Source organism: Triturus cristatus, chromosome 10, assembly GCF_964204655.1.
Source record: "Triturus cristatus chromosome 10, aTriCri1.1, whole genome shotgun sequence".
NCBI lineage: Eukaryota > Metazoa > Chordata > Amphibia > Caudata > Salamandridae > Triturus > Triturus cristatus.
The window spans coordinates 1013116959-1013189047 of record NC_140593.1 but is presented as its reverse complement, the minus strand read 5'-3'; positions in this window follow the sequence as shown (position 1 = coordinate 1013189047).

Genomic DNA, 72089 nt, shown 5'->3' with positions numbered 1-72089 from the left:
CCATGCCAGCCACAGTGTATCCGGTGACACCAACTCTGTGCAACGCAAGTCAATGACCCTTTATGACTGAGTCCCATGATATGCTAGGTGGACTCAGCCATGTCACCTCTGGCAGTGGGGAAGAACTGGGACACGTAGCGATGTCGTCCCCCCCCTTTATACGTAAGCCGAGTGGGCTGGGTCAGCGTACGCCAGGCCAGCGTAGGGGTGTGAATAATTATCCCTGGGCTCTGGGCATGGTTCATTTCTGGGATGGACAGGAAACCAACTGATGCATGTGTCTCTGTCGCAGTGTCGGCGCCACACGTGCTGCAATCGACAATGTTGCAATTGTGCATGCACCCGGGGGGTGGCCAAGCACGAAGGGATTGTACAAGGAGTGCAAGACCTCTCGGGCTCTTGGATCATACATGCCAACTGTTGTGTGTGTTTCGCCATTGGTGCACCATAAGCCTAAGGCCTAGCCTCATTTGTAGCGCAAAAGCCACATCACATTTGTGAGAAGTTGGCCTGGCATATGCTGTCTCCTAGTTATAGGGGACACCTTGCACCAGTCCAATTCGACTCTTATTGATGATAGGTTTATGACAACCTTTAAAGAAAGCTATCCTAGTGGTAGCTGTGGAGAGCAGCCTTCAGGCTAAATCTTGAAGGAGTGTTAAGCTTATTGTTTTACCATAGATAACCTCTTGAATGACCAAATGAAAGAGTAGTCCACACAGGTATATATATAAAATATATGTATTTATTCTAAAAGGAATCCCACAAGTCTCTTTATGAGGCTGAGGCAAAGTTACAATTCAAACAAGCACTGATAGATACAATAAATAGCACTGGAATCATAGGGCCCCAGGGGGGGACCAAACCATATATTAAAATAGTGGTATAAGAACCACGACAATTCTACAGACAATGCCTAGGGCATTTAGGATCGCTGGCCCCTTAAGAATCCACCCCAGGTTATGAGGAAGGGGACCCACGGGAGGCGCGTGCAGTGGAAATAGCTTCTATCGGGATCTCTATTAAAGTCTATGGAGAATGTTGCGGTTTGATTTAAACAGATTAAAGTCACTTCTAGCAGGAGTTTAAGGTTAAAAACTTAGAGTTAAGCTTTTGAGGAGCCCACTACCACGAGAGTACCGAGGTACCACTGTTACCTGCCCCAGGGAAGCCGGGTGCATGGGTCGTTTTCGATGTCGGGTTGCGGGCTGATTTTCAATGGGAAAATGTACAAAACTGCTGCTAGCCAAAAGCGTTGATGATGCCGTGAAGATTGAAGTTGTAGATCTTGTAGAGAAGAACCTGAAAGCAGAGGAGACAGAGTCTGTGTCATGGCACAGTGACCAGGGAGCTCAAAGGAAAGAGCCCTTCAATGTCGGGTGCTTCAAGTGGAAAAAGGTGTAGCTTGGATCTGCAGCCACGGGCTCCGGGAGGCTTCAAGGAAGGCCAGCTTCAGGAGGGCAACTGTCCCACGTTGGATGAGGGTTGCTGCGGTATTAGTGTCTGGATTGGATCCACTAAGCCTTGGCAACCACAACCCACACAAGATGAACAAATCAGCTACTGGTGCAGACCCACGAGGTTTGTGAGAGGTCTCCTTGGGAGAGACTATAGAGCAGGCCTGGAGCAACCAGAGGAACTCTTGGAAGTTGAGATTGTCCTCCGCTCGGGCCCAAAAGTCGAGAGACAAGGGACCGCGGAAGGCAGAAAAATGGAGTGCGTAAAAGGGAGCCCACGGGCCACCAGAGGGGGCTAGGGCGCTGATCTATGGCACAATTGTTGCTTGATGGTTGGCTCAAAAATGGGCCAAAGCACAACTTCCCCACTGGTCAGAGCCGTGTGCTATGCAAGAGGTGGCTGGTGTCCTGGGGTATTGGGAATCTCGGCACCCACGCGGTCCATGGTGTTCAGACTTGCTGGGCACGCTCACTGGTCTCTGGGATGCTTAGGAAACTCACCTCAAGGTTGCTGGAAGTCGACGAAGTCCGTAGGAGCAGCGAAGTTCCAACCGGGTCACTTGCAGTGTTTCAGGTGCCTGCCAAGCAGGGGGGTAACTCCTTTACCCCAAGGGAGATTTCTTCAGTCAGCTGGGCAGCAGCTCATCGAAGGTCAAGTCTGTGAATTCCAAGATTGATCTGAGGCTCTGGGGGCACGTTATTCACCTTTATCCCCAAGATTAGGGGAGTGTACAGAGTAGTGTCCACCAATGAGAGGTGAGGCGGGAAAGGGTGGCTACACCCTCTCCCCTTTGTGTGTTTCCCACCTGGGCGAGGGGCAGGATGCCCCTGAACCGGTTCCAGGCGGTGTATGCCGAATGTAGGCGCTGTAGCAGCCTACATGCAACTCTGAAAGGTAACATATGGTGCACCCACCCAGTTCCAATCCACATATCCTGTCTGGGGAGGTGCTAGCACCTCCCTGACACAGGAGCCCTATTGTCCAGCTGGCGAGGCTGGGATTTTCCCCAGCAACAGCCAGCCAGAGTCGTGTGGGTGGCGGGTAGTAGCCATTTTGTACTACGTGTGCACTTTTAAATTGGTGTCTAAATTCTGCCGCTTTTCCCATATCGCCCCTCTAGCAGGGGGGAATCGTGCCCTCATGCCAATGACTGGACTGGGGGTAGGATTCCTACATGTTTGACACCAAACATGATACGGTTCTGTGTAGCCATTCTCAAGTTATCACGCTATCGCGATAGACTTATAATGCGGTTAAGAGTATATGGTATGGCTACACTACAAACAACCCAGCAATGATTTTACGAAGGTTGCAGAGAGGCCCTACTCAGGTAGGGGTCCTCCCTCACACATACCGCAGCACCCTGCCTTGTAGGATTAGCAAGGCCTGCTATAGGGGGTGACCTATGAGAGTATATGTGTTGTAATGGGGTGGGATATAGGGTACCTATATCCCTGTAAGGGGTGCTAGCACCACCTTACCCAGGCTACAGTAGTGGTCTGGTGGTGTCAGTTTGTATGGCTGTCCCAGGGTGGCACAATAAGTGCTGCAGCCCTGGTAGGCCTACTGAGGGACCCATGCCCTGGGTACCTAGGGTACCATCTACAAGGGACTGTCAGGGCATCCTCAGTATCCAATTGGTTTGTACCTAGGGTACTCACATCAGTTTTAAGGAGAAAGCAGATAGGCTGGGGTCCTGGATAGCAGGATCCCAGCCAGACTAGTCAAAAACCAGTCAAATACCAGGCAAAAAGTTGGGGGCAACCATTAGTCAGATTCCACCTTCCTACAACATTTCCAGAATGCAAGCAGTTGTCAGACTAACATCAGGGATGAAAGCACCTTTGCCCCAATACATAATGCGGAAGGACATCTCCGACCTTGGTCTTTCATGCTGCCGGCAACCCCTGCGAGAGATACCATAGCAGATGATGATGACACCCACACTACGCACAGCACAAATGAAAGAGCAACATATCCACACCACACACTCAGAAGTCCTGGCTTGAGGTACTCTTGGATGGAATGCCCTTGACCCTTACATACACAACTACCCATACGTCCAAACGTTGCACACACATATGACTCATTGCTCCGAGCTGTAGCATATCATCCACATAACTGCCACAGGCCTGAGGAGTGCTGGTTATACCAGAGCCACCAACGCACTGTCCGAACATCCCGGGCACATGCACAACGGTTGTCACGTGGAACTGTACCGTGACCGAATGCTGCCTGTTGATGTCTGATGCATTGGTCTGCATGTTGTGGCCCTTATCTTGCCCGTACTGACATGCAAATGCAAATTAAGTCCATGCAACTTCACTAGTGTTCAATTGTGATGAGTGTTGATTGGAATGACAAATCGTGTGCCTCGATGAGCATTGTCCGTACACAGTGAGGGACTGACTGACGCAGTTCACTGAGGCGTGAGTCCATATTGCCAGCTCCACCTCTGTGAGCCAGACATTGTGGTTGGTATAGTTGCTGATAGACCTGTGCTCCTAAAACACATTCCCAGACATCTCACTGCCTATGTGTGTCATGGTCACACATGCGCATTGCTCTAATTTCCCAGGGTGTACCTTTTTGTTCAATCAATGTCCTTATATTCATTCATACTTTCAAACTTGATCGATTATGGACATGACACTTATGTGTCAATTTTAATGTTTTATTCACATTCGTTGGGGTTGTCGAAGCTGGAGCAGTACATGGCTATGCAAACACCACATTACATCATAGACCTGGGTAGGGCCAGCCAGGGTCATTAAGGGATTGACAAGTACATCGGAATAGGTAGAGGACCGTCCGCAGTGTGATTGCTGTGTCATTGTAGAGCAAACAGAACATGGCAGTCCATGTCGAGGTCCAAGGTGAGTGTCACGGAGTGTTTCAGGGGACAGTGGGAGGTGTTGTTACAGGGCACGATGCAGAGGGCAGCACCAAAATGAAACAGGGCATACAGCAGACAGGATTGCTACTGTCTCCTTCTTACTACACTGGTGGAATCACCCGCATTTTCATCCTCTATGTCATCTGTCTGACATGTGGGTGCTGATGTTTGGTCTGCAGCACTGTGTGCCACTGACACATCAGGGGCCGGAGATGTGTGTGTGGAAGTACCAGCAGCATTCATGTGCGACTGCCTTAGTGGCAGCAATGCCATGATGAGGATCTGCAGGGCATGGAAGATGCCAGCAACTTTTCGCTGGTGTTCATCCGTGGCAGCCATTCCCCATGTTCTCCATTATCCTCATCATCTGTGCCAACTCTCTGCTGACATTGCTGAGTCCACTCTGAGAAGACAGTTGTTGTCCTCTCAGAGGCATGTCTCCAGCGGTGTCGGGCATGGATTGCTGGACATCATGGTGCGAACTGTGGGTGTCCGTTAGTGAGTGTAAGTGGTTCCTGATGTGACTCAGACACCCACATATGTCATCCAGTTTGGCTGCCATGTTGTCGAATGTTCAGCCACCCCCTTTTGGCAGTCTAACACCTGGCCTTGGAATGCCATGTGTTCTTGGGTGAGGTGCTGGGAGCCAGTCGTGGTGGTGGGTGCGTCCTGCTGTGTGGTCTGTGCAGGTGGTGGGTCACCTCGATGCAGCTGGCCTGCACTGCTCCTGGGGGCGGGTGCGGAGGCATTCCATGAGCCATTGGAGGGTGTCGGGGCAAATGTCTAGGGGGTCCTCTTTATCGTCACAGTAGAGATTTCTGGTCTGCTCTGCAGGAGGTGTTGATTGTCCCTCTGCAATGTAAAGGGGAGATGCTGGTTGACAGTGTGATCCATGTATGTTGACGCATTGTACATGTTTACATATAGACTGCATGATAATGTACATTGTGACTGTTTTGGGAGGAGCTGACAATTTCTGGACAGTGGACATTTGAACTACATCAGGGATGTGAGGTTGTACGCATACACTCTCATCTCACAGTTTCCTGCTATGCCAAATGTGATTAATCAGTTTCTACGCACAAGCAGAACCAGTTGTGTCCTCTGTTCTGCAGTAAAAGTGTTGCACTTCGTACAACATTTTAGTCAATGTTGATGTGCTGTTGTTGCTATGTGTGTGTGCTGCATTGTGGGTGAGTCGCCCCTGCAGCTGTGATTTTGCTGCCCCTTATCCCTTTGAGGCAGTGTGCCTTTGACGTCTGTGCTTCTACAGTGTTGAGATGTTGCAGACTTGGCTGATTTGGGCTCCTGGGCATGGTCTATCCGCAGATGTGTTGTTGCCGTCAGGGGTTGTGTGTGCACGTGGATGTGTCAGGGTGTGACCTGCTCCTTTCCGGATGTGTTCCACACTCAGACACCTCAGTGTCGTGGCGTGCAGCATGTCATGATTATTGGATTGCATCCATGCTATTCATCATGCAGTGTCACTTGCATTGTCAGTGTGACTCACTGACACACAGATTTGCTGGTTTTCACATGTGTGCATGGGTTGGTTGTGGGATTGGTCCTGTATGGGGGGACACCTTTATGCCCAGAGTGGACGTGGGCCTACTTGCTGTTTGTATGTGTGTTGCAGTGTGCCAAGGGGATCAGGGACATGCTCAAGAGTCATTGTGGGTGTGCAGTGTGCTCTACTTAATTGTGCATGTGTGCCATTGTGCCCATCTCCACCTGTCCCCCAGTCCCTGTTCGGTACTCATCCTGGTGCTGTTGTGTCAGGTCATGTCTAGCAGTGTCCGGACCCCCAACTCCTGCCACCGTCTACCCACTGATGACTGTGGACACCATTTCCTCCATCTCATCCAACTCCTGGTGTTCCGCTGGACTGCCACCTACAGTCTGCATTGCTGCCTGATGGTCAACATGGTTTAACTAGAGAACCACAAATATACTTGGTAAAGATTTTGTTTAGATTTGCTGTACTACGTATATTATGTCAGAAATCATGTATATCACAGATTGCTTAGTGTACAAGTAGAAGAATCTCGCAACAACAGCAGTGCATTATGGGCTCTGTAGTTTTGTAAACTCATGGACGTAGTTTGAAGGAACGGATGGTGGGATATGGTACAGGTGTTTAAAATAGCGCAACATAGTGAGGCATTCAGATTGATTCAAAACACGAACAAAAGCAGTCAACGAAATCTTTAAGGTACGGGTTCGTGTGGAAAAGGCTATGTAGCTGTGACACCTGGGTTAGAGGAGGTTGTTTACCCATTTGTGGGGGAATCGTACAACGAGCCTAATGTGTTGGACTTCTGTTAAATACGGGAGTAGTAAGAGTGGGTATTTACCGAGTTAAATGTACATTATGAATTCTGTGGGCAATACGTTGATTATGGGGTGAACCTTTGTTACAAAATACGCATATTTTATCTTTTTTATGCATGAAAAGAGACACACTAGAGTTGTTTAAAGACAGAAGTTAATTGATTTGTTTTAATTTGTAGATAACCCCTGACGAAGGGCTAGACCAGGCCCGAAATGCATTGGGTAATGAAAAGTTCTTAATAAGGAGGACCTATGAATCATTCCATGCTGGAGATTAAGGCCTGTATTGGCATGTCAACAAGCACTAAGGATTTAATGTAAAACATAGTGTCTAACATGTGACTGGATGAAAAGAAGTTACGGTTCATATAAAGTGGATTACATGGAAATAAATGTTTTCGATATGACTGGATTAATTTGTGGCATTTTTGACATGCTCATATGAACGCTGTGCGTCCGAAGTGGGGTGTTATTTCGCCCCACATCCCCCTAGTGATTCACACGTGGCCGGGCAGTCCACGATTTCGGGCTCGCACGCTAATAACAAATTAAACAAATTAACTACGAAAAAAACCTGGAAGTAAGAGGTGTGCACTCTGTCATTCCTTTTGAAAACTTGGAATTGGACATGGAAAGTTTCATATGTTCGAATTATTTAGGGATATAAATGGATGCTGGACATGGCCACAAAAGGCATCTTTCTGATTTCAGGTCAAAATCTAATGCCATGATGAGGGTATGGAAGAATGTATCCCACTACTATTATTGACACTGTGATATGATTCTGCGCAAAATGAGCAGAATCTTTGAAGGGTTAGTGTTCTACTGGTATGTGAAAGGCTGTGGGCACGTTACACCTAGTGGAGGCATTTCAGGTTTCATGCAGATTCAATGGGGAAGGCAAAGCGAAGGAGGAGGGGGTCAAAACATTTTAATTTACCAATAACTTTGACATCGTTTAACAGACATGCGCAAAATGTGACAGCGGCTTAGCATGTATATCCTATTCTGTTTTTTTAATTTGTGCAGATCCATCAATGGGGACCCCAGTTAACAAAAAGGGGGGAGCAAGAAACTGTTAATTTGCCAATAGTATTGGCACTGTGTGATGACTCAGCATAAATTTCAGCAGGAGCTTGAATGGATTGGTTGCTATCAGTATGCCAAGCTTTGTACCAATGGACCAGACGGGAAGGGGACAAAATAAAAGTGTGTCAATTACATTTTCATTCACTTACAACTTTAATGCTTTTAGGTGACTATGCATCAAATGAGGCAGACCGCAAGTAATTATTATCACTATAGCTATTACTATTATTTTTTATCAGTATTATAACTTCATCATTTGTTAAACAAGACAAATCACTGAAGCGGTGCACCTTACGGCAAACCTTTCTCCCTCTTTACCCCCAAAACAGGGCCTGTCTGGCCATATCGGGTACTAAGCGTTACCCTGTTGGGCCAGAGGGGTGGGGGCCGGTTTTGTGGCTGAGGGGGCTGGTTTTGTCACTCGGGCCAGTTTTGCGGCAGTGCTGCAATATCGCCCCCTGTAACAAAAGCAGGGGAGGTGCTTCTTACTAGCCCCCCCCCCCCCCACACCCAGGCCAGTCGAGCAGCAATCTGCCTGGGCTGGTTGCGCTTTCTAGTCCAGCCTAGCCCCAAAACCTCATCATACCAGCAAGTAGGACTTTTCTGGGGCTTTTTTTTATTAAATACAACACCTTGCAAAATGCCGTGTTTGCCCTGCATTATCCTTCTTTCACAAATGGGCCTCTTTTTATCTGAAAAGATGGCCTTTTGAGTTCAACGCTCACTGCCGGCATCCTTTGCAGGCTGCAGGTCTCGAGTCTGAGGTGCAACCTGGTGAGTGTCAGCCTTTCCTTCTTTCGAAATCGATAAACTTATAATATTGGACCGCAGAAGCATGTTAGCCTAATTTTGCAGCTAGGAATTGCATTCTCCTTTGAAAAAAAACATACAAATATCTAAGTGAAATAAAGCACAGTGGTTCAGCAAATGTTATTAAGAATAAATTAAAAATTATACTTAGAAAGTAGATTCTTTCCCCGCTCAAAGGATAGTACAGTAAAGTTGTAACCAGCATATGGACTCCTGTCAATTAGGAATCCAAGCGTAGATTTGTGCAGACAGTGTGGCACAGACAGATGGAAGCGTCCAAAGAGAATGTGCTTGGCCACATTCCATGCTCAGAAACAAGCCAACCATTGTCAGGGAAAAGTGACAAAATGTACAAGAATGGGTGCTTTTCTAGTCAATTAATTGTACTTTATTTAAATCAATTTAGTGGGCTCTATTAATATGCATCGCAGCAGAAGGCAATCTGCCTCTACATCCGCTAAAACAGAGGCAAAGAAATTGAAGAAGGCAAGCTAAATAGGAATCAGGAAGGTAAAATAAAGTAGGAATGAGTTCATTTAAAAGGTAAATAAACTTGAATCCATATTGATCAAATTATTGTCATTTGGCATCTCAGCCTACATCACACATTACATGAAGCACAATATGTCTCATTTGATTTGTGGTTTTTGTCTATATGTCAAGTTGGCGATATCGACCTTCAAAAATACCTCATCTTGCACAAAGCCAACGACTCCATCATACAGTAAATGTTTCCGGTTCTAAACTCTACATTTAATTACTTAGACTTGCCTGCTATGAAATGCTATGAAGTGGTAAAATGGTCGATGTAGTGATTGCAATTCAGTTGCCATCCGATATATTCTGTATTTGTGTGTTCTTCAAGTATGAGGTGATCATTTATGTTTCGTCATAGTTCCTTTTATGTCTATATTAGATAATGCAACTCTTTATTTGTTGATTTTTCATTTTTCATTTGGCACATATCACTAATTCCAGTCTTCATTAAACAAATATGTGTTTCTCCTAGATTAGAGCAAAAGAAAAATATACTAAAAGGTAATACACCCACTATATTAATCGCTGATGAATTGGTGCATGAAGAATCCATGCTTCAAGGTGGAAGCGCGCATTGCTCAAAGGAAACCATAGCAAGTAGATGTTCACCTAAGACTGCTTACCATTCAGTACTAAGGCTAAAATACTACTAACAATATTACCACACGATGAGACGGGTGTAGAGGGCAGAGTAGTTTTCCTAGTGATGCTTGAGGAAGTTGACATTTGGCCAGTGGCGGCTGGCATGTCCCGAGGGTGGTAAGGTGAGCAGCACAAAAAAATAAATTAAATTAAATAAAACACACTTACTTTCCTGCAATGTGTGCGATGTCCTCAATTGTCCTCTCCCCTCGAGTCAGGCTCCAAAGCCTATCCTGGCCTGCTCTCCTGCTGTTAACCACCATGAGAGCAGCGCTTTGATTTAGGGAGTGGCCTGTCTCGGCGCTCCACAGCGCACTGAAGGCCTGCACTTATTCTAAACCCAGCTGTATTAAGACAGCTGGGTTGAGAGTTTTAAAGTGCGCATGACTGGCTGGCCATCGCAAGACATCTGGTCAAAGAGACATGCGCACGTTAAACAAGTGCAAAGGCGGTCCACACTCCTCCCTGCTGCTGCTTCCATTCTGCTGTCCCCGCACCGATTTGACACTCTGTTTGGGATGGTGTGATGAAAAATAAAATCTTAATGAATTACATTCATTACCATTTTATTTTTCACCTCCGGGGCATTTCACTGGGGTGACACTCCTCCACTAACATGGAGGAGCTGCTCCTGCATTTGACACAGAGAGCAGGCCCTTCGGAACACTACTGAAGAGCCAAATCAATAAGAACTTAATGATCAGGAGGTAATTCTGTTTGATAAAACACAACAACATTGTGAGCTAATGGTAGTGATGATTAAGAGAGATATGGCCTCATTTAGTGTAACTCGGAGGGCCGGCATCCATCAAGGTGACATAAGTAAATATTACCCCCGCCCCCTTGGCTGGACTGCCCCCCACTGTATTTAGAGATCTCTGTTGGCCCCGTGAAAATCTTTGTGCTTTCCGAGGAGCCCCTGCTACATGGGCTCCTCTGAAGGCACTAAACGTTTGTTGAGCAGCTGCCATGTTTTAGGCAACTGATCAGAAAACTTTTTGTTTTTCTTACAAAACCCTTTGCTTCCATTATCTCGGCTTGTGCTAGTCTATGTATTGCTTGCTCTTGGATTCAAAGTACCAGACCAAGTATTAATGAATTTTGGGTCTTATTAAGGGAAATTTACGAAATGGAGATAGCGTTAGCTAAAGTTAGAGGCCCTCGGTCTTGGTTAAAATTTAAAAGGATATGGTCTAGTCTCCAATGGGATTAAGGATTAAAAGTATTATCTTCATTTTTCTTCCTATATAATTGCTTTTTATTATTATTGTGGTGCTTTTAATTGGATATATGTATAATATTGCTCTGGTTTTGTTTCTGTGTTCTGCAAACGATTATTGGTATTTTGTCTCCGATTTTTTGTTTTCTTTTCTGATGTGATGTATTTATGTATGTGGCTGTAAAATAAAAAAATTATAATTAATAAAAAAAAAGGACCTTGCCATCCTGTGGAAGTTCTCTCCCAGGGTATGGGGTTAATTTTTATTGACCGATTTGTAAATGCAATATTTATCACACCTGATAAATAATAATGTTATGTTATGTTAAAAAGGTTCTTGTAAAGCGCACAAACACCGGATTGGTTTCATGGCACTGCTCTAAGGGGTGCCGGAGCCCTGGTAACTTACTCATTTGCTTGTCTGAACAGCCAGGTCTTGAGAAGCTTTCTAAAGCTCAAGAGATCTGTGCAATAATATTGTGGAGTATGTTACTTATCGGGAGAGATAAATAGCACCTATTGCAAGTTTTCACCTAAGACGGTGTATAACATGCATTTTGGTGTTTATCGCTCCAAAATTGATAGGTGCTGGTACTTTCTGGACTTTTTTCTACCTTTCAAGTACAGCAAGTTTGACCTTGTGAAATTTAATGTGGAATGCAATTTTTATCACACTCAGCATGTACCCGATCAGGTAAAAACCACCAAACTCATAATACCGATATATCCGGTAACATATCAAAAATTGCTGGGCCACTTGTAATGAGGGCCTACCTCGAAACACAGTTGTACACCAGAGAAGCAACATACCCATGAATCAGATATTTATAGTATGGATTAGAGAGAGGTATTGTCTGTATGTACTTTATATGACGAAGTGCATTATTAGTTGCAGAGGATGTGAGTTTTCACCAAGTTATAATGTCACATTTTCGTACCAGGTCCCGTTAGGCCTCAATAATTTAAACCTGAACTCAACCCTTTGTAGCTGCAGCACAGAGCAGACAGGCTTAGCTTATGAGCAATGTGTAAAACATTTATCAGTACCAAAACATTTAAAAAGTATAAAACACAACACACAAAAAAGCACACTCCAATTAAAAAAAAATATAGTAAAATTTAATGAACAAGCAGACACCGTAATGACAAAAAGCAGATGCAAGGAAATGTGGATTTGATTTTTAGAACGTTTAAGTCAAAATAGTGTCTATAAGTGCCAAGCACCAATCATGGTTAACTGGTCTTGCTAGACCAGATGTAAGTCTTAAGGTCAATGGCAAGCCGGTTGGGCACAGGAACCAGGTTTGTCCTGGTGGAAAATTTACTTTCTGACTTAGAGGATTTTCTTGAGAAAGGTCCTTGTCAACAGGTTTTCTGTCAGTCAGGCTGCAGGTTGGGGCTGAAGGAGGGCTTGACAACGGTGGCCTCAAGAAGTGCATGTCTTTGGTGTGAGCCTTGAGAAACTTGGCATGGTCATCATCGACGGTGAGAAGCTCTGAGCGAGAAAAGTCCAGAATCTGTACCCAGTAAGATCTTGTCAGTGGTTGGATGCTGTTCAACGTCGGCCTCAGTGAAGGACCTCAATGTTTAGACTTAGAAACTTTTCTAGAACTCAAAGTCCTTTCAGCTGGGAAATCTGGTGAGGTGAACCCGACCGGTGATTGAACATTGGTGGCTGCTGCTTTGGTATCAGTCCCCCTGCCTCTTCTAGTTCTCAGGTTGAAAAATTCTGAAGTTTCTAAGTATCCAGTTTGCAGATTTTAGCATCAGAGAAGTACAATGTAACACAAGCCAAAAGGTACAGGACCATGTAGGCACCACTTGGAGGTTAGGAATCTCTCTCCCTGAAGTCAATAGTAGGGTTCAGAGCAAATCCAGTCGGAACTGGTCAGCTGCACTCTTGGAAAACATAGGCTTTTTGAAGCTTTTGGCCATGCAGCTTTACATGAGGTCAGCCATCTGACCCTTGGAGCCCACTTCTTTGTCCTGGGTGCAAATAGGAGCAGATCTACCACTTGTGGCCTCTCTACATTGGTTCAACTGAAGGTTTAGTCCTTCTTCTGTCTTCCACAGGCCTATGTGTGTTTTGAAGAAGGTATTCAGGGGTGCCACATTTATGTCTGACACTAGCTTATGGGCGGGGAGACTACCTGACCAATTCCCAGGTGTAACCCTCCCTACTTTTACATAATGTCCTGGGGCTTTGGCTTTAAAAAAAAATCCCACAGTACATGGTTCTGCTAAAATCAAAAATGGCAGAACCTTTCTTTCCTGGGCAGAGCTCTAGGCACAACCCCTAAGGTGTGTCTAGTTAAAAGGGAGACTCCCCTTGCAAAGGAGGTTTTGAATCAGGGTTCCTCCCACTAGGGTTGGTCCCATCCTGACAGCCTGGACAATGGAAAGCCAGACCTAGGTGTGAGTTACATCTTCCTGTGACTGGGGGTGAACATGCAAAGCTTGTGTGCAGGTGCTGGGCACATCCCCAGGCCACCCTGTCAGAAGAAAATCACACCTTCTTCCACCCAAGGCTCTTTTGTTCCCTTTCTTGGGAGGCATTCACACCTCCTGTCAGGAGGTCGGCAGGCTGCCATGGGACAGTTGGGAAATAATACTGAAAAGGCTACTAGAGGCTTTAAGCAAAAAAAATTGACTTTCTAAAGTCACCATTTCTGAAGGAGTGAGACAAAATGTACTTTAGCATTAGGTTGACTTTTGTTAAACTAAGAAAATGAGAGCTTGAAGTCTTTTTCTTGCTAGTGTCAATCTAAACTAAGCTTTATTAAATGTAATAAAGTAACACAGTGTTTTCTATCTCTCAACCAGCCATGCTATAGCGAAGAATAGGTTTTGGGCCAATTTAGGGCAGTGGTATGTAAAAACATTAAATAAATACATATGTCCTACTTTTAAATACTATATTCCCTGCCTTAGGGCTGGCAAGGCGTATAGTAGGGGTGGCTTACTACTACTCAGAAGGAAGGTTAAGACTTGCAAAAGGTTGATTTTGAGAGGTCAAAATGGCAGTTTTAAACTGCACAGCAAAGCGGATGGGGCAGGCCTAGAGTCATGCATTACATGGCCCTTTTAGTGTTGGCACCTTGAGCACTGCAGTCTACTAGTGTCATTTAAGTTACAGGCCCTGGGCAAACAAGGTACCATATAGTAGGGACTTAACAGTACATTGAAGGTGCCAATCAGGGATTTTAACTAATTCAATAAGTTTAAAGGGGTTAGAACACATGCAATTGGGCCTAGGCAGCAGGGCCCTAGAATACAGAGTCCCAAACCAACAGCAGCAGTAAAACAAAGTGATCATGCAAAAAGAGGCATTTTCTTAGACTTTAGCTTTGAATTTGCGGTCTATAAAATGCTGCTAAACTCTTGGATTAATTTACCTAATGTATATTCCTACAACTGAGGGTACCCGTCTACTCTTATTTTTATTTTGGGACACTTGTCATTCTTAGAAATTATTGGGAAATGGAAGGGAAATCAGGTTTTGTTAAGACATTGTGGTTTCTTTAGGAAATTTGAAGAAACAATTTATCTTCCGGTATTTTATTGCCCGGTTTTTTATTGACCTGAGAATGTTAACAATTGGATTGTTAGTTGAAGACATATGATGTGGAGCATTGTAGAGAAAGTTTATTCACTAATCAATTTAAACTTCCAGAAAGTGAGATCTAAGTTGATTTGAGTGATAAAAGAACCGTTGCTGATGTTTAACACATAATGTATATTTTAGTATATATTTTGTAACATGTGTGTAAATATGGTCTGAACAGCCAAGAGGAAAAATATAAATACATTTATAAACATTAGGAGATTCTCAAAATCTGTACAGCAGTGAATTCTGATGTCATTAGAACAAAGGGGCAGGATGTGGTCTCACATCTAGACTGCCGACCTTGGAGGTGGGAAACCAAGGTTCGTGCCTCGGGGTCGACACCACTTCCTGTGATTCTGGTCAAATCACTTAGGGCCATATGTAGGTAGCCTAACATTTACCACTTCATAAATACCGAATTTTACCGATTCGGTATTTATGAAGTGGTAAATGATATGTAGGTAATCCATCGGTAATATTTACCGATTCGGAATGGGTCGGTAATTTAGAATCGGTATTTACCGATTCGGTAATGGTAACTGGCTTCCCATTGATTCCTATGGGTCAGGAGGCCCATAGGAATCAATGGGAAGCCAGTTACCATTACCGATTCGGTAATGGGGGGAGCACAATCAAGGGTGGCAGGGTGTCACAGTGACACCCTGTTGCACCCCTGATTCCTGCATGTGTGCACATGTGGCACATTGCACACTTCAAAGTGCAAAAAAATGCTTTTTTCCAGCTATTCGTCATTTACCACCAACTTTTAGTTGGTGGTAAATAACGAATCCCCACAACAACCACACACTCCCCCTACATATCATTTCAGGATTCGGTATTTACCGAATCCTGAAATGTGCCCCCTACATACCAAAAGCCTGAATACCGGTCGGTAACGGGATATTTACCGAAAATTGCCCGTTACCGACCGGTATTGGGCTTCCTACATATGGCCCAACATCTCCCCGTGCCTACCACAAAAATGAATGTGTTCTTTTGTAACATAACTGGTGCTTATGTAAAGTGCTCCAATACCTTCAGGTGGAGTTTGCGCTATATGTCTGCAAAAAGAAACGCTGTTCATTCTGGTCATTGAAAGTCTGTCTAAGCAGAATGAATATCCTGCCAAAATTGTGTGCTGACGACTTAGACTATGTAAAGACTGAGTCATTCTCCAATGACCAAACAGCTACAACCATGGATGCTACACCTACAAAAGGACATTGTCAGTCTCTTCCTCAACATTACTGTACTGGGGACACTTTCACAAAATGCTGCATGTTATACAGTTATACAGATATAAAATGATCAACCTTGTTTTAGTTTTGTGTTGTCATTTGTGTTTGGAACTGAGCAGTTTAGTTACTTGGTTATCTTATGCAAGATGACAAATCTCCTTTTATTCAACCATCCGTCGAAGCTGCAAGACTTACCTCTCCTCTAAGACTTGGAATGACCTTCCCTTCCACCTTCGAACAGCTTCCTCGCTTATGGAATTCAAAAAGGGACTAAAGAAATGGCTCTTTGACTGATAGCAGCAGAATCTCAGTGCCTGGATACCCTCATGGGTGATTAGTCTTGCTCTACAAGTTGTGATTGATTTATTGATTGAGACTCTGACTGGTCAATGTCACATGCATAGCACACATCTGATGCATATCATATGTGACAAAATAACCAACTGGCGTATTGAACACATAAACAACTGTGAACAAACAGACTACAAATGATTTGCCACCTGCTGTCTTATCTGCAAGGTGCAGCATAGGTTCCTATAACCACTTAATACAAAATCCTCATTTATATTTGTAACTACAGCTTAATTTGTTTTAAAAAAATTAGCGGGAAAGTTTTTCTTATGGAACCTGCTGCAGGATTGCGGCACGTGATGCATCCTGAACACCAAAGATGCCCAGTCTTGATTCTAACCATGACTCTTCCTTCCATGCCCCTTCACTTCCTGTCTCTTTATTTCACTGTTACAAGCTCTTTTAGGTTGATTTAGCAGCAGCACTTAATTCACTGTGAAACACTGTCATCTGGGTGAACCTTCTTAGATAGTCAACCTTTCTGTTTTTCTAAATAGACAGAAAAGACCAAAGTAGGTATTTGAGATCTGATGATTCAAAAAAATGTCTTTGCAGAATAATTTAGCAGTGTACTGAGGAGCATATGTACAAGGCCATATCGCTACCAGAGTGTTACTTTTTTTGACACTATGGTGGCCTTACATCATTTCCCATATTTACAAGGTAGCGCTAAGCCATATAACATGGATTTGCTCCACCTTGCAAATATGCCCCTTTCTGCAGCAGTCTTCTTTGGCAAAGAGGCGTGCAATGAGTGTTTCGATGGGTGTTCCACCGCAACACCCTTAGGGGCATATTATCAAGGAGGCGATATAAAATTATCGCCGCTTTTGCGTCCGTTTTTGGATGAAAAGCAGCGAAAATGTTATCACCTTATCAGCTAGGTCACGCTACCGCGTGAATCCTTGCATTAGCGCTTGTTTACTGAACACCCAGCTTTGCATCTCTAATGAGATGCAAAGTGGGCGTTCCTGCTATGACATAATTGAAGAAATGTCGCTAAGCGACATTTCTCCATTTATCAATGGGCAGGCTAACCTCCAGAGTGACAAGCAAAGTAGCGATAACCTCTGTTATCGCTACTTTCCTTACGCCTGCTTCAAGACTGACTAAGAGATGATATCCTATGTAAGGTGGATATCATGGCTAAGTATGTGTGGCCCTATCATCAAGCTATCGCCAAACTTTGTGAGATTATCGCTGGATTTCCAGCGATAATCTCACATTTGGCAGTTAGCGCTTGGAATTTTATCGCTTTTGAGATAAGCGTTGCTAATAGCACGCTATCTCAGCGATAAAATTCCACTTTACCCGGCAATAATTATCCTAGCGCTAAGTGCGCTTAGCGATAATTATCGCCGGTCCTTGATGATATGCCCCTTAGTTGTTTGATGCTGCTTCAGATCTTCAAGGCTGAGGCAGCGCCAAAAACTAGTGCCAGGGAATATCTGGTGTTAGCATGGCACAACGAGAAGAAATTATTAACTTTTCCTTGTTTTTTGCTCTTTCTATGTGTGCTGCATTTTGCAGCACACATAGAAAGAGCAAATCATGATGAATGATTGTTTATTTGCAGGAAGGTGTCCCCTTCTGCACATAAACAATCACTCCTGCAGCGCAGGCATCTGTGCAACATGGCGGCAGGGTGCCTGCGCTGGCGCCAACTCTAGGGAAAACACAGGTGCGTGTCATATTCTTGTGAATAAGGCGCATCCCTGCATTTTAAAAATGTCAGAGCGTGGTTTTGCCAAATTTGGCGTAGCACCATGCTCCAACATTGTTTTGAAAAAATCCCTTTATTTTTTAAAATGTGCTACAGTACATACAGTTGTACGCTTATGAGGATATTCAACTTTTTAGGTATGACAGCCCTAATATTTTTTACAGCCCACAAAATGATACACTTTACCACCGTTAAAATGTAACTTAATTGTTAACCAATCAAAATAAAGAATTGGTGAACCACACTTTCTTTATCTCCATCTCCTTCATTCAATTAACCTTGATGAACCTTCTTAGGCCGGACAATGCATAAACGTTTAAAGAGTACTTCTTGAAACCTGCAATAGTCACAATAGTCACAGTTTTCCATGAGTGATCCTGGATACGTTATGTTAGTTCCTAAATAGGTGCATTCAAAAGTAATTTAATAGATGACAACTGAACATAGTAAAATAGTGCAGGATAAATGCCTTTACCATAAGTGTAGTCTTAATTATTTTTTTATACTTTTTGTCTCTCCGTACAGACAATATTTTTTTGCTGTGGAGAATCCCATTCTTCAACTCTCTCACATCCCGGACTGAGACTAGATTTGCTCCTTTGCTACTCCAGATAAATCTCCGTTTGTTTCCACTTACGGAATACCTCCTAAACACAAAACCACGTGTTTAAATGTCTTCCCAAACTTTCCCTCTGAAATGATCACACCTAATCCCATGTGGAATATTTATTCATGTTTAATGCTGCACCATAAGAGGGCAATATGCATAGGTAAATCCAGTCACGAGTGAGTACTCACATTTTGTGAATTTCAAAAGTCAATTTACGCTCTAGCCAGTTGGATGTGCAATTTGAATACACATGCCTAAATGTGACTTTGGAAATCAGGCCGTTGTCCCCCCTGCTCTTTAATATATACCTTCAGCCGTTGGTAGAAGCACTAGCAAAATTGGATTGTCAGGTGTTTAATTATGCTGATGATACCCAGTTAATTGTACGAGTTGATAATTCCCTTCAGGCACAGCTCAATGTTCAGAATATCCTCCCGTCCACTATGAACTGGATGACTTCTAATTCACTTAAGGTAAACCCTGGTAAGACAGAGGTGCTTGCTCTTACCACAGGGTCTTCTCCCTGGTCCATCAGGCTCTGGCCACAAGAGCTTGGCACCACCCCGACACCGGTGTCAGCCGTGAAGAGCTTGGGTATCAAGCTGGACACCAATTTAACTCTAAACAATCAGGTGTCTGCTGTAATGGGGAGGTGTGCAGGCCTGATGCGGCAACTCCGGAAACTTGGGACCCTGTTGTCATTCTCCACCATGCATACCGTCGTGACGGCACTAATATTGTCACGCTTGGATTACGGTAACACAGTATACACAGGGCTTCCTGACAAACTTCTGGGGAAATTTCAGGTGGTTCCAAATGATGCAGCAAGGTTGATTTTTAAACTGCCAATAGGAGCACATGCCTCTCCCCTGCTACAACAGCTACACTTGCTCCCTATCAAGCAGAGGGTCAGGTTCAAGGGCCTGTGCATCGCACATAAATCACAGTATGGAGTAGCGCCCAATCACCTCAAAGACCGTTTGAAGCCTTATGTGCCCAGACGATGTCTCCGGTCATCTGAGTCTAGCTTGTTGGCCTGCCCACGCTTTAATAGAGCTATCTTGGGGGTAGGGGCTTTCTTAGTTGTGATTCCCCAGCTCTGGAACAAGCTTCCGGATAGTATGCGCAGGGAAGCCACCTTACTCCCGTCCAGAAGGAAACTCAAGACAATTTGTTCACTGAGGCATTTGGATAAGTTCACTCTAATGTGTGCTGAGTCCAGCAGGAATAAGGGATTCCCAGGTTCTTGGTCTAAGCTGTAAGTGCTTAGAGACCTCTTGGTGATTTGGAGCTCTATAAATATAAACTAACATAATATAACATAACATAAGTTTAGACCAAACGTCTAAATGTTCTTTTGTGAATCAGGTTCCAGCTCTGGTGTTTATGCTGTGCACCTGCATGATTGTTGCAACCTAGTGGAAACTGCTGTTGTTTGAGATGTATGCCGGTAACATTTGTGCAAGCAGAGGCATAGCTCAATTGCCTAAGGTGCATACTTGTAACATCTATGTAGGAGAGAGATCAAACTGCTGTCAGAAGGATCACTTGTAACATTTATGTAACTTGAGAGATAGCCCTGCTGTTTGATGAGCCCACATGCATCCTCTATGTAACATATAGGGTAGCATTTTGAAGTACTAGACAGTTATCATCTTTATAATTTGGGACTATTAGACCAGTCACGATTAGGGTGGTCTTCCCCTAATCCTTTTTCCTTCCTCCCCCAATTTTGCGGACCTCATTTTCACTGGCCTTAGGACTCTGCACACTATACCACTGCTAACCAATGCTAAAGTGCTTGTGCTCATTTCCCCAAAACATGGTAATATTGGCTTAACCCCAATTGACATTTCAAATGTACTTACAAGCCCTTAGTAAACTGATACTACGTGTACCAAGGGCCTGTAAATTAAATGCTACTTGTCGGCCTCCAGCACTGATTGTGCCACCCACTTAAGTAGCCCTTTAAACATGTCTCAGGCCTGCCATTGTAACCTGTGTGTGCAGTTTTAAACTGCATTTCGACCTGGCAAAAAAACCTTTTGCCAGCCCAAACCTTCCTTTTTAACTCTCCAAAGGACAGGGTGCAGTGTATTTAAAAAAGTTGGACATGTACCTTTGAATTTTACATGTTGTGATAGTGAAAAACTCTTAAATTCATTTTTCTCTACAGCAAAGCCTGACTCTCCCATAGGATAACAGTGGTGTCACTCTTTTATATTTAATTAGCTGCAATTTCCAAATTGGGACAGGTAATCAGTTCATGTTTGGTGTCGTTGGAATTGTAATGAAAACGCCTATCTAATGGTAAAGTTGGATTTTAAATTACCATTTTGAAAATGCTACTTTCTGAAAGTTGCCATTTTCCTGCCTTGGCCATTTGGCATGTGCAGCCTGTCTCTGGGTCACATGACAAGGTGTAGCTGACACTTGGGCTTTGTGTACTCTTCCTAAACAGCCCCACACAATAGAGAGCTTAAGTGTGCCTGAATGGGCTATCGCTTGCAGGATAGGGGCAGAGCTGAGCACAGCCCTATTTACACTTGAATGGGCTGTGTCCCACCTCCACACAAAGGGCTGCAAACCCTTTGTAGTTAGTCTGGAGCCAGACCATGAAAGGCAGGAAGTCTGCGAACTTCAAAGGGAAACCTCTAGAAGCTTCTCCCACTTCAAAGGAATAGCCAGGTATAAATATTGAACCTCATACAAAAACTCTACAGTACACTTTTGGACTGTGGAGACTCTGACAGGAAGAAGGACTGCTATGTTGCTAAAAGGACTGCCACACTGCTGGACAGCTTCTCTGCTGGACTATTGCCTTGTTAGACTGCTACCTTGCTGGATGTTCTGCTGCCTGTCCGGCTGAGTAAAAGGAATTTGGACCTGCACTGGAACCCAGAACTTCCACAGTGCCTCCACTAGTTTGTTGGCATTCTGCTCAGAGCCAAAGTGACATAACAGGCCTCCAACTGCCTGAACGAGCACCTAGATCCAGCTGGAGCAAGCCCCTGATGTCCAACTGGTGCCCCTCCTGTTCTGGACCCTTGGTGTGGCCTCAGAGAGGCTGAATCAGAGTTTTGTTGGCAAACAGGCCAGTTGGCTCCAAAACCTTGTCACTCACACAGCCCTCCAAAGCAAAGTTCCATCAGCCAATCCTTTGCTCTATAGCATCAGCCACTCTGGGTAGCACCATCGTGAAACACTGCCTCAAACTTTCTCAATGACAACAGGATCTTCGTGCTACAGCAACACCCATCTGTGACGCTAGACCTGCTTTTTGCGCTACATCGACGATTGCACGCAACACTTCCCTGCTCCATGCGGCCCCCTTCACTGCTTACGCGACATTTCGCGCTGGACTGAGAAGGTAACTTTTCAGCTGGTCCCTGTACCTGACCTGTGCTCCATCATGTCCGGCATGAACTTGTGTCTTTCTCCTGTCTCGCACAACCAGATAGCTGCGATTGGCGTTTGGGACTTTTTGGAGCTATTTTCACTTAAATCTTTAAAATGTCATATCTCTGGTTCTACTGTGTGGACATTTTGTCATTTTGATCTTGTTTTATTTATCAAAGTGTACTCTATTTTTTAAATTTGGTGTAGGATCCTTTTTTGTAGTGTTTTCATTTAATTTATTTATTTTATTTATTCGTCTTGTTAAGCGCCCAAATCACCCCCCGGAGGAGTATTTTTGCGCTGCGGGATTGCTACAGTAAGTCGTGAAGAGGAAATTCAGAAAAGCTCAGTTTTAAGGAGTTTACGGAATTGAAGATAATCTGCGAATTTCCGGAGGTGTATGGGAAGTTGATTGCAGTAGAGGGGGCCAGATGGTAAAAGGCTTTCCCACCTATTCAAGATTTCTTTACACGGGGTACCAGGAGAAGCGATTTAGAGCCAGACCAAAGAGTTCTGGAAGGCTGATATCTTATGAGTCTATCTGCAAGATAGCTGGGGCCATTGCTATGTAATGCCTTGTGCACTATGCAGCAGATCTTGAAACGGATCCGCTTGCAGATAGGTAGCCAGTGTAGTCCAAGGTGTAGTGGCAAAGAGGCAGTCCTGGCTGGAGCACTGAAAACTAGACGGGCCGTGGTATTTTATACCACCTGGAGTCTGTTAAGAGAGGATTCGTTGGCTGACATCAGGAGGGCATTACAATAGTCAAGACGGCTTATTACTAGTGCCCGAAGGAGTGATTTTCAGGCTGTCATAGGGAGAAAGAGAAGACCCTTTGCAAGAGACTTAATGTGTGGAAGCAGGAGCCCACGGCGGTTGCAACTTGCTACTTCATTGTAAGTTTCTGACCCAGGTGTACTCCTAAGTTTTTTACCACTACTTTCGGAACCGGTGCAGCACCCAGGTCAGAGGGCCTCCAATCTGGGGACCAGAATAGAGGAGCATCTCAAAAACACCATAATCTCTGTTTTGCTAGCATTTAGCTTAAGGAATTGATTCCTCATCCAATCCGAGATGGGTATTGGTAGAATGCCATTAGGAGCTGGGTATCATCAGCGTATGAAATTGGGATGAAGCCCAGTTCCCTGAGTAGGTCCGCAAGGGGAGCCACATAAATGTTAAATAGAGTGGGACTAAGGCAGGGTGCCTGGGGCACACCTCTAGTCAGCTCCAACGTTTCTTAGTCTGTTCGGTAGGACGGAATGGGGTATTGTGTCAAATGCTGCTGACAGATCCAACAGCACCAATAGTGCTGCTTGTCCATTGTCCAGGGAGTGCCTGAGGTTGTCTGTGACTGCAATTAGTGCTGTCTCCGTACTAAACCAGGGACAGAACCCAGATTGCGAGGGGTCAAGGCCTTCTATTACTTCAATATACTCTGAGAGATATTTATTGATGTTTTTCCAGAAGGGACACTGGGTTTCTTTCTCATGGGAATTACTTGGGCATCCTTCTATTCAGAAGGTAGATTGCCCTTGTTCAGGGAGGAGTTGAGAATAGAACAGATCGCGGGTGTCAACTGTTTATGAAGTAGTGAGGATACTTTAGCAGGTAAGATACCCTGAGGGGAACCTGATTTGACTGTTTTTATTAGAGACTCCACAGTGTCAGCCGTGAGTGAGGGAAAGTGAACCAGAGAATGTGCAGTGAAAGCTTTTGAAGGGTAGAGGGTAAAGATGTCTTTCTGAGGGTCCCTATCTTTGATGATATTGTCATAGATACTCTCAATATTCTGGATAAAGTGGTTGGCTAACTTGCCACAGAGGCATACTTGGGTAATGATCTGACATTGGCCAGAAAACAGTACCAGCCCTGGCTCGGATTGCAGATGGGGTGGTTAAGGGAGGAAAAGGTGAGTATTGGATACCACCTGAAGGTATTCCTTGTCTGTGGTGGCTGTCACAAGATTTGCCTGCAGCAGTTCTAGGCTGTGAAATTGGCAGGTTCTGCATGCAAAACGTACTTCCAGCACTGGAAGAGCCTTGGGAGTGCACGTGGGAGCGCTTACCCTTCGTAGGGGCATATTCACAAGCTCCTATCACCACCACAACATCACTTTCAGTGATGTTGTGATGGCGATAGGGGCCTCGCCTTGTTCACAAGGCAGCGTTCAGCCACTTAACGTGGCTTAACGCTGCCTTGTAAATAGGCACTCTTTCCCGCTGTGTTTAGTGTGAAAGGGACATGCAGTGGGTGTTGCGATGGGCGTTCCACCTCAACACCCATTGATATTTACCCTGCCCCCTATTCACAAAGGCAGCGTAAATAGGAGCTAACGCCAAACTTAAGTCCAGGAAATCCCTGGTCATAAGTTGGCGATATGAGGAGAAATGCTTTATTTCTCCTCATTTATGCATTTTCCATGGGTGCTGCCTTGTGCAGAACACATAAAAAATGCAAAATGCCATGGTTTGTTTATGTACAGGAAGGATTCCCTTCTTGTACATAAACAAACCCTTTTTTTAAAATGCCGTTTTGTAACTTACATGTGGGCTGCATGACGCAGCACACATGTAAGTTACAAAGTGGCATTTTAGGTTTCTTTATGTGCAGGAAAGGACACCTTCCTGTACATAAACAAACCTCCCTGCTTGCAGACACCCTTGCACTGTGGTGCAAGGGTGCCTGCGTTGGCACTAAGTTGTGAAATGTAGCGCCATCGCAGGGGGAAAAGCAAGGCTGCACCATGTCCTTGTGAATATGGTGCAGCCTTGCTTTTCCAAAGTGGCGGAGAGAGGCGTTAATTCCAGGAAGGCTAATGCCTCTCTCCGCCACTTCCTTGTGAATATCCCCCTAAGTGCTGTAAGCTCTGTGCTAGTGTATGAGTGTTTGGGACCTTGTCTACGCCCTGGGTTAAAAGGAGCAGGGGTCCTGACTCCTGGCAACAGGCTGGGCGCAGACTGGCGCAGACTGGCGCAGACGGGCCCTGCCTTTGGCGCGCCTCTGGCGTGCCAGTGGCGCACATCTGCTGCGCGAAGGGAAAGGCATGAATTTAAATAGATCCAGGAAGCAGCTAGACTCCTAACCCTGGGCTCCCTCCCTGCCCAGAAGTGGAGGAAGTGAGGATAACACCACCACAAACTCCCTCCACACAATTGGGAAAACCCGTGGTGGAGTGGAGAGAGGAGCAGTTGAATGCAGCCGGTGGGAGAACAAGGACGCCAAAAGAGCCAGGTCAGTGAGGAAGTTTTAAGGTGTCTATAGTATCACTAAATAAAACAGAAGTCCACATTTTAAAAACATTGAAGCTGTTACAAGCGGCGAGTATTATCAGCTGAAAACAATAATGTCAGCCTCACTCTGTAGAGTGCGTCCGCTGCGTGTGGGGAAAAGCATGAATTTAAATAGAGCCAGGAAGCAGCTAGACTGCTAACCCTGGTCCCCTCCCTGCCCGGAAGTGGGGGAAGTGAGGAGAACACCACCGCAAACTCCCTCCACACAATCGGGAAAACCCATGGTGGATCGAGGAGCGGTCGAATGCAGCCGGCGGGAGAACAAAGACGAGAAAAGAGCTAGGTCAGTGAGAAGTTTTAAGGTATCTATAGTATCCGCAAATAAAACATAAGTCCACAGCTTAAAAACGTTGAAGCTGTTGCAAGTTGCGAGTATCATTAGTCAAAAACAATAATGTCAGCCTTACTCTGAAGCGCTCTGCACTGTTTAAAGTGCTTCATAAATACTTTACACATTGCATCTAAGTTAAGCCAGACTGTTCTGTTCCAGGCCAAAAGAGAGGTGAGTACAGTTTAATTTGAGGTTTACTTGTGACTTCACCCTAGAAGGATTGTGGTTTCTGCTTCAGAAGGGTTTCACCACCCTCAACCACTAACCCAATTTCTTACAGGGACCTAGCTGTACTGGATGATGAGCATGTCTGTAACATGTCTAACCCAAACAATAACTCCCCCAATAAACAATGTAACATGTTTGTATTTTGAAAACTAAAGACCTCATGTATCATGTTATTTAACAGTCGGTAAGGGTCTGATTCATAAAATCAGAGCCTTTCCGACTGCAAAATGGCATTTTTGAATTCCCCAAACCCAATTAGCAATTCAGTAATATGTTACCAAATATTACTGAATTATTAATGGGGTTGAGGAATAGAAACCAAATCGGTATTTGGAAGGAATGTGTGATGTTACAAGGCAAATATTTACAACGCATGCCTTTACAACGCAGTTTTTACATCGCAACATCCATTACAACGCATGATTTTACATCTCATGCCATCACAACGCATTTTTAGAAACTACATTTACAACGCATTCCATTACATCGCATTATACCATTACAACGCATACCATTGCAACGCATTCCATTACATTGCATTTAAGGTAAGTGTTGGATAGTGTAGGGCTAAAAATTGCTATTCCCACTCCAGTGAGTGCAACAGTAGGGTAAGTGTTAAATAGTGTAGGGGTAAAAATTGCTATTCCCACTCCAGTGAGTGCAACAGTAGGGTAAGTGTTGGATAGTGTAAGGTTAAAAACTATGTGTTGTAATCGTATGCGTTGTAATGGTATATGTTGTAGTGACACACATTGTAATGACATACGTTGTGGTGACATGCGATGTAATGGCTACATTGTAATGGCATGCGATGTAAAGGGTGTTCCGTTGTAATGACTGCATTGTAAAGGTAGTGCGATGTAATGAATGTCTTCTAAAGGTTGTTTCCCATTTGGAAGGGGCATGTTAAGGGCATCAATTTCAAATACTGATTCTTTTAGGGATGTATTGATGTTTTACGACTGAATCCGGTCATAAAACATTCATATTTTACCACTTCCTCAAAGAAGGTGGTAAGCCGCACCCCAATGGAAAGGTGTCCTCATGGGACCACTGCCCCTTTGTGAATGTAGACAAAAATGCTTTTTTATGAGCAGGCAGTGGTCCGTGGGACCTCTTCCTGATCATAAAAAAGGGGTTGTTTCATTTCTTTTTAACACACTCCTTTAAGGAAAATGGGCTGCATTTAAATGAGAAAGATTGCTTTAATTAAAAGCAATCACAGACATGGTGGTCACTATGGCTGTCATTGTGGCCAATCATAGTGGGTCTCAATCAGTCATGCAACGCCCATTAGGCTGAAAGGGCTTTGGCCCTCCCTCCCTCCCGTCTTGTTCCGCAGCCCGGCCTGAAGCTGTGCGGGTGTGTGTCCCAGGAAAAGCTTGGGCAAAGTACAGCTTTGAGAAGAGCGCGTTGAAATAAACATTTTCTTTTCTCCGACAGGCAGCTTATCATGATGATTCACAAAATCCAGGACACAAACTCCACAGTGCAATTGTGCAATGCAAGGCAGTGAGTTTTACTGATCACCCTTTGTCTTAAAGAGAGAGAATACTTGCCCATTAACGTTGGTAGGTCAGACTGCATCTCCACTTTAAAAGCAATTGCTGTCATTTTCCTGTGCTTCCAAGCAAGCAAGGCAGAAATTCCAAATTGTCTTGATTTGTAATTGAATATATATATTTTTTTGTTTTTTAAATAATGCAGTGACCATCCCGCAGTCCAGACTTTTCCATCAATAGCAAGGGGGATGGGGCAACTTGTTGTTTTGGTTATAAAAGTGACAAGTACTGACTAAGACATAAGAACCTTTAAAATAATGTTGGGAAAATAGGGCTGAGGTGGATGGATAGCAAAGGAGCCCGTATGAAGCTGTCCCAATCCTCTGGGTAAAATGTTCCTAGCTGCCTGTTTATTTGTGCAGTTTGATGTACATAAAACCCGGACCAAAGGTATCAGGGTGCTTTAGATGAGCACCTGATTATATTACACAAAATCAGATGTGTTTTTAGGCATGGGGAGATTAAATGATTTGCCCAGGATCTCGGGATGTTGAGCTGACGCTGAGATTCAAACTTCTTTCCCCTGTTCCAAAGTTGGCAGCTCAGGCCATTGGGCCCCATCACATCAGTTAGTATTGGCAACAGTGTTGGCTGGGGATCTTTGAAAGTGGTGAGGCATAATACCATCCAGAAATATACCCCATTTTTTCAAACTTTGCCTCCCTCACACTCATTCCTGCTCACATGTACACCCAGAATAACAACCAATTAGCGCAGGGTTAATGTCACAAAGGGTGATGCAAAACTGCAAAAAATGTTTTTTTAATTTGCTTTCCAGTGCAAATCCTGGAATGTTGACTGAAAGTGACACGAAACAGTGCAAATCGCTGCTTTGTGTCACACTGCATCAAAGGGGGAATTCCTTGGGTCGTAAACAGGCATTAGAAAGGAGAAATGCTTTTGTTTCTTCTAACTTTTCCCTATTTGCATTTGTAATCCGAAGTACAAAAAAATTTTAAGTTAGTCAAAGCATAGTATTTTGTACTGGTAGACACCTTTGCACTATGGCACAAAGATGTGTGTGAGAAGCTCGGTAGCATAATTGTGTGCCAGCGCTAGGTAGAGACCTGAATAGTGCCATATCTTTGTAGTTATGGTGCTTTCCAGCTCTCTCCCTCTCACCCAACAGAACTTTGTGTAAACACTTTTCTGATCTGGGCCTTACTCTCTTTTCCAACCCTTACTCTAACTCACAATCTCTCACTTGTTCATTCTCACTCATTCTCACTCCCACTTACTGTTACACACAAACGTACTCATATTCACTGACTCTCATTCTCACTTACTAACACACTTATGCACAATCACTAACTCAGGGCCTTGGTGCAGCTGCACCTGATGCATCATTGATAGCTACACCCACGATTCACTTCCACTCCCTCTCACAACCTCCAGTCAATAACACATTGTAATACACTCATACTCCTTCAGTCACTCCCTTGTACTCACTTTCACTTATTCATGCACACTCTCAAACTCTGATTCACACTTTCACTTACATTGACACTCTCAAACACACACACTTTCACTCAATCTCATTCACTCTGAATCACTCACAAACACATACACAAACGCATAAAGAAATAACATTTTTGTTTTACTTGCCTGGCTTACTTAGCTGGCAACATGAAGGGTCCATGGCAGCTGCAAAGCAGACATCTGGTGCTGGGAATTGGAACCAGCAACCATGATTCCCAATGAGGAGCCAGATGGAGCAGCAAGGACAGGATTGAAAAGGGGAAGACCAACTCCAATATCCCTCTCAGTTTCTTGACAGGGAGGGCCACAGGAATTATGAGTCAGGGTAGTGCCAAATTATGTGGAAGAGTTGGTTAAATTATGTGGCATAAAAAAGCACCTTTATGCGGCGTAATGCTCCACATTTTATGAAAATATAATTTAATTGCACGTCTCTCATCCAGGTTCCTGATAGGGAGTGAGGAGGAGAAGGTGAGAGAGAGGATGAGAATGAAAGAGAAGAGAGTGAGAGAAGCAATTGAAGAGAGAGAGAAAGACAAGGTAGATAGTAGTGAAAGCGAATTAAGCATTTGTGCGAATATGGACAGAACGGTGAGAAAGAAAAGAGGAGAGACTGACTGAGATACGAAAGAACAGAGAAGGAGTGTGAAACTGAAGAGACCAGAGTGAGAGATGTATGAACAACATCACAACAATAATGCTAAGGCAAACTTTATGTTATGTTAAGGGTATTTGTAAAGTACACAGCTCACCCTGGTGAGAATCCTGGCGCTGAGAAAGCAGGGGTTATGTCGGCTGTGACTGCGACTTGTCCAGGTGAACAGCCATGGTTTCAGTTTCTTGCGGAGCTCAAGTATCAAGGAGGCAGGTCAAACGTTTAGGGGTAGGTTGTTCCAGGCTGTGGGCACGAGGTAGGGGTAAGCTGGTTCTTTTTATGTGAAAGATGTGTGCAAGTAGGACTTGGACTTGCACACACTTTCCCACAACCATGGGCCTATTCCGAGGTCTCTTTCTGACAATCTCAATGTGATCCTGAAGAAGTGTCTTATGCTGTTGATGCTCATAGTAACAAGAATGAATGTATTTTTACATGGATTCAGCTCCCTCACTAATATGTCTGCAGGCACTACTTCCTATGATGAAATCTGTTGCAGCATGCACACATTTATATTGGTGCATCTTTGTCTAACCTTCTTTCATTTGGAGAGAAAGAAACAGTGACTGAGTGCAAGTTTGGCTTAGGTGCATATGTATTTTATTGAATTAATTTAGAGCTTACAAATTCGGAACTGGCTGTATAGTTGTAACTTACAATATCGGCTCATTGCTCTCATAGCAGTGTTTAGCTATTTTAAAGAAGTATTGCAGGGCCAAAAACTTGAAAAAGATTCATCAACCGCTTGAGCACTACCTTAGATGACAGAAAACAGCACATTAAAAAGATCCTCATGCCCACCACAATGTCGGCTCCACACTGATAGGTACAATGGAGAGTACGGAAAGTTTTTACATCTTTGAATAAAAAAGCATGTATTACATGTTTTGGTGCTTCAATTGCACAAAAAGCAGTGGTGTTAAATCTACATATTTTAAATGGACCGAGAAATATGGGAAATATATCAGGGTTACATGTGAAATACAGATTTTGTCTCCACTGTGCAAAAGTTTTACATTGTCCAGGCTACTAGGATTATGCAACTTGAAGGAACAAGGTTATCGAAATTATGCAACAGAAAATGCAAAATATGGGGACCTTTGGCAGGTGGTATTATTTTTGTCTGAGCTGGAATGAACAATTTTGGTCAAATCTGCATATTTTGGAAATTATGTAACAAATTCAGTAAATCCATAATTATGCTGTAAAATCCACAGTCACTGCGCAACATTAATTATTGTTTTATCAAGAATGTATTTGTGACAAGTAAACGAAGCCTCAGCATTTTAATTCCAGTCAATGCCTATTGTTAGTTTCACTTTGAATAAAACATCTTGAAATATAAAAAATACATAACGAGTACCTTGTCATTGCCATCTCAAACTTTTGGTGACATTTACAAATGACAAAGATATCATCTGAACCCCTCAATGGTAATATTGGACCAGAATGCACAGTAACCCATTATGCATGCTCTGTATGTACTTAACTTTAAACCATTGTGTATATGCAAATAGATAAACCTCAACCTTAAACTCACTAGCCAGCATGTGGAATGAAGCCTAACGGCTATGTTAAAACTTCAACCGAACATGAGTGTTCACAAGCAGTGGTGAAAGTTGATGTTTGAAGCTTTTCTGAAGGTTCTAGTCATCAACTAAGGAAGGACATGTGGTCTAGTGGCTAAGCTGTGAATCTAAGGACCTTTACTTACATCCAGCTTGGCATTGACTGACAATTTTGCAGTTCTGGCAAATTACTTACTTTTAAATGTGTGTGATACTAGTATAAGTGTTTGTATAACAACAAGATACACGTTACCACTTCATGAATACAATTTTGCATCATTTTTTTATCACCTCCCATAATGGGCAATGCTCCATACTCTCTGGTTAGGTCCATGTTATAGAAATATCAACACATGCATGCTTTTACATTATGATCAGGTACCCACCTTATTCTTCTCTGTGTGTTGCCCTTTCCTTTTGAGCTGCTGGTGAGCCCACCTCATTTTATGACATCTAGAAAGAGGCTCTCACGATTTTCATTATCCCTGTTTATCCTTCACATCTCCATGTCTGTGGGAGCACTTTATTAGGCACATTGGGAGATTCCCCCACATGCATCTTCTTGTTCCCTGGAAGCATGTTATCATTATGCAGTTCATGCTACTTTTAATCAGAAATTCACTTTTCCAGTTTGCCTTCAGTGCTTTCATTTCTGACATGCACAGGACTTGCTTGGTACCAACCATCTTGCAGACATCCGATGCTCGCAGGTCTGGTGGACACTCTCTGAGCTGCAGCAGTGATCGGTGACCCAGGGGAATGCACTGGTGAAGACAAAAGATCTAGCTTTAATGTGCTGCTTCGGGAAAAAAATGCATGGACATCTGTATTTTCCATGCATCAGTGCATTAAAACTGAACTGATACGCCTTCCAAACAAGTATTCTAATGTGGTCTTGGTTCCCAGTGTGTGAAATGGTAGCCCCACTAACACTGTTTAGTTCTAGCCCCTCCCCCCCAAATTCGGGTCTGGTTTGTCATTGGTCTCAATATACGACCGATCTCATGCATAATAAAGAGGAAGGTCAAATTTCAACCAACTACGAATCAATATTTTGAGAACAAACCTATTAATACGGAGGTCAGTTCTTAAAATACCTAGCTAAGCGTTTGAAGTCAGTGCACAGATTGCAACCACTTCTATCAAATCCATTTTGTATATTCCATTTAGGGAATCGCAAATTGCAAATTGATATTTGTCACAATTTACGATTCCTTAAATTGAATCTTTGTACAAGAGGGCCTAGATTTATTGTCTGAAAGATCTCTGACGCCTGTAAGCTCAAAACTTTGCAAGTTAAGGCCTGCTTACCTGTCTCAGTGGGAACTAACACATTCGTCTTCTGCATAGCTCGGCTTATGTGAGGTGCACAGCAGATCTACATTTGGAAACCAGGAAGTACATACCCCTCAGCTCTGAAAGCAAAGTGTCCTCTTTAGGGAGCCAACATTTTCCCTTACAATTTGTGGCCCAGCCTCTTGGCTGCACTTCATCTGCGCACACTAAGGTTTCCGACCCCTAGAACTCACAGGTCTTTCAATTCTCTAGTGCCTACACACTGCCTTGGAAGTTTGTAAAGGATACTTAAATCAACTTTTTAAAACATAATGGCTATCTTGAAACAACATTTTTGAATTTACAGCTCAATGTAACAATAGCTGTGTGCCATTCAGCAATTACCAAGTCAAATAGGAGATGGGGGGGGGGGGGGACCAGGAGCCTGTTAATGGTCCAGTGCCCGTGTTCCGCAAGGTTAATGAGGTAATCAAGAGGGGGGCACTGTTCTGGAGTGAGTGTTGCAGAGAGTCAACACACACTGCAAAGGTTGGACGAAAAAGGAATGGAGAAGGGGGACGAGGAAGGGTACAAGATCAGGGACTTTGTGATGGAGGTGGAGAGAGATGCAAATTGTCTCTTGTTGCCCTCACACATCCCGGAGGATGTCATGCTTCATCATCGTGCAATTGCTCCTCGTCGGGCCGGCGGTGCAATGCCCTACGGGTCCCCCGAAGGGTCTCTTTGGCGGAGATCTTTTTAGAGAACTGCCGATGGGTGCATGTGGGTGTGTGGGTAAAAGTCCTCTGTGAGGGGTGAAGGTTGTGCGTGCAGAGCTTATTAACACTGCCTAAGGGTTGCCAAAAGAAGAGTTTTAATAATGAGGTACCCTTGGCAAGATAAAAAACCCGTAGGTTAAAAGTTACCACCGGGGGCACAATGTGCCCATGTAACTATGCTGAGGTCGACATGTTTCACGCCTATGTTGGTCTGAGAGATCCCTGGTGTTTCATCAGGACCAAGAGTGAAGGTGGTGTGAAGTGAGTACACGGACGTATTAGTGTGAGCGGGGTACCATTGGCCCTCTCACAAGTCAATTGGGGGAGAAAATCCGCCTCCTAAACTATTTGCGTGTAGCGGCTATTACTAGTGAGTTAGTTATGCCCCCTTGATCGTGACCTAGAGGGGATAAGGAGAGAAAGAAACAAAGGGGGGGAGATAAAAACACAAGGCTCAAGAATATTGGCTAGAGAACTTGTGATGTGGCCTCCCAGTAGACAAAGGACCAGGAGGCGTAGTATGTTAAAATATGGTGAGACATGACTAGTGGGTTTCAAGTGGAAAGACCATCCACTAGGGTGTGGCCTGCGTCACCACCAGTTACGAGCGCGATAGGAAGGGTGTCATCGGACAGAGCACAACATTTATGCTTGAGTTCGGTTGGCGTCCCCTTCCATGCACCCCCGGTCGAGGCCATGACAGCAGGTAGCCACCTGATGTGGGTGGTGGAATGCTTAGTAAATTGAGACGATCAAGGTCGTGCACTATGCCTCAAAACTGCACTCAGCCCGACCGTGGTTCTGCGACTGGTGTAGGAGAATAGGTAAGCGCATGCCTCTACAGTCCCTATTATATACTGACGTGACAACATTCATGCTCAATATGCATGAGCGTATGGCTGTATCTGGGCTTACCTAAACAGGGAGCTAGCATTGCTCCATAATCTTTTGGCGTAGGATGCCCGCACCTTCTTGGGCTGTAGGTGCAGAGCGGCGGTCAGCAGGATGAGCAAAAAAGGGGGAAAAAAGGGCGTGCACATAACATACCGTCAATATCGTTGCACACATAGTACAGAGACTTACTTCGGACTTGTTTTTATTTAGCGCGGTCATCGAGTACTCACGGTTTTGCTCGGGTGTCGGCACATGAAGCCTACCCTGTCCAGACACCAGCTCGTAGGTGGTGGACTGGGGAAACTGGCCATGATTTAAGTGCTCGATGGGAATCACGTAGGAGGTGCCTGCTTCCGGTGTGACCTGTCATGCCCCGTCATCCTCAGGTCTAATGCACATGCGTGTGTCTGGCAATGCTGGGGCACTGTAGCGCGCATGCGTGTCAAATAGCGGACTGGAACTACGCATGCGCATCATAGCGAGAGTTGGACTGAGGGAAGTAAATGTTATCCCAATGTGTGCTGTGTGGGCGTCTCAGTCCAAAAAGAGGCAGTGTCAAGCGCTGGGCTCATTGATGGGCATGCGATGTAGTGGAATGAACACAGTGACCGGACTGAGTTTACATCTCGTGCCCAACACTCCTCTACTAACATCAAAGCATAGTAGGTAGATACATAAAAAACGGGAGGGGAAGGGCGGAGTGTACACAGAAGTCGTGTAACTCTCCCTGGTGTAGGTAACTCAATGGTGGTAGTTCGGGGTTAATAAAGGGCGGAGACCTCATGGGACAAAAAGCAGGATTTAAAAGAGTAAACAGCGGTAGGTGCCAGTTAAGCACAGTGAGCAGACAGAGGTTGTGTAACCCGCCCTTGTATGGATAGCTCAAGAGTGGTAGTTCAGGGTTTTTATTGAGGAAGGGGGCCCCGTGTGTCAGAGCGCAGAGGCAAAAGACATTATGTAGTTGGTGCCAGTCGAGGACATAGTGGATGTTATGAGTACACGGTCTCACGATGATGGGGTCTGGCAGTGAGGCTGCCAAGCTGAAGGGTTGGTGTGTTATGAGGTAGTCAATATTTCATTGGAGCGACTCGTAGGTAAAGTTAGTGTGCAGAACCCAGTTGGTTGTTGTATCAGGGTAATATGGTTAATGCCCACAAAGGAGGGGTTGTTAAGGGGTTACAACTCCGACCAAGGGATTTAATCGTTCAGGCCCTGAGTATTGGTGTGAAGGCGGTGGACCCATCGTTGTTCGCGTCTAAAGAGGGAGTCACTGTTCCATCCCGGGTTGGGCTTTAGGATAGTCCACTGGATGGCCTCACACGAGTGGCCTTTTTCTAGGAAGTGATTAGTAAGTTTGGTGGCTGTGCGCGCTTGTCTCACCGTGCTTTTATGTTCGCTGAACCTTTTCTTTAATGCTCTAGTAGTCATTCCAACATAGTACAGGGTACAGGGGCATGTGATGAGATAAACACAGTTGGTTGTGTACCAATTTGTATGTTTCCGTTGTTCCCATAGAAAATTCCCCAGTTGTAGTGACTTTGCATGTCGCGTAGAAGAGCATGCCCCACATGTGCCACACGGGTAGTGTCCTGTGACAGCTGGGAGGTTCCACAAGGTGGTTTCAATGACCGCCTGCGGTGTCTGCGGGCGTGTGTTCACCAGTTGATCGTGTAGGTTTGCAGTTCCCTTGAAGGCAAAACAGGGGGGGGGGGGGGTTGGATATCCAGTGTGTCACTGTTGAGGATCCTCCAGTTCCGATTAATTGTGTTTTTAATTTTATTGGATAGAGGGGTGAAAGTAGTGACGCAGGTTATGAGGTCATTGGTTTTGGGTTCCCTCGTCTCCAGTAGACCTTCTCGTGTGTTGTTCCTAGCCCGCTTTCTGGCTTTTCTGATCACCTGTCCTGGGTAGTGTCTCTCCGTGAGGTTGTCTGCCAGGCGGTTGGCTTGGGACTCAAACTCATGTACCCTGCTACTGTTACTTCTGATTCTCAAGAATTGGCTGTAGGGTAGATTCTCTCTCAGTGCTTTGGGATGATAACTCTTAAAGCTAAGGAGGCTGTTGCAGTCTGTGTTTCTCCTGTAGGTAGTGGTATGCAGTACTCCGTTCTCGAGGCCAGGAAGGGGATCTCCTTCTTACTGGCCGTCATGGCAAAACGTAGGTGTGGATCCTGGTTGTTGATCCATTCATGAAGTGTCTTAGCCGTTATTAAAAAGATAATTAATCGGAACTGGAGGATCCTCAACAGTGACACACTGGATATCCAACCCGCCCGTTTTGCCTTCAAGAGAACTGCAAACCTACGCGACCAACTGGTGAACACACGCCCACAAACACCGCAGGCAGTCAAGGAAACCACCTTGTGGAACCTCCCAGCTGTCACAGGACACTACCCGTGTGGCACATGTGGGGCATGCTCTTCTACGCGACATACGAAGTCACTACAACTGGGGAATTTTCTATGGGAACAACGGAATCATACAAATTGTAACACAACCAACTGTGTTTATCTCATCACATGCCCCTGTACCCTGTACTACGTTGGAATGACTACTAGAGCAATAAAGAAAAGGATCAGCGAACATAAAAGCACAGTGAGACGAGCGCATACAGCTACCAAACTTACTAATCACTTCCTAGAAAAAAGGCCACCCGTGTGAGGCCATCCAGTGGACTATCCTAGAGGCCAACCCAGGATGGAACTGTAACTCCCTCTTTAGATGCGAACATCGGTGGGTCCACCGCCTTCTCACCAATACTCAGGGCCTGAATGATGAAATCCGTTGGTCTGAGTTGTTGCCCCCTAACAACCCCTCCTTTGTGGGCCTTAACCATAATACCCTGATACGGCAACCAACTGGGTTCTGCACCCTAACTTTACCTACAAGTCGCTCCACCGAACTATTGACTACCTCATAACACACCAACCCTTCAGCTTGGCAGCCTCACTGCCAGACCCCATCATCGTGAGACCGCGTACTCATAACATCCACTATGTGCTCGACTGGCACCGACTACATAATGTCTTTTGCCTCCGCGCTCTTACACACGGGGCCCCCTTCCTCAATAAAAACCCTGAACTACCACTCTTGAGCTATCCATACAAGGGCGGGTTACACGACCTCTGTCTGCTCACTGTGCTTAACTGGCACCTACCGCTGTTTACTCTTTTAAATCCTGCTTTTTGTCCCACGGGGTCTCCGCCCTTCAATAATCCCAAACTACCACCATTGAGTTACCTACACCAGGGTGAGTTACACGACCTCTGTGTACACTCCGCCCTTCCCCTCCCGTTTTTTATGTATCTACCTACTATGCTTTGACGTTAGTAGAGGAGGGGTGGGCACGAGATGTAAACTCAGTCCGGTCACTGTGTTCATTCCACTACATCGCATGCCCATCAATGAGCCCAGGGCATGACACTGACTCTTTCTGGACTGAGACGCCCACACAGCACACATTGGGATAACATTTACTTCCCTCATTCCACCTCTCGCTATGATGCGTATGCGTAGTTCCAGTCCGCTATTTGACACGCATGCGCGCTACAGTGCCCCAGCGTTTCCAGACACACACATGCGCATTAAACCTGAGGATGACGGGGCATGACAGGTCACACAGGAAGCAGGCACCTCCTACGTGATTCCCATCGAGCTCTTAAATCATGGCCAGTTTCCCCAGTCCACTACCTATGAGCTGGCGTCTGGACGGGGTAGGCTTCATGTGCCGACACCCGAGCAAAACCGTGAGTACTCGATGACCGCGCTGAAAAAACCAAGTCCGAAGTAAGTCTCTGTACTATGTGTGCAACGATATTGACGGTATGTTATGCGCACGCCCTTTTTTCCCCCTTTTTTGCTCATCCCGGTGACCTCCGCTCTGCACCCACAGCCCAAGAAGGTGAGGGCATCCTACGCCAAAAGCTTATGGAGCAATGCTAGCTCCCTGTTTAGGTAAGCCCAGATACAGCCCTAGACTCACGTATATTGAGCATGAATGTTGTCACATCAGTATGTAATATTGACTGAAGAGGCACGCGCTTACCTATTCTCCTACACCAGTCGTGAAACCACGGTCGGGCTGAGTGCGGTTTTGATGTGTAGCGCACGACCTTGATCATCTCAATTTACTAAGCATTCCACCACCCATATCAGGTGGCTACCTGCTGTCATGACCTCGGCCGGGTTTGCATGGAAGGGGACGCCAACCGAACTCACGCATAAACGTTGTGCTCTGTCCGATGACACCCTTCCTATCGCGCTCGTAACTGATGGTGACGCAGGGCACACCCTAGTGGATGGTCTTTCCACTTGCAACACACTTGTCATGTCTCACCATATTTTAACATACTACGCCTCCTGGTCCTTTGTCTACTGGGAGGCCACATCACAGGTTCTCTAGCCAATATACTTGAGCCTTGTGTTTTTATCTACCCCCCTTTCTTTTTTCTCTACCTATCCCCTCTAGGTCACGATCAAGGGGGCATGACTAACTCACTAGTCATAGCCGCTACCCGCAAATAGTTTAGGAGGCGGATTTTCTCCCCCCATGGATTTGTGAGAGGGCCAATGGTACCCCGCTCACACTAATACGTCCGTGCACTCACTTCAAACCACCTTCACTCTTGGTCCTGATGAAACGCCAGGGATCTCTCAGACCAACATAGGCGTGAAGCATGTCGACCTCAGCATAGTTACCCGGGCACATTGCGCCCCCGCTGGTAACTTTTAACCTACAGGTTTTTTACCCTGCCAAGGGTACCTCATTATTAAAACTCTTCTTTTGGCAACCCTTAGGCAGTTTTAATACGCACTGCACGCACAACCTTCACCCCGCACAGAGGACTTTTACCAACACACCCACATGCACCCATCGGCAGTTCTCTAAAAAGATCTCCGCCAAAGAGACCCTTCAGGGGACCCGTAGGGCATTGCACCGCCGGCCCGATGATGAAGCATGACATCCCCCGGGATGTGTGAGGGCAACAAGAGACAATTTGCGTCTCTCCCCACCTCTATCACAAAGTCCCTGACCTAGTACCCTTCCTCTTCCCCCTTCTCCATTCCTTTTTCCTCCAACCTTTGTAGTGTGTGTTGACTCTCTGCAACACTCACTCCGGAACAGTGCCCCCCCTCTTGATTACCTATTCATCAATTAGCCATGATAAAATGTATAATGCAAATATTTATTATACTAAATAAGTAAAAGAATTTAATGATATTAAGTAAACAACAAATTCAAATAATATTAAAACTAGATTTAATCACAACATTTAATTTAAAAGATAATATAAAAAATTCTGAATATAAAATAGCCGAAGCACAGCTAAATGTAATTCCTATACTGTAGATCAGCAGCAGTTTACAATATTTTCAGCGACAGAATCTCTTATTTCGTATTTTATGAATGCTACGCTTTCTTCCACTTTCAAGTGGCCCTTATAATCCTTCAATCTGAAGGTGGACCTGCTCAAATCTTCCACTTTTGATCCCCTTCTAACGTTTTCCTGCTGACGGATTAGTGACCCCTATCTGCGAGGATTGGGCTGCACACCTGCTGCCTGTGCAGCTCACTGCGCATGTGAATGATTCTTCCCATCGAGGGCTGTGAGAAGTGATAAGAATACAAATCCATTGGCCGGAGCAGCTATGATGTTTCTTGTGGAAGACGGGTCAAACAGGGGAACTGAATTGTTTTATGTTGAGAAATGTTTTTCCCTTGACATTTCTCTAATATATTATAATAAAGAGCAGGTTTTGTGTAGCTGCCGGGAAGCTTTACAAGCATGTACAACATGTATTCTGACACTGTCCTCTGTACAGTTGAAAGAAAATACTTAGCTGTTTCTAAATCTATTGTGAATTCTAGTATAATTGTGCAAGCTTTGAAGCATACATTGACACCGATATTTTCTCTGTGACTCGGCCTCAAACTGGTTTGCCTGAGGTAAGAGTTTTTAAAAAAAATATAGATAAGAAAGATGAGCCATGGTGACAAGATGGCTTAGCAAGTAAACACTGGGGGGCATTTTATCAAGAACGGCGTTCAAATTATCGCGCTTTAGCGGCAGGAAACTGCCGCTAAAGCGGCGATAACGGGCTTGATAATATGCCCTTGAGAATTCCAATAGAAGCCCAGGTGAGAACCTGGGCTTCTATGGGAATTCACAAGGGCATATTATCAAGGCCGTTATCGCCGCTTTAGCGGCAGGAAACTGAGTATTCCAATAGAAGCCCAGGTTCACACCAGAACTCGGGCTTCTAATGGAATTCTCAAGGGCATATTATCAAGCCCGTTATCGCCGCTTTAGCGGCAGTTTCCTGCCGCTAAAGCGGCGATAATTTGAACGCCGTTCTTGATAACATGCCCCTGGAGGTGCTGATTTTGATGTGTTTGTTAATTAGGAGTAAAATCCGTTTTTGGAGGCTGAAGTATTTCCTGGAGCATTGGTATTTGTATGCTATTTATGGGCATATCAACAAGGGCTTTATCTCTGCTTACTTGGCTTTAACCTCTTCTGTGCCCATGACGAGATAGTCTCGTCATGGAGCACGGTCGCGCTGTGCCCATGACGAGACTATCTCGTCATGAAACCCGCCCACTAAGGAAACGCCAGGCACAGGAGGGGGAAAGGGCGTGGCAGCGAAGGGGTTAAAAGCTAAAAAAGCAGAGATAAAACTAGCACCCTATCAACAACAGGGTGCTAACATGCAAATTTGCATGTTAGCACCCATTTACTCTACGCTTCCCCTTGCATCTCTAATGAGATGTAAAGGGGGCGTTCCAGAGTAAAATAATAGGAGAAATGTCGCTAAGCGACATTTCTCCTATTATCAAGAATATCGCTAACCCTGTTAGAGACAAAAAAAGCAGCGCTAACCTCGGTTAACGCTGCTTTTTTACGTCTGGTATTTTTCTGACTTAGCCATGATATCCTATGGAAGCAGGATATCATGGCTAAGTTTGTGAGTCCCTATCAACAAGCTAATGTGAGATTATCGCTGGGTTTCCAGCGATAATCTCACGTTAGCCACTTAGCGTGAGGATTTTTATCGCTATTGAGATAAGCGTTGCTAATAGCGATAAAAATCAACGCTAGCCGGCGATAATTATCCTAGCGCTAAGTGCGCTTAGCGATAATTATCGCCGGTTGTTGTTGATATGCCCCTTAGTTTCTTTAAGAAACTGTCTTTAGACTGCCCATTACTCCAAAATTATTGAAGATAACTACATCTCCTACAGCGCCAGTTAATCTCTCAAAATTTGGAGATCCTTCAATGGAAACCATTTCCTATTGGTTTTTACCCTATATGAGTTGTTTTTTAAGCTAATTTTGAACCCTGTTACTTCAAGTTTTCTTTTGCTATTTTGGGAGGTATTTTCTACCAGGGAGAGGCTGGAGTTAGCAATCTTATATTACTTCACTGACAAGGATTGGGCTCATTGAAGCTGGGTTAACGAGTTATATCTTTGCTACGTGTGGATGTTATCCCACCATACATGTTTATCAGAATTGAACTAGATTAGATTTGTTGGCCAACCTTTCACAGCATTGAAAGTTCATGAAGTAAAAGATGCTGAAGTGTTTAAAGTTATGTAGGCGTGTGTGAAATGTGTATAATGGAAAATTTCTAAATAATTACACAAAACTGTGGGTATATATGCAAAATGCAAGACTGGCATTTGAAGATCCATTTTTAGCACCAAATGTTTCTTTGATTCAAATATGGACCAGTGAACGCATTTCATGCTAAAAAAAAAGCGCAAAAAACATAATCGCCGCATGCAGAAGCCACTTGCCTTATTATTTTTCAAATTGTTCCATGTACTTGCTCTAAATTGTTGCATGGGTTTGTATTTAATTTCTCTACATGGAGTAATTGAGTAATCTTGGGAATTTAGCTCAAAAAATAATTGACCTAAACTATGCGAGCTTATGCCCACGCAGTATAAATTTCACTTGAGACTAAAGTTACTTAAATGAAAAAGAGAAGTATAAAAATCTTACCTGACTGCTCATTTTCTGTACGTTTTATGGTGGAATCAATTCCATTTAGTCCTTCCAAACTAGCAGGGTCCATAGGGGCTTATTCACAAGCCCCTTGCGCCACCCGTATGTCACTTTTCCCATGTTAAAAATGACGCAAAAGTGGCGCAAGAGGCTTCTAAATAAGCCCCATAGCATTTAAATCCTTTGATTCAACATTAGCAAGTTAAACTCTAAGGGATGCCCATGGCCTATTCCTTTAGCATGCAGCATAGCCGTGCTATGATCTTCGCATGCTTTCTTGGGCAGTTAATCCCAACTCTTTTCCATAACAGTAACAAGAGGTTTGGTAGTGCATATTGCATCTTTCTGTTGCAGGACAGTCTCCCAGATACCGTTTTTAATGTGCATAGATGTACGATGGGACAGTGCACCAAATCAAATATCATAGTTTGCCATGCCGGAGCCAACAAGCCATTCCAAACATTGTTTTCAAAATGTGTTTATCGCCAATAGAATTAGAACCGGAATAATTTTTCATATCTAAGGAGACCCTGAGGGTCAACTTGTAATGGTCCAGATTTTCCCTACCAACAAATTTGCGGATACCCTTGGTGCTGGTAACTCCAAGAGTGTGGAAAATCCGAGTCATTTTCCGGACCACTTGTAATGATGGCCTAAATTGAAAACAAATACCACTGTATAGTTGCAATTTTTCCAATTTAGCGACGCAAAATTAATGGTTGTTAAGCGCGAGTCTGCAATGTGTAAATAAAAATGATTGTTAATGAGGTAAGATTGAAAGAGAATCAGGAAGAGTAGGCAATGTACTTCAAACAACGAGTATTAAGTAGAGAATCACGAAATGAATGAAAACATTTAACTTCCATAAAGGCCCTATTTCTCAATATGCATCAAGTAGGGACACACCTGGTGGTGCTGATTATGAGTTCGTAAAACTTCGGGGCATATCATCAAGGAGGCGATATAAAATTATCGCCGCTTTTGCGTCCGTTTTTCGGATGAAAAGCTGCGATAATTTTATCGCCTAATCAGCAAGGTCACGCTATCGCGTGAATCCTTGCATTATCGCCCTTTCCCCCAACGCCCATCTTTGCATCTCTAATGAGATGCAAGTGGGTGTTCCTGCCCTGACATAACTGGAGAAATGTCGCTAAGCAATTCAATTATCAATGGGCACGCTAACCTGCAGAGCGACAAGCAAAGTAGCGATAACCTCTGTTATCGCTACTTTCCTTACGCCTGCATCAAGACTGATTTAGCCATGATATCCTATGTAAGGTGGATTTCATGGCTAAGTCTGCCCTGCCCTATCAACAAGCTATCGCCAAACTTTGTGAGATTATCGCTGTATTTCCAGCGATAATCTCACATTTGGCAGTTAGCGCTTGGAATGTTATCACTTTTGAGATAAGCGTTGCTAATAGCATGCTATCTCAGCGATAAAATTCCACGTTACCCGGCAATAATTATCCTAGCGCTAAGTGCCAGTCCTTGATGATATGCCCCTTCGATCTTTAAAAAGCATTTCAGATTCTTTTGGCTGGCTAAATCCCAGAAATGAAGGATAGGATAACATCAATAATCGAGAAAATGTACTCATTGTCTGCTTTTTTTTATCCTTATATTGCCATGCAAAAGCAACAAATGTGATAGATTTGCCAAGTCTCCGTGTGGTGGCTAATGCTACCCAAACCACTTTGGCCACCATGGTGTGATCCTGGGAATGTGTTTCACTTTAAAGGTTCAATTTACTTTCCCAGATTAAGAAACAGGCCCATTCTGCCTCTGTTCTTCTACTTGTAGAGCATTCAACACTCAGTTTACACGTGTGTTCTATGGCTTCCAACCATGACCGAGGGGAGGGTGAGGTAGGTTTTTTCCAGTTTTTGCAGATATACCTTCTGGCGAGTGGCATGAAATAAAATAACAAGCTCCCCAGAGAAGGCTCAAAGAGATTACGTAATGGCATATCCGAGCCAAATAAAATAAGAATGGGCTTACCTATAGTGTAACAGACAATACTTCTGATGTAATAGTACTCATTGTATGACCCAAGGCACAGAGAGAGGAGCAGGAGACAAACATGTGCTCATCATTGGCCTCATGACCGCCACACCTTCTACAACATGGGGTCTGTTTTTTTGCAAACCTCGCGATCTTCTGAGGGGCTAATAAATCCTGTGACGGGTGCAGAAATGGTTTCTTATTAGTGTGGCATATTCAACCATGCTATATAAGAGATTAAAAGATACTTGCCATAAATGTTGTAATTCCGTTCTCAGCATCAATCCCTCTCAGATATGGTACGCGGCCTTCAACTTTTACTCCGAGACATCAAGGAGCTCCCAGCACCAGATGGACACCAAAGGTTGCTTATCTCGTGCTCTTGTCTCAAAGTCCCAATAACCTCCAATGTCCTGCCTTTCAGTGGCAGAGCAAGAGGCCAGTTGGAGATATTTAAATCTGGAGAGATTCCCCTAAGTCATCACGGCTGACCCCTCCCATGGTAACAGCCCTTGAACTGTCAGAAGTTTCCCCCTGGCATAATAACAGCATCTTTTAGTTGAAGGCTTACCTTGTCTACTGGGCACTCTGGAGTACCTGGAGAATCATAAATAGGGGAAAGGTGTAAGAAATAATTAGTACCCAAGGCCTGCCTGAATCTAAACTAAAGTTTGAGAGCCACCCTTAAAACCTTTAACCAAACTTTTTCAAAGAAATGTGGGCCCTAAATTTGTGGAGGAATCCAGCCGCTCCCATGTTACAAATTATCGCATTCAACAACATGCCTCAGGTCAAAGTATTGGGAGAGGTCAAAATCATCCTGTAGTTCTTAAATTGAAAATCATTTCAGTATAACTTCAAATTGGGCAGTGCTAATCCCCCTTTTCCCATTCTTAGCCTTAGCTTTTTTCAAGAGAGTCTGAAGGGCTTAGAGGCCCTAATTGCTGTTATCTTCTCCTGGATTTTCAATATAATTTTTTTAGGGTAAGAAAGGTGAATACCATTGAAAGTATATGTCAGTTTTGGCAGGGCAGACATTTCGACTACGTTTATGTACCCATAGATTGTTAGTGGTAAGTTCCTCCATTTAACCAATAATTGGTTGAGACTTTTAGCCACCTTTACCAGATTATATTTCGGGATTTTGACCAAAGACTGGACTATGGAGATACCAAAGTATTTAAGCTTCGTTTTTACTTTCCTACCGACATATTGAACATTCCAAGAAATAATTTTGAATTTGGCTTTATGAATGCTATACCCAGAAAGGATTCAAACTCCTCAGTTAACTCCTCCATCTGGGGAAGATTTTAGCCGGATCAGCGGTATAAAGTATAGGGTAATCTGCAGGCAAACTTATAGGTACATCCTAAGAGATTGGGCCAGGTCCTTTATCTATATATCGAAAAGAAAAAAAAGTGTGGACACCCTTGCCTAGTGCCCTTGGATATAGTGAATTTCTTAGTTAGAATCCCATTAATTAAAATTCGAGCAGAGGAAGACCCATAAAGGCTTTGAAGGGTCCTAATGAAATTGGGGCTTCATTCCAATACAGTAGGAACCTCCCATAAATATGCCTAACAGACTCTATTGAAAGCCTTAGCACCATCAATCGTCACAACTGCCAGAGGATCTGAGTGAGTGGATGCAAGATCTATTGAATCTATTGAGGGATGGGTAAGCTTGTGTATCTGTCTTTTCGGGACAAAACCTTTTTGGTCGGGATGAATAAATTGTGGCACTAGTTTATCTAATCTACTAGAAAGTATGCTGCTGAAAATCTTATAGTAACTATTAAATAGTGAGATTGAGCTGTATGAATCCTCTATATTAGGGTCCTTTGATGCTTTCAGGGTTAATACCAATGTGACTTCTTCCTATGTGTCCAGGATCTGGGCATTCCCAAGGTAGACTGAGTAAAACAAGTCCCTCCATACAGAGATTATTGACTCTTTTAATAGCTTATAAATCTCTTTAGGGATAAGGTCTGAACCAGCCGCTTTTCGGTTCCTGGCCTATTTTTTATGTTCCCTGATTTCCTCATCTGTAATCTGGGCTGCAAGAGATTGTTTCCCTACATCTGTTAGTACTGGAGACCCCTAGCCCTCAACCAAGCCCTTAACTTTAGTATAACTAGGTTTATCTCTTCAATATAAAGTGTTTTGAACAAGTTGATTAAATAAATGCTCCTCCGTTTCCTCCATTTTATGAGAGACGGTCCCCTGATAATTTATTATCAATTCTTTATTGTTATTACTTGATCTATCAGATTTTGCCAGCAGAGTCCCACACGTCTCCCCCTATTTAAAAAAGCCTCTAGCAATTAGCCTGTCACTTCTCTTTTTATTTTAATTTGTCCCTGGTTTTATATCTCACCTGTAACTCCTCAAGTCTCTTTAGGACTCAATCCGTGTAACTCCTGACCTTTTCCTGCATCTAGCAGCAAGGCCCGATTTTTGGTCCACCTGGGATTTTTCTTTCACATGGAAACTCTAATGTTATAATAATGGCAGAGTGATCAGAAATATGCCCTAGCATGTGCTTAAACTCTCTAACCTGGCCCAGTTGATAGCGGCAAACATAAGTACGATCTAGATTCTGCAACATATTTTTTTTAAATTGCCTCACCATGGGTGTGCTGACACAGTCTCTTGGTGGCTATATCTAAGTTAGCAGCTCTCAAGATATTAAAATCACCCCCAATAATTATCAGAAGTGGAGATTCCAACGGTTTCCATTCAAGGGTTAAGAGGTATAATGGATCATCAGAGTTAGGGCCATAGAAACCCGCACAGGGAAAACATTCCTTCTATAGCCCATCTTCCAGTCAAGTCTGTCCTGAAATCCAACAATTCCACCTCCGCATCTCTCCTTAAAATAATAACAACCCCCTTGGAATACTTTGCCTGGTCTGAAAATGCCCACTGATCAATCCACTTTTGTTTTGAAAATAAGGACCTATTCTCAATTGACGTCAAGCAAATCTCTCCCAGGATCAAAAAGTGGGCCTCGCTATCCTCTAAGTACTGAAGAACACTTCTCTGTCTCCCCTTAGACCAAAGGCCATTGACATTCCAAGTTAAAAACATAATTACCTTATCTAACCCCATTTAGCCCTATGTCTTGCCAAGGGGGAAACTGTTGGAGCTGTTGGAATAACCTGATTGCATGTAGAATAAAAAGTGACCATGAGGTCTATTTTTTTCCCAAATAGTTCTCACCTAGTGCCTCTCCCGATACCCCATCCAGTACCCACCACTGGGCAACTCTCCCAGTGTTAGCTGGCATTACAAGAATGCCTTAGAGATGCCCACCGGAGAGAGTATCAGTTAATTAGGAGTGCTGCCACTTCCCCTTCCCCCTTGAATTGCAGGCCAGGATTATAAAGGCTAATGCTCACTGTTCCATCTTTTTAATGGACTCAATTAAGGCATCAATATCCTCCACTTTTTGACAATTGTACATCTGATTATTCCACGGAATGCGGAGCATAGCTATGAATCTTAGTTGAGCCTTAGCTCCCAATTTATAAAGTTCATCCATTTTCCTCCCCAAATCCCGCTGCTGTTGTTCTGTGGTCTTGCAAATATCTGACCTTATGGTGAAAGTGAACCCATTAATGGAATAGTAGTTATTTTAGGCTAAGCAAGCCTAAGAAACGTTCTTTAACTGCATATGACAAAAAATGCATTAGGATCTTCTTAGGAATTTGGCGATTGGGTTTCCTCCTAAAGGGGTCTCTGTGGGGTCTCTGTATCTCTGTTTCCAGATTCACAGCAGGGTGGTTTTTGGAACGGTTTCTTTAAGGAGTGATATTACAAATCCCCCGCAAATACCCCTTCTCTTCTGCTTCTGGGACATTCAAAATTCTGAGATAATTTCTCCTGGAGTGGTTCTCAAGTCTTTCCATACGCTCTCTCAGAGTTTGCGTCTGCCTTTCCAGGTGGGGGATAGAAATAGAGTTTTTCTGGATATCTTGATTGACCTGAATGATTGTGTCTTCCAATACTTTGGTGCATTCAGTGACCTCATCCATCTTTTTACCTAGGGCTTGTCAGGCAGCTTGGATTCCCAATTGATTGGCTTCAGAAACTTTGAAGCTCTTTTGCATTTCACCTACAAGGCTCAGCAAAATTTCTAAAAGGCACCAGTCTAATTGCATAACCCCTTCTAATTCCCTAGCTGTCATGCTAGTTTTTTAGGGACCGAGCATTACATCAAACTGCTGTGCACTCCAAGAGCTAAGCTCACTCCCACTATCACTCTCCCCCTCTGGAGGAATGTGAAGATCTCAAATCAATTGCGAATGATTATCTGGGGAACAGTCTGATTGGTGGCAGCCCAGGGCCGGACTTGCCGAAGCGGGCACCTGTCATTTTCCTGGTGGGCTGGAAGAGTTGGGGCGTTTTTTTATTGGTGGGGGCTGTTTTTTTACTGGGGCCTGGTTCTGCAGCAGTGCTGCAATATTAGGCCCCTGTATCAAAAGCAGCAGCAGTGCTTCTCTTAAGCACCCGCCTCCCAAGCCAGTCCAACTGAATTACCATGGCTGGTTTTTGTTCCTAGTCCGGTCCCGTGGTTGCCACAGATGGATCGACCTGCAGAATTACTGATATACCTTCCCCATTAGCACCCCTTGTTGTAGATTGTCTCCCAGCTGGGGATACATTTTCCTTCTGTACTATCAGGTTTTCGCTAGGGTAGGAGATATCCTAACGGAAACAGGGGATAGGGCCATAGCCTTAAAGAAAGAGTTCAGTGATGGAGTGACTGTAAGGATGGCAGGGGCTTTCTTTCTATTTTTGCCCTCAAATGCTGTAGGTGTTTTTGTCTTGCTGGGGTTCTTCCCCTCTACAGGTCATTTAGGTATAGCCTATCCTACACCCTTTTCCAAACTATTGCCCTTTTTTAATGTGCTTTTTGTGACTCTTCGGGAACAATAAGATTTTCTGGAGGAACTTTAGTGGCAATAGCAGGCCTGAAAGGATAAGTGCTCAATTAATACCTGGAGCATCGATCTGGTTCCTGGTCTATCTCATCGATATGGCCCTGAGGTTGCAATCTGGCAGTCACTGTCCCCTGGGCTCAAAACTGTAACCTTTTATAAAGGAGTCCTTACTCCCTTTCCCGCAGCTGATGAAATCCAGTCAGGGGAATCAGGAAGGGAGCAAGCTCCTGGGCTTCTTAATAAAAGTACTGGGTCCTGATCCTCAGGACCGGTGCTGACCCTGCCACACGAGACCTGGGCAAGCACTTCTATGCCATGCTGCACCTCCCGCGCAGCATCTTCCGAGTCGAGGAGCCGAGCGGAGAAAGCAGTAGCAGGAGAACATCCGCTTTTCCTCTTTTTCTGTTTAAAATTAGCTTAAAGGTGGCTTGGGGTCAGTGGGAGGGGGGGGGGGTAAAAGAAGGAAGGGAGCATTGATTGGGCCGTTTTATAGTTTGAGACCTCTCCGGCAGTAGCTTACAGCTGAGTAATGCATGGCCCCCATGTTCTCTGCCATGTTTCCACTCCTTGTCTGTGTGACATACTTTCAGTCTTTCTGGATTTCTTATTGTTGTTTTTATTCCCAAGTCAAGTAGTGTCTGTGCTCTCGACTACCCTATGTTCTGGACTGGAGTCAGTAGTACCTCTAAACTTGGAGCCAGAATCCCCAACCATTGGATAGCTGGTGGGTAATGAGTTTGGTAGGGAGATGAAAGGGCTCTACTTGAGTTTTTGCTTTTATAGGTTCCTTTCCTCAGTGTGGACTTGTCTGCTATCTTTGAAGTTGGCTGTTTATTGTCTGCACTGTGGTTTGTATACGATCTATATGGAAGAGGGATGTGTGTGTTTGTACACTCTCTGCTTGTGTATCTTTATTCATATCTGTCTTCTGCTTGGTTGTATGACTCACTACATTTTGTCTATGAGTTTGTGTGCGTGTTTGTGTGTGTGCTTGTGAGTGTGTGTGTATTGTTGTTATCGCTAAAGGGATGGTTCATGTGTGGCTAGGGAATGCAAAGTACTGGGTACATGAGGTTGGCATGGTGTCAATGGTACCTTTGCCTAGTGATCCATAAGTCCTTAAACCATTTGTGGAAAGAAGGTGTGAGAAATTGGATTGTAGGTTGAGTGGGGTGCTCAAGCAACAGCCATGATCCCTATCGTGGCAAACCATAAATGTATTTAAATTGACCTGTGCTTCACCCTCTGGTAGCTTGGCACAAAAGCAGTCAGACTTAACTTAGAGGCAATGTGTAAAGTAGTTATGCAGAACACAAACAGTAACAAAGTAAAAATACAACACAAGAAAAATTCCACACCAATTTAGAAAAATAGGGTAAAATTGAATAAACTATTTGATACCAAAATGACAAAACCCCAATCAGTACATTTTGAGGAAAAATCAAGCACCTAAAAGATCAAAGAGCCAACTGTGGACTTCTAGTCATGCAGGACTTGGTCAAAATCAAAAAATATGCCCAATCTCGATGGAGCGTGAGTTGGATATGAGAACTGGATTGGCCCGGTTTGCATTTGCCTTCGGACTTAGAAGCAAATTCGACAAAAAGTGTCTGAGAAGGTAGAAGTTCAGCTGGACAAAGCTGCAGGAGATGTCTGAGGAGGAGGCATCATCATTGGTGAATTGCTGAATGAAGTCACAATGAGGATTTCTATATTTGGACTTAGTCTCTTTTTTGGAAGTTGAAAGCCTCCAGTTGGTAGAAGCTAAAAGCTGTAGCCGATGAGGGCTCCATGAAGCCGGATACCCCTTCTGCAAAGCTCTGCTGAACAGGATTTGCTGCTGAGGTGAAGATTGTAGTGGGAGCTGGTGCAAATTCAGGCTGGCAGGCAATGCACCTTGGGCGTATAGATGAGCAGGTTGGTCCTGGTCTCTGCTCGGTTCTCAGAGCAGTTTTTAGCCAAAAACCTTTCTTAAGAGCCAAGTTTTGGATTTTGGCTATCTGGGTACCTTTGCCACCATGTTCAAGGGTCCAGGACTGAAGGGGCACCACTTGGAATCTAATCAATAACTCAGGCTGGGTCCAGGTGCAGGTGTACAGGTTCAGGGTGCTTGGAGCCTTTTCTGTCCTTGAGGCTCTAATCAGGAGGCCAGCCAAATACCCCTTGGTGTCAAGCTGTCAGTCCTGGGTTCAAGGAGTGAAAAAGGGCTCAAGCAGCAGGGCAGACCTCTGAGTTTTCAGTGCAGACTTCAGGCAGCAGAGCAGTCCTTCCAGGTGCAGCAAAGCATCCTCTAAAGAACATAGCATGCAACAGCAGCAGGCAATCCTCTGAGAGGCCTTCCACTGGTCCAAAAAGTGATCTCAAGCATGTGTCAGAGGGTCCTATTTCTACACCTGGTGTCTTCTTTGAAGTAGGAAAAGCTTCCAGAGAATTCCCTTTGAAATGCTTGGTCTTTCCTACATTCCATGCTCTGGTCCCAGCTTGTATGTATGAACAATGAGGTAATGTGAAGTTCTTTGTGTGAATGCATGGTACAGCCTATTGACTTGTAAGTGGGGCTGTGCCCAGCTCTGCCCCTCCACCATCCTGCCAGTGATGGTCCATCCAGGTACACCTAATCCCTCTATTGTGAGTCTGTCTGGGAGGAATAAACAAACTCCAACTGTCAACTACACCCAGTCATGTGACCTATGAACAGGCTGCAGGCACAAACAAGCTAGGGAAGTAAAATGCCAACATTTTAAATGAGGTATTTTTAAAAATGTGACTTAAAATCCAACTTTACCATTAAGGAGTATTTTAAATTACAATTTCTTAGACACCAAATACAAATTCCTTACCTGCTCCCACTCAAAGGTCATCAATTATTAAAAGGAATATTGCAACCCAATGCAACCATTGTAAGTTTGTAAGTTTCAGGTAATTTAAAACTTAAATGTACATGTCCTACCTTTTAATTACAATGCACCTTACCCTATGGGCTACCTATGGGCTACCTTACGGGTGTCTTATTTGCAGTAAAAGGAGAGTTTTAGGCTCGGCAAGGGGGTTATATTGCCAAGTGGAATTGGCAGTTTAAAACTGCATGCAGACTACAATGGCAGACCTGGTACATGTTTTAAGTGGTTACTAAGTGGGTGGCACAGTAAGTGCTGCAGGCCTACTAGTAGCATTTTATTTGCAGGCCCTGGGTATATGGTATACCACTTTACTAGGGACTTATAAGTAAATTAAATATGCCTATCAGGTGTAAGCCAATTTTAATGTTTTAGGGAGCAAGCACCAGCACTTTAGCACTGGCATAATTTAGCACACATTAAGGTAGAAGAATAGCATACATTGCAGAATGATGGATCTTGTCACAGCACAGAGTCCTAAAACTAGCAAAAACTAATTCAGACAAATATGAGGGTGAAGGTAAAATGTTTAGTAGAAGACCATCCTAAGGCTGATAGGTCAGTCAGAAGGTAAGAGAAGAGGAAGGCCCAGAGCTATTCTTTGTCTTTCTTCTACAAACTACCTGTGATTATAAGGGTTTGATGACGAAGATGTTCTGTGATTAGAAGCCACACCATCATGGTTGAATGGTTAGCTATCAGCACTTTGAGCATTGTGGGACCCAAACAGAGAATGGGTCATGACCAAAAGTACACAGCCCTGATCAAGTGTCTGTCTTAAGAGACCCTCGCCCTATGAATGATGGTGACCACAAATCTGCACTGAGTTCCATGTATTTGCATTCTTTTACTTTATGATACCTGTCCCATCATGAGTTCTCTTGTATGTTTTGAGATTTAATTGAACTGAACTATTGAAAAGTATGAGAAATATGGAAGAACAAGACTTGCTAAATGACTGGGTCAATGATACCGGGCTAGAGATACTGGTGAGAGTTACTATGATGAGCATAGTTGAAGTAATACCATGTGAACAGACAGGGTTTATGTCATGCATGTGTCCTCTTCCTAGAATTTAGAGCCAACAGCATTGTGTATGTAGGGATGCCTCGGTAGACTAACAATGATTCAATATAAACTACAGGTCCTACAATCCGATTTGCTGTTGGCTGAAAAGGGAGGAATGGCTAAAGGACATAAAACATGCAAGGGCCCCTTGGCAAAGCACTGAAGATCTTGCCTGTGTGTTTAGTTCTGCATCTGAAACTACTAGCCTGATGACTTCATAGGCTCTACCTGCAGGCTATATTGATATTACAGTTCTCTTGATACCAGTAGATCTTGTTTTGTCTTTCGTTATTTACTTGGGGCGGTTAAAGGCTTTAGGAGGACACAGTTTGATGTAGCTCAGCATCAGTTAAATGTGCAAGTCAATAGAAATAAATGTGTAATTTGAATGCCCGGTAAATTTCTCATCAGTGAGACATCAGCACATTGTGTGGGTCAGCATAAAGGTGCTTCAGGAGTGCCCAATATACGACACTGGAAAATCTGCAATGGTGAGTTGCATCATCAGAAGTCACAATGAACATATCAGTACAACTCCATCAGCACTTCATTCAGGTATTTGCAGTGGGTGTATAACCCACTGAACTGTCTTGCTAGGATTCGAGCTGGTGGCTAGTAGGCTACACCTGGAACTGCAACAATGACCATGAAGCTCTTTTACTAGCAATCAACCACAGGAGTTGCATTCATTTGAGATATTCTAACAGCATTGGATGATGATGAAACCTGCTAGATACACGCAGGACCTCATTTGCTACTTTTTGGCGTAGGGTAGCGCTGCAAGTTTCCTTGCAGCACTGCCTGCATCAAAAGGAAGGGGCAGGAATGCACAGTATTAACATAATGTGGCACATTTCTGTCTTCCCTGCCTGTGCCAGTGCACAAATTAGCACCTAGAGCCAACACAGGCAGATTGTTTTTGTGCAAGAAGGGACACCTTCCTGCACAAAAACAATAAATGGAGGCATTTTCCTCTTTCTTTATATGCTGCAGAATGTAGCATACCTGGAATGAGAATAAAACAAGGAGAAATAAAGTAATTTCTCCTTGTTAAGAGGCACACAGTTTTGATGCATTTCTAGGTTTACAGATCCTTTTAAACCTGGGAATGTGTCAAAGCCCATGGGTGTTGCATGGGAAAACCCACAGCAATGCCCATGGAACGCCTCCTTGACATAGAGCAGGTATACTCAAAGTATGGCCCGGGGGCCACCAGTGGCCCTCATAACCTGTAATTGTGGCTCTTCGTGAACAGCAGCACTGGGCTTCTGTGCGCTTGACAGAGCAGGAGCATATAGAAAGCTGTGAAACAAACAGGCATACTTTATTTACATGTTAACTAAAGTAATGGTAAAGAGGAAAAGAAGGTGTCCTAGACAACTTATGTTTAGAAACACCTTTAGATTTAAGGACATCCTGCACTAAACGTGCAAAAAACATGATAAATCCAGCAAACTTCAACAAAATGTATTTTATTAACATGCATTAGCGTTTTACCTTAGTAGATCAGATTATATCACTACATTAAGAGGCATTTATTAGCAGTGATAGTTTTCAGATATGATCTTGGAAACATTTGTGTCGCCCCCATTTTGAAAACAATGCCATTAGTAAACCAGGAGGCAAGTCATTTGGTAGGTGCACCTTGTGTGTATCCTCAGTTGTTATATAATTGAAACAACATTATCATTTATTAAAGAAAACACAGGAGAATGTTTTGTACAGCACACATCCTAAACTCTTATATTTTAAGGGGCTCTCATTTGTGGTCATGAAGAAATAGGAGGCAAAGTGAAATCAACCAATTGCCTAGGATCACACAATTTGTTCAAGTGGGGAAGCCAGGACTGATACCTGGTTTTCTGGTTTCACATTTTGTAATTCAGTCACCAGATGAGTATTTCTTTCTCTCTCATGTTTTATATTTGAAGTTACTGCTTTGACTTTAATTATTGGTGCGTGAGGATAGTGTTTTGGTGGCAGGCATGAGTCACATGAAAGCTCGGGTTGTTGTCCACATCATGCATCTCTTCGCTTCCCCCTACGCCCAACTGTCATCACCCTAACCCTCACATTACTGGCATCGGCGCAGCTTTCGGGAATGCCACAGACAGAACTTTGAGGCCCCCATGAAAATGTTTGCGAGTACCGATGATGTGGAGTGAGGCAGAGCAACGATTTGTGGTGCCTTACCTCACTCCATCTTTTTGAGTTCATGCAAAGCCACAAAGGGTGTCTTCGTGTTGCCTCATAGATATGAGTAAGAGACCTGCACCACTGGAGCATCATAAAAAAGTGATGCTATGGCAACGCAGGCCTCTTGTACATGAAGCTCACAGATTTCTGCAGAGGTTGTGATAACCCACTGAGCTGTCTTACTACCTGATATTCTTGACCAGAAGGGATATGGAGAACGCACAACCGGCTAATGTTCATACTGTGGAAATCTGGGTGTAACCTAAAATTCCCCCCTTTTAACTTTTTTGAAGCTAACTCAGATATCATCCTTGCAATGGCATAACACACGCTCCACTGAATTAGGTGATAACACGTAATATTAATGCTACTAGAAAAATATCTTTACATGGCTGCTTTGTATATTATACAATATCTGGTACATAATTTGCAGATTGTAACAAAAAGAAAAATAGCTCAAACAGATCAAAAGTTAACAAAACTGCTGTACCCGCCATTCAATGCCACAGACACTTTACAGTTAAGTGGCCACCTTTCACCTGCGAATTGCTATATCAGGTGGCAAAAGGGGTGATAATTTAGCTTGCAAAGTGTAAATATTCTAACCTACCGCATAATTCGGTCCTCTCCTGTTGCCTAAATCCAGTAGCCTTGACTATAATGCACAATATCACTTATCTCATCTGCGAGACTGTGATAGTAAACTACAGTCAACGCACTAAAACTGCAGACTATAACAGGCCAAACATTTGTAAATGCTTGTTCGTTACAGTGCCTGTTTTTGTTCAAAGACAGTTTTGATATTATTGTAAAGTTTTTTAGGGATTGATTGCTCCTAACTTGGTGTGTTCTGGTTGTACCACCACATTGAAAGCACATTCTGTAATATGCTCAGTGTCATCTTTTATATATGAACGTGTTTTTTTTTTTTATTCAGGATATTTGATGTTTTTAACACTGTGCTGATTGGCACTGTGTTCGGGAAAGGAAAAAAAATAAAAGATACAACTAGTTTTAGAGAAATGCAAATCAGTTAATTCGCCTAGTTACTTACAGAGCTTTAATGCATCTGTGTGATTAATTCTCCCTGAGTTCTGGAAATAAAGCAGCAGGAAGATGTCTGTTTTTATGGGCGTAAAAGCAATAAATCCCATTGGCTAAATTTACATCCGCTAACTGTAGTCATGCCATATATATAGGTTTATTAACACTTACAATGATAAAGCCATTTTGACTTTAATATTCCTCATTCTTGGCTTTGAAAGGATTTACAGAGCTGTGAAGAAAGTGATGAATCGGTGCCTCTCTTCAATTTCATTTCTCTCACCTCGGAGACTGTAATTTGACAACTGCTGGTTTATTACTCCTTCCGGCTCCCGCAGTAACTTCCTGCCTGCGGCCGTGTTGAGCATAACGCAGGGAGCATAATCGCATAAAACCTCACGCAGCCCTTTGATCCGGGGAATTACAAGGAGCTTTTCATTCACCCGCTTCAATTATTGACACCCCACCGCATCATCAGGAATAAGGCGCGTGTTTTGGGTCTTACTAATGAGAGAGGTTTCTGCACATCCTCGAATACTGATGTAAGATGCGATCAAAAACAGTAAACGCTTTTTTTCTGAATTGACAAGTCGAAAATGGACATATTGCTAACATTCCAAGATAACCTAATTTTTTATGCAGCAAGTTCGAAGTATGTTATATGTTTCCTTAAACGCCATTAGTATGGCACAAAAGTGTTCAGCATAGTAAGAAGGAGAATGTATAGGGTCTATTCCCAAACTTTATTTTGTAGCACATATACTACAATAGTGCTACTAATGCACAACAAAATGCTGTTCACAAATATAAGGCCTGTGACCTCTGCCTCTCCTATCTCCGCACATCTCGGTATAGGTGTTTGTAGCAAATATGGGAGGAACAAGGGGAAGTGGCTGAAAAACTGGGGGTATATATGCTAAAAATATATAATTATTTCACACTTTTATTATTTTCAAAATTAACATTAAGCTCAATTAAAAAAATATACTTTTAAAATGTTATTAAAAAATTATAAATAAGGTAAATTAGTTCACCATATAACTTTATACGAAATATACTAGATTAAATTAAAAATTTAAATGTTAGTGAGGGTGAGATTTTAAAATATTGTTGTTTGAAAATGATTAGTAAAATAAATGATTATATTTTAAATCAATTAATTATTTAATAAATATTTAATTTCGTGAGTTAATGTGCTGTAACATGTTGATTTATTGAGTCTAGGTTAATGATAAACAATTTACATTAATTTACATTTATATTATACATTACAACATTTGTATTGTTTTTAACAATAATAAACTTTAATATTAAAACTATACTTTTTTCTAGGGATATCTTTGTCACGGTGGTGCAGCTCTCCACCTACATGTACACAGCTACCAATAATAACTTTAATCTCATAAATCCTGTTGTTGGAGCTCCACCTCCCGATTTGAAGAGGTGGAGACACGTAAGTCTGCAACTGGGTGTGAATCTACACTAGGTAATGGAGAATAACAAAAAAGGTAGAGTTACAACTAGGTGTAAGAGTATACATACGTGTGAGTAAATATACATGTATATATTTAGTATCATGAATAGGCCCCACAATGTCCACGTCTATTCAAGGCTTGAACAAGAGTTGTGTGAAATTTGTTTCATTAAATTTTGTGAAAACTCTCGAAAAATGGGCAACATTTCTTTATATTCATTTTGTGGTACCTCATGTGAAAATTGACAACAAGGTTGTTGTTGCCTTGTTTTCAGTTGTCATGCTGGATACGCGCAAGGAGACAGGTTCAAACAGAAAATGTCTCATGCCAGACATTTTCTGCAGAAAAAAAGGGAGTGCAGAATACCGTAGCCATCTAATAAGAAATTGACACATTTGTTGGGTGCAATGAAAAATGTGCACAGGCATAGTGGGAAACCTTTATCAGGTTATTTGTCCTCTGTCAATTTCGCTATAGTTCTTTACTAGGAGTTTAGTGGAAAGGAAGTAGGTAGGTTCTGCTCTCTGTCTAGAGATCTATAGATTTTTTAACCCCAGACCCCGGATGTCCAGCTGTCCACCTTCATGCCTCTGAGGTGTAGAGGTGCTATTAAGACAACCACATGTTCCTGGTTGTGTTATAGTAAGGACCGCAATTTTAAAATTAGCCATCAGCTTTGTTGCAACAGAGCTTGAGGTAGAATTCACTAGGTTTCTGGGCAAGTTTATGATTCGCTTACAATATTTCTTATTGTAAAAAAAATACTTTGCTCTAAATATTCTATTTATCACATAGGTCCTTGAAATTCATTCCATTTTCAAGGCATGATATAATTCAATGAGTAAAGTAGGTAAGTATTACGTGCACCTGGTCTTCTAACCAGGCAATGCCCATCAGGACCTGTGAGTCACCCTGCCTCGCTTGCCGGCTGCAATTCACTGTCGTTTCGCTCGTCTCTCTTTCTCTTTCTCTCTCTCTCCCACACCTCTCTCACATTTGAAACGCTCTCTCTTCTGGTGTCATTTATTGCTGCTTCTATTTAACTCTGTTTGTCTTCTTTCAAGCTTCTTTCTTTGCCTTGTTTCTGTTCTTGTCTTGTTTATTTCCTCTGTTTTTGCTCTGTTTCTTACGGCCTGCTTTTCAGCCATCTCACAGTTTTTTACGTCTTTATCGCTAGCTTCTTCACTCTCTCACTTGCCCTTTTGCCTCTGGTGAAACTTAATGTTAGTTCACTTGCTCTTCTCACTCTCTTTTCTCAGGTTTAACCATAGCTTTCTCACTTTTCCTCAGCTCTTTTTTTAGCTCATATTTGCTCTCCTGACTCCATTTTCAATTTTTCCCTTCCTGCCCATTTTTCTTTTTTTTCTATCTCACTGGTTTATTCATATTCTCTTCTTTGTACGCATTTCACACTTTTACCCACTTTTTTTTGACCTATTTCCCACTTTTCTCCCTTCTTTTGTGCTCCTCATGCACTGCTTACCTTTCCCACCTCTGCCTTACCATGTTCTCCCCCTTTTTTGCACTGCATCCCAGCCCCACCGACTGTTGCTTGCTCTCTTTCACCTTCCTGGACCTATTTAATGGTTAACGCATTGCGGAAATGTAGAGGGCATGCCCCAGGAGAGCCAAAAATGCACTAATGTCAAGCCTGTGTGTGTCCGTTTGTCCCCCACTTGCACCCAGTGCCAGGAATTCTGTTCCTCTCCACTCATGCTACCCCTTCATGACTCTCCATGTGCCCAACCCAAGGCATTTCTCGCTGAGCTGCTGCCGCGCTACACCATGCAACACTGAATGGGCATTCTCCTGCACCCCTTGCAAGTTCTCCTATGCTCTCCCACCGCCACTGCTCACCAAACCCCCACTGAAAACATCTTACAACTGATTCATTCACAACCACAAACACCGGATCCCCACTGCAACATGCTCCACACTATCCTCATAATCCACAAGACCCCCTCTTTCATCAAGCACAGCACCAAAATCTCAGACCTTCATCACAACCGTTAACTGACCTTCTCTTCCTCACGGACCTTGGCTGGCCCTCATGTCTGCCCTGACATTGCACACAGCCATCCCTCCCAGCTGTATCATCACTAGCCAGGACAGAAAACACAACCCTGGAGGCAGAATCACACTTGTCTTCAATCAATCAATCAATAATTTGTAACACGCACTACATTCCCGTGAGGGTTTCAAGGCGCTGGGGGGGGGTGCTGCTGCTATTGGTCGAAGAGCCAAGTCTTGAGTTGTCTCCTGAAGGTCAGCAGGTCTTCGGTTTGTCGCAGGTAGAGGGGGAGGGTGTTCCAGGTCCTGGCGGCTCGATGGGAGAAGGATCTGCCTCCGGAAGTAGTTCTCCGGATGCGTGGGACCGTGGCCAGGGCGTGGTCAGCAGAGCGGAGTTTCCTCTTGGGTACGTAGAAGGATAGTCGACTGTTGAGATAGGCTGGGCCGGTTTTGTGGAGTGCCTTGTGTGCGTGGATCAGGAGCTTGAAGGAGATTCTTTTGTCGGCGGGGAGCCAGTGCAGGTTCCTCAGGTGGGGGGTGATGTGGTCGCGGCGTGGGACGCCGAGGATCAGGCTTGCCGAGGCGTCAAGGACTTCATCATCTGCCTCACCACCTCAGATGTTGACCGCAGCCACGTAGAGCACCTGACCTTCAACCTCCTTGTCACTGTCATATCACCCTGAGTAGCACCGGCGTCTAACGACCACCAAGACCACATAACATTATGGACTTCCTCACACCACTTATCCTCGAATCAAACACTTTCATCCTCCTAGGAGACCCTGACTTCCATTCGGAAGGCCAAATCAACCCAAAATCTACTTTCCTACTCAAAGACCTGGGAAAACAAAGCCTCACCCAATGTGTGGAAGGACCCACTCATGCCACTGGCCACCTACTGAACCATATGTTTACCACCTTCAGCAACATCATGGTAAACAAACCCACCTCAAGTCACCTGGACTGACCACAACCTCATTCACTATTCCAATCCTGCATCACAAGAGAACCACCATCACCTTATCCGCTTGCCTAGACTGGAACAAGGTCTCAGAAGAAGCCACCTGGACCACAAAACTCCTGAAGCACTGTCCTGCACTACCTGACTCCATCCTCATCCTCAACGACTAGATCATCTCCTGCACTAACACCTTGGCACTCCTCAATTCCCCCAAAAAACACAAGATCCAGACTGCAAGGCAGCTGTCACATGGAGGACTCAGGATGTCCAAGTTCCCCTGCAAACAACTGAGGCACAGAAGGAGAATGAGCCAGGATTACGCAGACAGGAACACCTTCACATCCTCTTGCCCATGCTACCATCAGCAGATCTGAGCCACCAAAGGCTCTGTACCTTCAGACCGTTTCAACACCAACAGAAGCAAAGAGATCATTGCCTTTTTGAATGATTAACCTTCCCCAGCATTCAGGTCCACCAGTATCACCCCCTCGCAGGACCTCTGCACCAAGCAGTCCTGGTCCTTCTGCAACAAGACAGCCACCATATACAATAACTTGCATCCCCAGCAGGATCCTGCTGACCTTGTATTGAGCCTCCCCATCTTTACCAATGAAACCACACTGATGACCTGGATTCCATCACAGTGGAAGGAACTACTGCCACCACGCAGTCCATCGAACCCGGGACCCTGGTCCCTACCACGTCTTTTTCGAAGGACTGCAGCTGATAAGCTTAGTGCTCACCCCAAACCTTAACACTTTCATTACAACTGCAACCTAGGTAGTTGCCTGGAAACACGCCCTAGTACTCTCCCTTCTCAAATAGCCTTCCAATGACTCAACAACGCTAGCCAACTACAGACCCATCTCCCTGCAACCCTACTGAGAAGCTGATCAACAGGCACCTAGCCTACCACTTCAACAAACACCATCTCTTTAACACACTCAAACCAGTATTACACCTGGCCGTAGCAAAGAAACAGACCTCATTGCCGCAACAGATGACATCAGTATGATAATGGACAAAGGAGACACCACAGTCCTCTACCTCCTGGACCTCTCTGTGGTTTTCAACACAGTATCCCACTCCATCGTCATCCAATGTGAAACCAGAAGGACCCACACACCACTGAATATGTTCCTTCCTGACTGGTTGAACCCAGTCAGTCAGCCTGGCCCTTCTGCTCGGACCCCCAGAGACTCATCTGTGGAGTACCATAATCCTCATCACTAAGTCTGACCCTCTTCAACACCTACATGATCCTGCTCACCAGCATCATCTGTACCCATGAAATTGACACCCTATCCTATGTTAAAAATACACAGTTGATATTCTCCATCTTAAACAAAACACCTAACACATGGACCACGTTTGCAGCCGGCATGGCCAATGTAACCAACTAAATCAAAACAAGTGTCTCAAACTAAAAACTGGCAAGACAGAAGTTGTGATTTTTTGGCAGACGCTCCTCACTATGAGACTCTACTTGATGGCCTGCAGTGCTTGGACCCACACCCGCCCCAACCACCCACAACAAGAACATCAGGCACAGAACATAACATAACCACCCTTCTTGGGGTTACTTCAAGGTATTTTCTTATACGATCCTGGTGCTGAGTCAGCAGTCCACCTCCTTAGCAAGTTCTCTGGGGTCAATGAGCTTACTATAACAAAGATTGAACATGTGCTCCCTGGCAATCAAATTATATTTCTCCTTCAGGCCAATTTCTTTTAATCTAGTGCCAGCATCCTCTCCATTCAAAGTTTGGCCCACTACAACCTGAACTCCTTTTCAGTCCTTCTGTCTGCCAACTCTTCAGGGGACAGTTTGTGGGTGGACACATTGCTACTTCCTTCACCAGGGAGCTCCTCCGCTAGGGACAAGTTGTCCTCCTCATGTAGTTTATGCTGAATAGCTGGGCCCTGCCCCTCATCCAAGTCCAGTTCATCCTCCTTGGGTTTATCATCCGATCGCTCCTCGGTGTGGAATGCATCGTCTTGATCTCCTGAAACGCACACACGGATAACTGAAGATCCAACTTTGGGCCCTCTTCCCACATTCAGCCCCCTTTCCTTGCAGAGCCTCTGTTGAGGTTATCAGTGTTGAATAGCTCCATCTCCATGGTGGACAACAAGGAGGTAGGAAAAACGTACATTTGGAAGAGAAAAAAATAGCCAATCAGAAAATAAGGAGAATTTCAAAGGAAATCCACTCTTGATTCAAATTGTTTATTTGAGATTTTAGTGTTTACATCAATTGCAGTATGGCAGTGCACAAACACAAGTACTGAATCTTACAGTTGCCACCAATGTGCGAAATTAGGTCGTTGGTTGTGAGGGGGTGAGTTTAAATTGCCCATATCGACTGCAATGGCAGGCCTGATACATGTTAAAGGGCTACCTAAGTGAGTGGCACAATAAGTGCTGCAGGCCCTATGGTAGCATGTAATTTACAGGCCCTACGTACATCCAGTACCACTTTAAAAGAGACCTGCAGGTAAATTAGATGAGCCGATTGGGTTCACAACAATTCTACCATGTTTAAAGAAAAGAGCACCAGCGCTTTAACACTGGTTAGCAGTGATAAAGTGCACAGTCCTAAAAGCCAACATAAAATGGTTCAGAAAACAGGAGAGTGAGAGCAAAATGTTTGGAGGTGACCCTGCAGAGAGGGCCAGGTCCAACAGTTTCCTGTTTACTATTTACAAAGTTTCAGACTTTGAGACAGAAACTTCAAGAACTTGAAGAAGAAATGTCCAGATGAGTGCATGATGAAGACAGCCGGTCAAACATTCATGCGCACTTTGAGTGGGCGAACCATTCCTCCCCTGGCCCCTGCTCTGGCCAGCCCCGCCCCCTACCTGCACCTTGGAGGGGAAAAATAAAAGTATAATAGTGTTTTTCGTTTTTATAATTTTCTATTTTTCTTTGCACTGCCATAAAGCAGTGGGGTGATGCTCCTCCGCCATAGGGGAGGAGCCGACCCTGGTTAGTGAGACAGTAGACAATATCCCAAGAAGCCTCTCTCCCCTTCCCAGAGTTTGGAAAGAAATTCTGGGGATTCAGTGTTGTTAAAAATGGGGATCTCTAGTTGGCAGAGGTAGGTACCTTTGTCCAAATAGGGACCCATGCTTCTAGTCAGGGTAATGTGGGATACACTCCTAAAATAACCCCTGCTTCCCCCTTAGTAGCTTGGCACGAGCAGACAGGCTTATCTCAGAGGCAGTGTGTAAGGCATTTGTGAACACATGCAGAAATACAGTGAAAACACTACAAATGGACACCACACCAGTTTAGAAAAATAAGTAAACTTTATTTAAACCAAAACACACCAAACAACAAAAATCCACAATACAGTAATCAAAATATGACTTTCAAAAGGTAGAAACAATTCTGTCCGTAGCAAACTATGGATGCAACACTTTCAACACAAATTACCTTTTATGCTTCACAGTCACAAACAAAAACAGCCACAGGGAAGGTGATGCGTCAGTTCCTTGCGCCCAGGGAAGGGGATGCGTCGGTTCCTTACTTCAGGGGAGGTGATGCGTTGATTCCTTACTGCCACGCAGGTGAGGTGATGCGTTGGTTCCTTACTGAAGGGGAGGTGATGCGTCCATTCCTTACTGAAGGGGAGGTGGTGCGTCGGTTTCTTACTGTGGCCCTGGTGTTCTTGTGGACTTGGCAGCCAAATGCGATGTGTTGTGCCGCTTTGTGAGGCTTCGCGAGGCTTCGCGTTGTCCGGCGTTGGTGCTGGGGGCTGCGCAGCGAGGCTTTGTGTCACCCGGCGGGACTCTGCGCAGCTTCGCGTCGCCCTGCGCTGGTTCCGAGAGGCTTTGCACGGTTTTGTGATGCTTCGCGCCAGTTCTTGCAGAGAGCAGCTGCAAAACCCACTTCTGAGGCCTTTTGACTGTAGAAGGCACCTCAGGCAAGGGTAGGACTCACAGATGGCAGAGTCCAGCAGCACCAGCAGAGTTGCAGGAAGTCTGTTGTGTCCCTGAGACTTCCTAACAGGAGGCATGGTCTACTTCAAGCCCTTGAGGATCTTTTCCTCAAGCAGGTGACAAAGCAAACAGAAAAGTCCTTTTCTCCTTTCCTTGGCAGGAAGCAGCCACTGCAGGCCAACCCCAGACAGCAAACAGCACAGGAGCAGTATTCCTCCTCAGCTTATCCGGCTCTTCTCCTTGGCAAGGGTTCCTCTTGATTTCCCAGAAGTGATCTACAAGTCTGGGCCCATCTTTTTAAACGCCAAAATTCTGTGTTCTCTGAAGGGCGAGAGTGTCTGTACCCATCCAAAACCAGTTCTGTCGGTGGCACTTTCCAAGTGCACAACAACCTCCTTTGTCAGTGTGAGCCCTGGCTCCAGACACACCACAGGGGGGCGGAGCCGTCATTGTGTAAGGCAGGCACAGCTCTTTTCAGGTGAAGGTGCTACTCCTCCCACCACTCCAAATGCAGACCAGGCCTATTCAGCCCAGCCCTGACTCATCAGACTTCTGGAGCCGCTGTCCTTCTCCATGCCCCGTCATCCCAAAGCCAGACATGCAATACACAAACCTAGCAGAGGCGCACTGGATGGTTAGGCAAGAAAATACCTACTTTCTAAAAGTGGTATTTTCAAACACAGAATGTAAAAATCACCCGCACTAAGAGATGCATCTTAACATTTTGAGTTCAGGCATACACAACTTTATTTTACTTTCTTGTTCCCAGGGTCAGTTATGTTTATAAGATGTTATAAACAAACTCCCCATTTTGTCCTATGGGAACAGGTAGCCTTGCAATAGTGAACAACAAAATTGACAATAATTCACTATCAATACATGATGAATACAGGCCCCAGCTAGGCCCGCAGAATACAAGGGTTCGCTCTCCTGTAACAAAAGCTAGAAGGAAGTTGGCACGGAAGCTGCAAATACAAAGTTTATTAACCCTTAAGGGTGGTCCTACAACCTACACAACACTTCTTTACTATTGCATAGAGTAGCACACAGAACTTGCGTACACGGTCCCCTTTTATACATAACAGAGGGGCTCATAAGTGGGTGGATACAACATAGAGCAAAATTCATTGCCATTTATGGACATAGTTGATACAGGATCAATATGTGGGCGGAGTTAACAATTTCCTAAGCCCGCGAAAACATGGCCAAACAAGGACTAACTGATAACAGATGTGGTTAAGTCTGGGCATGCGCCAGCCGGACAAAGGAGCTATTTATAGACTGTTACTGGGCAGATTACAAGAGCAACTAGCGAAAAGATAGGACTCTTCTCGTGCAAAGCACGTGGAGACATAACAATACAAAATGGAGTCCAGACATTAGTCAACATAAGACAAGAAACATGTTTTAACTAGAGAGAATTCATGTCTTTAGTGAATGCTTAATCATATCGCCGTTTTAGTTTTCAACAGACGACCCTTTCAGCATTTACTGAAGCCATTCGGCTTATTAGGATAATCATCATATATATCGATTTTCATCATCTCTTCCACCTCTTTGGTTAAATGTTTCTGATAGGTGATATTGGCAATAGCTTTCTTATCAGGTATACAGAATGACACACATATAGAACAGAGTAAAGGGCCACACTGAACACAGATGCAACAGGAAAACAGAATTGCTACAATAATACAGAGACCAGTTAAAACCTTCCATCCCCATGTAGTGATCAATGCCCAAAACCATCCAGAAAAGGTCCAAGTGCCATTTTCTGTATGAATCTCAGCTGCGATTTTATGCAATTTATTAATAGCGTTGTAAACTGATGGCGTATGGTCAGGAATGAACACACAGCAACTACTTCCGATAATTTTACATGCTCCACCTCTGTCAGCTAACATAACATCTAATACCATACGATTCTGTAATGCAACAATTCTAGTAATTTGTAATTCTTCCGTAAGATTCCCAAGAGCAGCAGCGGTTTGATTTGTCACAGCCTCTACAACTCTTGTTAATCTTCGAACCTTCCTACTATTTAGGGCAGCTCCAACAAAGAAAAACAATCCTAGGTTAAAATCAATATACTGCTGTAAGCTAGTATCAGTTTGATCAACATCATCAATGGATAGAGTACGTTTATACCTATTTACAGTCACATTATTCAACAACTTCAAGTCTTTATGATTGGAGGCAGGTGCTAAGAATACAGGAGGTAATAAGAACGCTACATAACATACTCCGGACCACCCGGCTGGTAAGCGATAATAACCCTTATTCCCACATACGAAGTATGTATTATGGGAGGCTAAGAAAGTACTACTATTTAATCCATCTATGTTTAACACAATAATACAGTCGCTAACACCAACAGGAATATAACCCACACTCTGAACACACAGGTCCGCTTGAGCTTGTGCCACTTGAATCATAAATTGTTCATTCCCAGCAGTGTCTCTGGTGTTCGTGAAAATGTAGGGGATCGATTCATTGTCTGGTCGATATTCTTCCCACTCCCATATTGTCCCATTCGCTTGCGGATAGCCTTCTTTATCTTGATGACATTCCCTATTAAGTCTAAAAAGTAATCGTCCCACTGTAGGTTTCCGCGTGGCAAAAAGCAAAGTATACCATGCTCTACAAGAGCCATTATGAGAGAAAGGAAGAGGTATGAACGGCGTTCCTCCTTTCTTCTGATGAGCTGGCATCATACCACATATCCAACAGTTCGTAGCATTTGTAGCGACATGGGTATGATGCAACATCTGGATGAAAGTGTTATTCAAATAAGACTGATGATGCTTCAATTCTTGATACGGAAGGGTATAAAAGTAGTGCTCCTCAGGCACTGGAGTGGTCAAAACAAGCAACTCACGGGCAGGAGTCACATCCTCAACAAACCATGTGGTTATACCAACAATAGCCACAATGATAATAAAGCTTGTCGCACAAAGAATCTTCTTCTTCTCCATCTTGTAGTAAAAAGTCAGTATCTTCCTGAAACTAAAAAGTTGTCAGAACTCTTCCCCTTAGGCAGCCGTTGATTTCTTCACCAGCGGGCCAAGACGGGTGTCACTACACTAATGCAGGGCTGATCCCCCCCCTTGCCTCATTGGCTCTCCGTTTCACTAACCTAAGGGCCGTTCTGACAACGTCTCTGGATACAGAAAAAAAAAATCACTTCCTCGGTCTGAGATGATATCTTCCTCCTCCAGGAATCGCTTGGTCCGGGAAGAGCTCCTCAGTGTTGTCCGGTTCCACAGCACGGCCTTTCTCTGCAGTCAGGATTTCTCGATGGTCGGTCAATACAGCAGGCTCCACTAATCCAGGCGGCACTTTACGACAGTGCAAAGAGTGGATCCAGTTCTTCCGATTGGAAACTCGCACAGCTGTCCTCGTTGCGAGCAAGACTTGCTCAGGACCAACCCATCTCGGCTCCAGACTGTTCGTCCTTTCGAACACCTTAATCATAACCTGATCCCCAGGTCGGAGATTATGACCTTCACCTGTGGACCGATCAGGGAGCGCTTCTCGAACCTGTTGATGAATAGAAACCAAATTATCCGTTAACTGTGCCAGATAATCATTCATCATTACACAAGGTACATCATACACTGACTTCGGTTTTGGTGGACCCCAAATATTCATTGGGCATCCGAACACGATCTCGTAGGGTGTGAGACCGGTCCGAGAATGCGGTATCGATCTAATTGACAATAATGCCAGCGGTAAAGCTTCTGGCCAAGTCAAAGAAGTCGAAGCTTGGATCTTAGCGATCTTAAGCTTCAAAGTACCGTTATATTTCTCAACCAATCCCGCAGACTGAGGGTGAGACACTGCATGGAACTTCTGAGTAATGCCTAGGCCTTTCAGGACATACTTGATAACGTCTGCTATAAAATGAGGTCCGTTATCACTCCACAACAATCTACAAACACCATATCGAGGGAAGAACTCCTTCAATAGCATCTTGGCTGTAGTCATTGCAGTATTGTCTTTCGTAGGGTATGCCTCAACCCATTTACTGAAGGCACAAACCACTACTAGAACATACTTCAGATTGTTACAGCGCTCAAGCTGAATGTAATCCATCTGCAAAACCTCAAAGGGTGCAGTAGGTGTTGCAAATCCTCCTGCTTGAGTTTGTGTACCCTTTCCTGGGTTGTACCTCAGGCAAATCATGCAGGTCTGCACTACCCTCTTTGCCGTACTAGCGATCTCCGGATGCTCCCAAACTCGTGTGAGTAATTTGACAATTGCGGAAGCTCCGACATGCGCTAGTCCATGTGCCATCTGAACCATAGGTTGTACGAAGGCAGTGGGTAACTTCCATTTATCCATCTGCTTACTTCTCCAACACCCTTCATCATCTAATTCTCCATCATTGGACCATTGCTCCCGTTCCTTATCGGAAGCGGTCCTCTGTATCTCCAGCACTTCTCTCCTAGCATCGTGCCATCTTTCTGCCTGTGACTTCACAACATACATTGCAGTAGCGCCAGGCTGCATCGCAGTCTCTCGTGCCACCCGGTCTGCTAAAGCATTCCCTTCTCCAACTTTATCAACCACTTTCTTATGGGCACTACATTTAACTATAGCAATCTTCTTTGGATATGTTAATGCAGTCAAAAGGTTGTGAACTAACTCCCCGTACATTATCTGTGCTCCATGTGACGTTAGAAACCCTCTCTCCTTCCAGAGTAGGCCAAAATCGTGCGCTACTCCGAAGGCATAGCGGCTATCTGTATAAACATTCACACACAATCCTGCACTGAGCTCACATTCTCGTGTTAATGCTATCAGTTCCGCTGCTTGAGCTGATTTCTGCGGTATGCGTGCAGTCTCCACTATTGTTTGTAACGTGGTAATTGCATACGCTGCTGAAGTCGTACCATCTGGTAGCTTCAGGCATGATCCGTCCACCCATAGTTCTCCATCAACATCTGTAAAGGGCGTATCCTGGAGATCAATACGACCCTTTGTCTGTTCCTCAGTCAAAAGAATACAATCATGTGCTTTCCGTGCTTCAGACTGAGTTTCCGGGAACGGCAACAATGTGGCTGGATTTAACGTTGCACACCTCTTTAACGTAATATGAGGAGCCAAAAGCGTCAACTCATATCCCGTTAAACGAGCACTGGTCAAATGCTGCGTCTTTGTCTGATTAAGCAGGGCATTGACAGCATGGGGAACTAATACCAACAGTTTGTGAGATAACACAATTCCCTCACTTTGGCATATTGACACAGCTGTCGCCGCAACCGAGCGAAAACAACCAGGCAATGCTCGGGCAACAGGATCAAGTACAGCCGAAAAATATGCACAAGGGCGCTGCTTGTCGCCGTGCATCTGCACTAAAACTTATAATGCACATCCATCTTTCTCATGCACGTACAGTGAAAAGGGCTTCGTATAATCAGGGGTACCTAACACTGGTGCTGAACAAAGGGCTTGTCGTAATTGCTGAAAAGCAATTTCACACTCATTTGACCAGGGAAGAGGAGTCAGTGTGTCTTTTGTCAAAAGTGCTAACAACGGTTTAGCTATGTGTGAAAACCCCAATATCCATTGCCTACAGAAAGAAGCAAGACCCAAAAATGCACGCACATCCTTCTGTGTGGAAGGTACTGGCGTGTCCAAAATTGCTTGAATACGATCTGATGTGAGTGCACGCCCCTCCTTAGACAAAAGGTGACCCAAATAAGTCACCTTTGGTCTACAGAATTGCAATTTCTTCCTCGATACTTTGTGATTGTGAGATGCCAAAAAGGAAAGCAAAGATAACGTACACTTCTCACACAGCTCAGGAGTGTCGGCTGCCAACAAGATGTCATCGACATATTGTATAAGGGCGACACCCTCAGGCAGAACAAAGGAATCCAATTGCCTTTTCAATGCTTGACTGTAAATACTAGGGCTCTCTGTATAACCCTGAGGGACTCTACACAATCTATAAGACCTATTATTCAAAGTAAAGCCGAAAAGGTATCGGCTATCAGGATGAATAGGAATCTAAAAGAAAGCATTTTTCAAATCAATAACTGAAAACGTGGTCGCTGTTGGCGGGACCAAAGTGAGTAACGTCGTGATATCAGAAACCACTGGATACTGAGGTATCACTATCTTATTCACTTCCCTTAAGTCAATGATAAAACGATAAACCCTGGTATCGGTATCTTTCTTCAAAATGGGTAAAATAGGACTGTTGCAGACATTGTAGGGAACTTCCTCCACTACTCCCACCTTAATCAAATCCTGCACAATCTGTATGAGTGCCTCCTCCCCCTCCTGGGAAATACGATACTGAGGGAGGCGTGGTAACACCGCACCCTCCTGGACGCTAATGTGGACAGGCGGAATCACCATCTGTCCCACATCAGTATCCGAAGTGGCCCACAAAGAATGAGGGAGGGAAGCTAATGCAGCATCCTCCGCAACCACACATATCCGTTCTGTCATAGGGTGATTATCGTTTAATATCACACGTACTCCAGTAGGGGAGCAGCGGATCGTTGCTCTGAAGTGTTTAAGCATATCAAGACCCATAATGTTGTCAGGCGTGTTCGGGGCAAGCAAAAACGGACAGGGTGCAGAAAAGTGGTCAACATGAAATGCAAGGTGTCGGGAAAGAGGGCTTCGAGAGAGTGTACCATCAAACCCTACCGATGTAACCATTAAGCCAGATGGGGGAGCCCTCGGAACCAATTGCTTGGACAGCGCACTACGAGTAGCCCCTATATCAACTAGGAACCGATCAGTAGAACCCAAAACATTTGCTGAAACATAAGGACCCTTCTGATCAACCGGCACTTCAACTGATTCCAACCCCCATCCAACGCAATCCTACGCATGCTGTGAATCATGGTACCCAGAACGGTCGTTCCCAGACATTTGATACTGATGTTGCCGCTCAAATACATTAGGTCTATCCCGTTGGTGTACGTTAGGCTCAAATCGAACACGATCATTAGAGTTCCCTCTAAAATTCGAAAACCCCCTCTACCTCTCGGTGGTCCCTGACCACGTCCCTGACGAGATGCATATAATACCGGACAATCTCTGGCCCAATGACCCGACTGTTTACAATACGCACATTGATTTCTATTAACATCTGACCGACCCGAAGGGGGACCATAGAATCCTCCTCTACCTCTTTCGACACCCCGACGAGGCAGACCATACACTTGTGCTAGCATCACCTTAGTTTTCAAATCTTTCGATTTCTTCTCCTCATTCCCCTTCGCTTCTTGTTCCTGACGCTCATAATACTGAGCCATAGTCAGGAGGGATGCCGGAGACGAGGTGGACCAAGAACTTTCACTCGCTTTCAATCGAGCTGCTATTCCCGGTAATAAATTCGCCACATATTTATCGACAAAAAGATGTCGACCCGTATCATCCGTAAGTGACTGACCACTGAAATCATGAAATGTCTCCTCAAAGCGCGTAAAGAAATCTGAAACTGATTCATCAACCTTCTGTTTACATGAGGCTAACATATTCCAGTCAATCTTTTTAGGGGGAATAATTGTTTTCAATTTAGTCAAGATAGCGGCAGGA